Source organism: Strix uralensis, chromosome 1 (genome assembly GCF_047716275.1).
Source record: "Strix uralensis isolate ZFMK-TIS-50842 chromosome 1, bStrUra1, whole genome shotgun sequence".
Classification (NCBI taxonomy): Eukaryota; Metazoa; Chordata; class Aves; order Strigiformes; family Strigidae; genus Strix; species Strix uralensis.
Genome location: NC_133972.1, coordinates 72245091 through 72302179, shown reverse-complemented (window position 1 = coordinate 72302179; position 57089 = coordinate 72245091). Strand labels below are relative to the sequence as shown.

The 57089-nt window shown below is 41.2% G+C and overlaps 3 protein-coding genes across 11 annotated transcripts; 2 read left to right on the top strand and 1 right to left on the bottom strand.

Annotated features, from left to right (window-relative positions):
* Nucleotides 1–6265: 6265 nt before the first annotated feature.
* On the top strand, nt 6266–19036 carry MRS2 (magnesium transporter MRS2). 4 transcript variants are annotated; one of them, XR_012629225.1, is made up of 12 exons: nt 6266–6569; nt 6649–6811; nt 8063–8099; nt 8708–8820; nt 9272–9445; nt 10122–10252; nt 10943–11059; nt 13821–13973; nt 15091–15208; nt 15990–16103; nt 17223–18212; nt 18303–19036. XR_012629225.1 is itself a non-coding variant. In XM_074870710.1 (11 exons), the coding sequence occupies exons 2-11, from the start codon at nt 6758–6760 to the stop codon at nt 17331–17333; spliced, it is 1122 nt and encodes a 373-aa protein (XP_074726811.1). In that variant the 5' UTR covers nt 6266–6569; nt 6649–6757; the 3' UTR covers nt 17334–19036. The 4 variants fall into 4 exon arrangements, 3 of the variants coding, with proteins under 3 accessions (XP_074726811.1, XP_074726825.1, XP_074726834.1); XM_074870710.1 differs by having other exon boundaries at nt 17223–19036; XM_074870724.1 differs by lacking the exon at nt 6649–6811 and having other exon boundaries at nt 17223–19036.
* A 645-nt stretch (nt 19037–19681) lies between these two features.
* Nucleotides 19682–45883, bottom strand: GPLD1 (glycosylphosphatidylinositol specific phospholipase D1). 6 transcript variants are annotated; one of them, XM_074870653.1, is made up of 26 exons: nt 44707–45882; nt 42264–44208; nt 41817–41872; nt 40784–40862; nt 37908–38005; nt 36608–36718; nt 36272–36320; nt 35723–35777; nt 34665–34772; nt 33932–33959; nt 33705–33844; nt 32659–32724; nt 31978–32101; nt 31301–31440; nt 29929–30115; nt 28173–28283; nt 27122–27196; nt 26575–26731; nt 24426–24567; nt 23754–23856; nt 23567–23660; nt 22795–22971; nt 22278–22438; nt 22000–22026; nt 21857–21907; nt 19682–20644 (listed from the first exon to the last, which is right to left on the bottom strand). In XM_074870653.1, the coding sequence occupies exons 2-26, from the start codon at nt 42298–42300 to the stop codon at nt 20567–20569; spliced, it is 2454 nt and encodes an 817-aa protein (XP_074726754.1). In that variant the 5' UTR covers nt 42301–44208; nt 44707–45882; the 3' UTR covers nt 19682–20566. The 6 variants fall into 6 exon arrangements, with proteins under 6 accessions (XP_074726754.1, XP_074726734.1, XP_074726744.1 ...); XM_074870633.1 differs by lacking the exon at nt 42264–44208 and having other exon boundaries at nt 44707–45883; XM_074870643.1 differs by lacking the exon at nt 42264–44208 and having other exon boundaries at nt 31978–32098; nt 44707–45883.
* Nucleotides 45824–56406, top strand: ALDH5A1 (aldehyde dehydrogenase 5 family member A1). Its single transcript, XM_074870697.1, has 10 exons — nt 45824–46172; nt 46354–46437; nt 47413–47583; nt 47871–47987; nt 48424–48567; nt 49450–49593; nt 51078–51236; nt 52510–52679; nt 53407–53465; nt 53622–56406. The coding sequence occupies exons 1-10, from the start codon at nt 45879–45881 to the stop codon at nt 53825–53827; spliced, it is 1548 nt and encodes a 515-aa protein (XP_074726798.1). The 5' UTR covers nt 45824–45878; the 3' UTR covers nt 53828–56406.
* The last annotated feature ends 683 nt before the right edge of the window (nt 56407–57089 follow it).

Below are 57089 nucleotides of genomic sequence, written 5' to 3'. Positions count from 1 at the left end.
AAATATTTAAAAGCTTTTCAGTACTTCTATCATTCTTTGGTTGAGTGAGTCTCATAATTTGTTCTCTTGAGAATCCGGGATCTATCACAAGAGCTAATATCACTTATGCTGAGCTGGCCCAAACCTGCAATTCTGTCTGGATAATTTCTGTTAATCAGACTCAGAGGTGACTTGCACCACTAAACCAAGCTGAAATTTGAAATACACCGTGAACAGTAGCCTGATAAATCAGAATATCCTCAGGCACAGTTTATTTTTAACAAAAATACATCAACAGAATAAAACAGAAAATAGACAAAAAATGTGAGAGAATCCATTTGTGGTTCAAAGAACATAATATAAAGTGAAGTTGGGTTAATGTTGCAGTCAAGTTCTGTAATTCTACATAGTAGATATGATATAGCATATATAAAAAGATTATTAATATACATATTAAGGACCAGGTCCAGCCTCTACCATCATCAAAAGACTCCCTTAAATTTCACAGATAAATAGATCAGATCATGAAATCACCCTACCATTTTCCTCTTAAACTATTTAAAAAACTTTGTAAACAAATGATCCACTTGAAGCTGCATTTTCCTTGCTAATTCTCAGCCAAACATCTTCAGATTGTCCAATGTTTGGGAAGTAACTTTGGATATTGCATTATCAGAATAGTAGATTTTTTTAAATCTCCTCAGATTATTAAAGATTGTAAAAAAATATCAATCAAGTATGCATTTTATGGGCTTATTGAATGAACAGATGAGTCTCTGATGTGTCCAAACAAATTCTGACTACAGGTAACTTTTCTTGAAAACACTTTAGGCATGCTTGGGACATGACTTTTGGTGATACTTTTTAATGCTATCTGCTTTGCTCTTTCCAGGAAGCTGCGTAATAAAATACAGACACTTTGATTCCACTGGACTTTTGCCACACTTTGGGAATAAGAAACCATAAAACCTGAGAGAAAATAAACAGAAAATGCCTTAAATTCAAACTGAATTCCTTTAACAGCCCCTTTTCCCCAATGACTGTCGCAAGACTAAAACTGGTCTAGACCTTCCTACCTGGAATTGTTAGTGTACAGTAATGATTGTTTTCCAGATGGATTTCAACACATGTGATGGAAGGAATTTTTCTTTCCTTTTATCTTGCCTCCTTTGATGGGAAAATTACCCCCCTGCTGTGAGTTACAAGAGGGCAGTTAACCATTACAAAAAGAGCAATTTCAGGGTGAAGGAAGTCAAATATGCTACTGTTATTGGTTAACAGTTAAATTTCTCTGCTCGCTGCTGGTTGTCTTCTAACTAATAAAGGGGAGAACCAAGCATTTACCATCCTCAAATTAATACTATTTAACACTGATCGATTGCAACCTAAAATGAAAATTTGGATTAAAAATATGCTTATGTGTAAAAACCAAAAATGCTGATGACCTTCACACTGTTCTGCAGTCAAGTAGTGATACGTCAACTATCTGCTATTTTGTGCCAGATTCTACCACATTTGGTGATCTTAGGCCTAATTTGCAATCACACAACATCTTTGGCATAGGAATAAGCCACTGAATGTTTTACTTGTACACCTGTTTCAACTGTTGTGCTACTCCAAAATACTGTTGGTTTTATGTATGGCCACACTAGTTACAACGACTTTTGCGGATTGCAATAAAATATCACGTGGTACCAGAGCACGGCTAGCCTTAAAGCAGCCTAGAACCAGTGGGAGAAATCTTTGTCCAAAGCTGGGAGCACATTTCAAATCCTTTGAAGAATTGCAGTGCAGAATTTTGCCCATAGTTTAACCTTTACATAGCTAATAGCTGTGCCTCTAAAGACTTCATCTGTCAAATTCAGCTGCTTGCATTTCTGCCCTCCATCCCTTTACTTGTGCTGCAAGTGGAATCTCACCGTTTTCTTACTCTTAAGAAAACCAGCCGTGACTGTCCAGCCCACCGTGGGCTACAGAGCCCACTATTTCACACCAACCTTTTCAGAGCAAAACATTTTATTTTCTTCAATAACAGGAACAAAACAAAAACAGAGTGTTTCCAATACAGCATAAAGTCAGCACATTTTCCATCTTGCCTAAGTACAACCCATGCCCAAAAGCTAAGAAAAGCTCAAATACTTCAGCCCGTGATAGCAGGGCCTTCATCCATGAGAATCTGCTCCTTCTAGCCTTTCCAGGGCCTGCTTATCCCCGCTATTGTTTCAGTTTCTAAGCAATCTCCTATCACATTCTCAACAGTAAAGAGACAACCTGCTGAACCCACTGACATGATTAAGATAAATGCAGAGACACATGATCTCTATGATGGAGTAACATCCATCCTCTCATCTTACTTGAGGTCGATGCATGAGACCACCTCAGTCAGGTCGTGTGTCAGGATCACATGATGGACCTGAGGTCACGTAATGAGCACACGTCAGGGGATGTGATGAGAACAGAGCCATGGCATAGCGACATGCATCAAATAGGGTTATTTTTTCTGCACCAAAATGCTGTGAGGTCTTTGCCATTTCAGAACCAGGAAAGATTTTGCAGCTTGTTGCGCATCCCTGACAACAAAGCTCAGTGACACAGCAAAATATGAGGTCATGAAGACAGGAACATGTCTTAGTGCCAAAGAAAAGACTGACAGAATGGACAGAATGGAAAAGGATAAAGTTTCTAAACACAGAACGAAATTCAGCTTGTTCTGTTGCACACAGTGCTGAGAATCACACTCAATAACTACATCTTTGTGCAGCTTATCTAAAAATCAGACTAAGCAATAGCAGCCTCTTTATTCCCCGTTGTAATTCTGGGGTAATCGGATTGTCAGCATTGACAGTTTAAAATACCTAAATGCCAGGCAGTTCAACTTTCACCACACACACTAACTGGAAGAAACAAAATACTGATGTAGTGATGCAGTTGTGAATTTTAAAACCCATGTCACAGCAAATTCACACCAGACCCAGTACACCTACTTATATAACTGCTAGATGAAAAACTCCTTAGAACACCAGGATCAATTATTTTTGCTTTAAAAAAAAAAGCATTAGACAATCACAGTTTAAGCTACAGATTTTGATGACACAGGTCTTTCCTAACTGTTCTTGAGACAGCTGAGATTATAAAGGGTTACATAGGGAAAAGGCTTTGGCAAACCCTTAGAGGCACATGAGGAAGTGGTTCTGCATGGAGAAACAAATTCCAGGGGGGTAGCTTAAGTAGAGAAAAAGCTGAAAAATATGTTTCATGTGGTCTTTGTATAGAGTAATGAAAGTGAAGCCACCCTTTTTAGGCAAAGATTTCTCAGTGTGTTACTGTAGCTACCTTTGATCAAGGCACCTGAGATTATCAGTTGAGTAATCTTGATTAATTCACATGACAGAAATTATTCTAAATATTAATATTTTTTAAGTTTTCCATGGGCTCTTTCCATTTCTTTCTATTCTTATTCAGCTGCATTCATCATCCCCTAGACACTCACCTACTGTCTGGAAGCAAATTTATGGTTTTTTTGGTTGATCTGTTTTTTTGTTTGGGTTTGTTGGGGTTTTTTTCTCAATGTGAATAAAATGGGGCTCCTGTGAGCATTTCTTTTAGGAGAAGAAACAGGTAATAGGTTTGGGCACATCTTTGTATATGAGCAGGATTGATTAAATGTACAAATCATACACTGGGAAGTAATTTCTCTGTAGACAGACATCTATATGCATTTCTACCGTAACTTTACAAAAAAGTTCTCTGAGCTTTTCTTCACCAGAGGATGATACCTAGGATTTCCTTCTCTTTCTGTGTATTTTTCTTTGGTGTTTCTGCTCTTTCTTTTCCACATACCCCAGCTGCAATCAGACCAGTCCTTCATGTCTGCACTGGCATTCAGCCAGCAGTGGAACTAGTTGCTCACATAATTCAACCTCACAAATAGCTTGTGTTTTGGATGGCAGTTTCGTGGCTAAGCAAGCCTGTGCAGGAGCTAACCTCTCATTTTGGCTGAATGGAGAACAGCTGTTAAGCCCATTTGTGTCAATGAGCTTCTTCAACACACAGCAGATGAGCTTGACCCGTTATTTTTTTGATGAAATACAGCAAACTGCTCCCAAAGGTTGGCACTGCAGGACAGACAGGATTCCTGACATGTGTGTACAGCAGAAGCAACAAGCAACTCATCGGTATTTAGAGCTGCAATAAATAGATGGCAGTTCTAGATCTCGGTTATCTTTTGTCAGCAGCAGTATAAAACCAGACATGATCAGACAAATCATCATTTGTCCCTGGCTGCCAGTTCACACCAATGTGTTGCCTTCACCTCTAAAGACAGAGGTGATATTTGGTCACTGTCTGCCCTTCCAGACAATTATGATGATGACTGATAATGCAGCTATAATGAGGTACAGTACCAGTACTCACAGGTATACCAGCCTATTGTATTGTACATATCAAAGGTTGTACCAATATGTATTCGGTGTGAAGTTATGTCATCTTATTTCCAACTCTTTGGTTGTGTAAGCAGCCAGAACAACAGATGGACAAAGGAAAACAACTAGATCAACCCGGTATCTTTTTCCTTTTTTATTGAAGAGTGTGAAGTGTCAGCTGTGTGAGACTTACTGCAAATTCACTGAATGTACATTTCTGGCAGATACTCTCCACCTGCCTCCCCAGATGTTGCATTCCAAACATGCAGAGTCAACATAAGCTGCCATTAGTTCCCAACAACGGTGCATGTTTGTTTCCTGCTCTCCTGTGGTATTTTCTGTGCCGTCTGGTATTTCCAAATTTTGTTCAAGTAGCTCTGACATCCAAGGGTATTAAATTAGTCTTGTACATACTGCCACCTGCTGTGATTAACCAAAACTAGAGCTAAAATACTCCATTTAAGTAGATTTCAGCTTTTTGTCAAGTATAAAGGGGGTGAACACTTGCATTCAGGCATGCTTACCCTGAAACTGAAAACCTCTGATGGCTTCAGTCTACACATACACGTTCTCTGTAACTACTAAGGAACACTTTATTTAATTACTTCCTTGTGAAGTTGTTTATTTTTGCGCAAAGCATGCATAAACCATCATTCTGATTCTGTACATGTGAATCGGGCACTTTGGGCAGACGCTCATCCATGTGTGTTACTGTATGTACATACAAACACACGCACAAACGCAGGGCTGGCGTGAGGCGGCAGGGAGGGGACAGTGTCTGTCCTCGGGCGATTTCCCTTTAACCTACAGCCCCGCCGAGAGCAGAATTCGGCCCCGACCCCCTTGTCTTCAAAACTCCACCCCGCGTTCAGCACAGCGGTTAGACTGGGGCACTCCGGTGGGGCAGCCACGCGGTGCGAATCATCTCATTAGCAGCATAATCACCTGCTTTTTAATTTCCCCACTAAAAGCAGTAACGAGTGCTGTAGGGCCATCTCGGCAGCAGGCCCAGCCGCGGGGCTTCCAACACTGGCGTTGTCTCCGCGCTGACGGATGCGCTTCAGCGGAGCCAACGCAGGGAGGGAAGGATTCCCCCGTTGTCTGCATGAGCCTTTTGCGCAGGAAAGCTGCAGCTTAAAAGTAGTATGTCATAGGGGAGGTGGTATGTTACTAATTAAACGTTTACATCTCAACCAACCAGCTTGCCTCTCTATTTTAGATACACAAGTAGGGCACGGTAATGTAATTGCAAGCCCTTTACTGGGGGCAGAAATGTTCTACGCTGGCAAAACCCCACATCTTAAAAGTAAAGTCCTCACCGAGCGGCCGAACGTGGCAGGGCACCCCCCGCCGCCACAGGGTTTACCCGCCTCGCGGAACACTTCCGGAGGTCGGAGCGGGGCCGCGGCTGCCCGGGCGCTGCGGGGACACCTCCGCGGCTGCGCCCCTCTCCCCGTTCGCGGCTCCGAGCCGCCGCGGGCCGCGCTCCGCCCAGGCTGGGCAGGGGGAACCCCGCGGCCGCCCGGGCTCCTCCTCCTTTGCGGCGGCTGCGCGCTGGGAGCCACGCTGGGCCGCTGCGCTGCGCGGGGCCTGCGCGCCTATGCTGCGCGCCGGGCTGCTGCCGCGCGCCCTGGGCCGTCCGCGCCCGCCCCGCCCGTGGGCCGCCCTGGGGCTGCCGCCGGGCCGGGGCCGGGGCCGGGGCCGGCCCGCGGGGCTGCCGGGGCCGCCGTGCGCCCGGGGGCTGCGCTGGGCGGGTAAGCGGCGGGGCCGGACAGGGCCCTGGTGCCGCGCGGCGGCGGCTCCCGCCGTGTGCGTCCCGGAGGGCCTCGCTGTGCGGGGAGGGAGGGAGGGAGGGATGGAGGAGGCGCCCCGGCCGGCGCCCGGGAAGGCTGAGCGGCGGTAGCCGCGCTCGGTGCGGTTCCGGCCTCCTGCCCGCGCTCCGCTGGGGGGTGGCGGGTCCCTGGCGGCCTCCTCACGATCGGTGCGCCCTAGTTCGTGTGTCAGCGCAGGGCGTAGGGGGCCCCCAGCAGGGCACCGCGCCGTGAAAGGCGAAGTGCGGCGTACTGGGAGTAGAAATGCGCTGTCTTTGCTTCAGGTCAGTTTTACCAGCATGCCACGACGGAGGCCTCCCAAGCCACCTTAGCTAGCGTGTCTCCTGTTTTTGCAGTGGTAAGTACGTGCAGATGTTCCCACCAACGAGCGCGGCTTCTGCAAGGTGATGCTGCTAGCTCTTTGTTTTTTCTTAAAGCATCATAAGAGCGGATGGATTTGTCTCTCAGAAAACATCCCGAGTTCTAAATGGTCGGTTTAAGGTGTTCTGACTTGAGGACCAGTGACGGTATACCGCGTCCATCAAGATGTTTTTCGAAGATCCAGCATCAGCTGGGAGTTCTCTTGCTTTAAGCGTGAAGGCAGGTCAACTCGTAGAAGTGCTGCAGTCAGCGGGTTTCTTGTTAAGCTTGCCAAGACTTGCTAATGACTTTTAGAAATAGTGTTCCTGTGTCCTGGAAGCTGCAGTTCTATGGAAACGTAGGATCTGGGGAAAAACAAGCTCTCTACATGTTCTTTTTAAAAATGAGTCTGGAAGCCATTTGCAAACTGCTTGATTGATGTTATTAGTGCATGTGAGGGAAGGTGAGGCCCCCTTCTTGCAAACGAAAGCAGTCATTCTGCAACAAGGTGCATGCAGCTAAGTCCTTGGGGCCGTGTAACCCCTGTTGCAGCTCTACTGGAATGTATGTTTAGGTATGTTTAATTCACAGACAGTTATTTTTAAAACCAGTAATATGGAACGAAACTACGTGGTTTATAAGCAAAACAGCAAACTTTCTGATTAAGGCAGACATTGCATTTTTCCCAATAAAATAATTTTACTAGCAAATACAAGTGTTAAATGAATAATCTGAATGACAGGTGCTAAAACAAGAAGGATTTAGATGCAGGTTACTGGCTGCATAGCACATCCGTGCAATACTTGACGTGGGCACAAGGCTTAACTACCCAATTTGTGGTACTCTCTTTAAAATTTATTTGTAAATTTTTCAGATTGCTCCAGAGGGAATAGCAAAATTTGTAATCCAAAGTGTAAGATGCCCTGCTGATCTCCCTGGGATGCAGTGATAGGACACATGGGAATGGCTCAGAGCTGCACCAGGGGAGGTTTAGACTGGACATTAGGAAGCATTTCTTTACTGAGAGGGTGCTCAGACCCTGGAACAGGCTTCCTAGAGAGGTGGTCGATGCCCCATGGCGGTCAGTGTTGAAGAGGCATTTGGACAATGCCCTTAATGACAGGCTTTAACTTTTGGTCAGCCCTGAAGTGATCAGGCAGTTGGAATTGATGATCATTGTAGGTCCCTTCCGACTGAAATAGTCTATTCTATTCTATTATATTCTAACTCTGATCCTCTGTCAATCAGCTTCTTCCCAAGGTTTATGTAGGAACATGATTTTGATTTAGTGTGTATACAGACACAGTGAAACATGGCAATTTGGTGCAGTGTTTTTCTTAATTGGGATGAACTGTGAAGAGAGGACATAAAAAATTGCTTTTTCTTAATAGCATATTTTCTATTTGACCTCTAGGCAAGTGCAAACAATTTTAGAAATTGATTTCTTGTTTTATAATAACTAAAAAAAAAATATTTTTTTCACTCCTTTAGATGAAGCTTGACAAGGAGGGAAATACAACCTTTTTTGGTGAGTTTTCATTGTAGTTTCATTTGTTTGGGTTTTGTCTTTTTTTCCTTGTCCAGTACAGAAAAGCCCAATTGGGAATCTACATGGGGTAAAAAATTATATTTGGGATACTTCACTGTGTTTATTTGGGATGTTGCAACGTTTCCTGTGTTTTGTTGCCTTCTGTTGGTCTTCATAGCATCTTTATTGTTACAATTTCATAATATTTTTAAGTAGTGTTTGAAAATAATATATTCCATCTTTCACGTGAAGGTCATTTTTACTTTGTCTTTGCCTTTTTTGACCAGCATGCTACTTTCCCTGCCTTGTATTTCCTTTCCTGTAGGATTACATATGCTTTCTCAAACGAGTCACTTGGTTTCTGACATGAAATTAATTGTCATGGCCAACTTTTTCACTTATACCTAGAATTTTTCTCTTTCCACTCAAGATAGAGTCTTCGAAACTTTGTAAAAAATTTACAATGAGGAATCAACTGAAGGCAAACTGATTTAAAGATAGAACAGCTTTTTTTTCTTCTGCAGGACTTAGTAACGTACTAAAACATAATTTCAGAACATACGTGCTTGTCCCCTAAATGTCTTAATCTGAAAATATTTTTGTGATAGAAAAGAAGAAAACAGAATTGTACCAGGAATTGGGTCTTCAAGCTCGAGATCTCAGATTTCAACACCTAATGAGCATTGCAACTAGGAACAACAGGATCATTGTGAGAATGGAGGTAATGGTTTCCCTATAGCTGAGTGTGAACTTGAACTGTGTCTTATCCTTGCACTTTCATTTTCCTGCATGGTTCTTTTAATACCAGCTTTCTGTGATGTGCAATCCAGCAAAATGTGTCTTTGGAGCTCTGCCTAGCGACCAGAGGTACAGGTTGACCAACAATATGTATTAATGACCACTTTTCTAGTTGAGCACAGGAGAAACTTTATTAACATTGTCACAGAAGTAAAGGCTCACAAGGAGCCTCTTAGTCATACCACCACTAGCACAGTGCTGTGTCTGAACCACGGGGAATCCACTAGTTTGCGGTTAGTGTGAGATTGTTATTTTCCTGCCTGAAAAGACATTTGAAGAGTGGCTTTTGAAAGCCTAAATTACCAAATGCACTAGAGTTATGAGAAATCTTCAGAGAGTTTTTTTCAGTCTCCTACATGTACTGTCTTTTTCAGTTCTTGAAGGCCGTCATAACACCCGAGTTTCTTCTGATACTAGATTATCGTAATTTAAATCTGGAACACTGGCTCTTCAGTGAACTAGCATCTCAGCTGGCAGGGGAAGGTCAGCTAGTTACATATTCCCTGCCCTTTGAATTCCGAGCCATAGAAGCAATCCTGCAGTACCGGGTGAGCTATCTCATTTTTATTTCAATTGTTTTGGAAGTTGTTGCTTCATAGAAAGGACAGTATGGTTTTATTCTTGTGTTAATATTTATACGTACACATTTTATATGTATTCTGCACTTCCTGTAGGAGCTCTCTTTTGGTTTTGGCTTTTGTTGCTTTAGTTTTCATGGTTTCGTGTGTACGTGTGTTTCCATTCCCTTCCCAAGAAAGTGCTAATTGGATGCAATGGCTTCGCCATCGTTTGGACAATTAAAAAACAAGTCAGAGTACCTTTCTAGAGACATGCTGTAGCTGAAATGAAGTCACACAAAAGCGCTGAGGTTTTTGGCCTCTTGGGCAGGAGTCAGATAATGATTTCTAGCTATTCTTAAAAATCTATGCTTGCTAATGCTAATACGACATTTCTAGACAAATAGTGTTTTAGCTTTATCAGCCTTATTGGTGTGGTTGTCACTGGCTTTCAGTTCAGTGCAAGTCACTTTTATAAAATACTATATTTCGCACTGGCTTTATCTTGTAAGGGGTATCCCTATAGCAAGTATTTCCCGGGCATTGGAAAGCAGATTGTGTAAACTGCCTATTACTGTGAATTCTGTGTTCAGAGACAGGAGTCAGTTGCCCAAATCATTCTAAAGGGATTGCTTTAATTCTTATGAAGGATCATGTTGTTATCTAGATCAGCAAACTGCAGGGGAGACTTAACACTTTGCAGCCTCAGATCCTTGAGACACTGGAAGCTCTAGTGGACCCCAAGCTTTTGTCTGTGGATAGGAGTAAACTACACATTCTCCTGCAAAATGGCAAGAGGTAAATAAGAGTAAGCCGTGAAGAGACTAGAAGATGACCGTAGAACATTATGTGCAATGAAATGTTAGAAAAATGGTATCTAATACTAATTTCCTAGATCACTGTAATGCTGGGTTGTGCATCTTATTTGTAAATGTAAAAATTGGTATATGAAATAACTAGTGATACGGGAAAAAACAGAAAAAGGGAAATCTATTCCGAGTTTTCAGAAATACAGTCGAGCTTCTTAAATAGCATCTGACAGAACAAAATAATACCTAAGAAAACAAAATAACATCGTGGAAGTGTTCCCTGTAATGTAAAATGAGATTAGCCTTTGGATCTATGCTTTAAGGTTACTAGTACTAATACCCTGGTACCTTCATGAATTAGCCTCTGATACGACAGTGCAAATAGGCACTGGCTGTGTGCTCACAGAGTGCTTGTTTTTTCCGACTTACAAATATATCCAGAAAACACATCTGAATCCCTTTCAGTGTGTGTAGCTCGCTCGTCCCCAGACAGATCACTGCCACTACTAAGTGTGTGGCCTGTGGAGAATTTTTTGAAGGAGCTCTTAGAACCCTGCAAGGAACTCTTTCCTGGCCACTCCATCTGGCGAGGGTGCTGGCTGGCAAACTCATTTAGAGATTACCTTTGTGCACTGGTGCCAGTGGGGATTACTTGACCTTTTGCCTGTTCTTTCTTCAGCTTGTCAGAACTGGAAACAGATCTTAAAGTTTTCAAAGAAACAATTCTGGAGATCTTAGATGAAGAAGAATTAATAGAAGAGCTCTGTCTATCTAAATGGACGGATCCACAAGTATTGTATGTATATTTTGAAACCACATACTTTTTTAACAGTGTGTTTTGTTTAAGGAGAACTCAAACACTAAATTGGGTGTTCCCTGCCAAAAAGCAGAAAGAAAAAGACTTTCTAATTTTTTTAAAGCCCTAATGCTTGCCGCTTCAGAAATCATTGTATTTGCCATTTTGGAGAAGGATGCCCATTAGCACTAGTCATATTACGCAGTTTCAAATAGTTCTTGGCATAACAGGTGAGCTCATCTAGTATGTAATGGGATGGGAGCAGGATGGCAGGAGGAGAAAAAGCAAATGTTATTTTTCAATACAAATTAACACTTTCTTGGAGAATTTTCCTTAGTTTCACCAAAAAACCTACAGAGATGGGTTTTAAAGTTTGCTTGAATAAATCAGACACCACACTTCCTTTGTTAGGAGTGTTCTGAACACCTTGCTTCTAGCTTTTTGCTTGCCAGCAGAACCTGAAGGAGAGGGACCCTGGAGTAATCGTGTGCACTGAAGAGCAGCATTTCAGGAAAAATCTAAATGCAGAAATAGTCCTATTGCACTCTCAAATTCTGGTGAAAAACAGCACACAGGAGCAGCAGCACCGGTTGCTTCAGCAAAACCAAAAAAGCAGAAAGATAATGTGTATCAGATCCTAATATGTTTTGGACTGAATTGCATTTAAATCTTGTCCATATAGAGATGTTTTATGTTTAAACAGATAACAAACTACCTTTCAGGGTCCTTTGTGAAGTTGCTGAGTAATACTTTTGCGTAACCACATTGCGTATGGATATTAATACTGTTCATGCAGTAGCATGGGTTTCAAATCAGGAGATAGTTTCTTGCCCTGCAGAGCTTAGTCTAAATGTGCGGCAGAAACTCAGTATTCCAGAAGTAGGACCCAGTCTGCATTTCTAATGCTTCTGCTGGAGCAGTATTGGGAGGGCTCTGAATTCCAGGCTGTTCCTGAGCCAGCAGCTGATCTTCGTCCTGGTTTTGCTCCCAGCCTTCCTTTGGAATTAATACATGTTGCTGGCAAATCTCTTCTTGCCTCATGGTAGACAATGTCTAGGGAACATCTAGGAAAGATACCAAGGTCACCTTACACTCTCATGCTGGGAGAAACCTGAAGTCAGACACCATTGCACAAGGGTAGGAGAGGCGGTGGGAGGTTGTATAAAGTGCTGGAGCCATGCTACAGGGTGCTGTGAGGCGGCCCATGCACGAGGCACACTGGGAAGCACTAGCCACGACAGCGCGTTTGCAGGCAGGCTGGCAGTGTGAGCACAGCTCTTTTGACTCCAGGATTGATGCAAGTGACGTGTGGTATTTGGTGACCTCAGGAAGTCTGAGGAGGTGTGGAGGAGCCCAGTTAGGCAGAGAGGTGCCATCAGAGATCCTTTGGAGCAGGAATGCTGAGCTGAGCCCAGAAAGACAAGACGAGGCAGACGTTGTATTTTTGTGTGAAGGGGTGGCAGACTGTCAAAGACTCGTGGGACAGATGGAGGCTAGTTAATGGAAGCAAATCAGGTGGCAGTTATTTTCAGGCCTGTGTGCCTGTTGTTTCCCTTTGTATATCCACAGAGGAGCTGATGTAAAGATACTCATCAAGTAAGACCTTGAGCTGAATCCGTAATACAGCAGATAGCGCTCCAAGGCTTTCAAGTCTGCAACTCCTCTCACCTGCACACAGTAAAAACCTCAAGGTCCGAAGGGCTTTAGAAATCAGCCTAGCTAACTCAGAGGTTTCTGCTCCATCAGAGAGAAACTAGGGGCTCTATTAAAGGTCCTCAGGGAGCTTACGTGGCTTGATTCTTATTTTCTCAGTAAATCATTTCAAGAGGTTCTCTTAACAGCAATACCAGAAGGAGATTCTTTACAAAGTTTAGTCTCTCTAGAGAAATGAGGTTACACCACAAAAAAAAAAAAAAAAAAAAAAAAGAATCTTCATGGCTTTGCTGCTAGTTTCCAAGCTCCTGTGGATCTCAGGTGCCTCAGCTTTCATCTGTGCATTGAACGGTCCAGTACACTGCCAGAAACATACATACCTGTTCCAGAGAAGGCTGCTGCGCCAGCAGTCGGACCATGAAGTAAGATGAGAATCTCTTCAGACAGACTTCGCTTCGGAGAACGGCGTCTTCCATTTGATGATCACTCTTTGGCTGCTTCATGTGCCCAGAAAATTTTGCATTGATGACTGTATAGCTGAAACACCTTACAACTATATTATTCTAATATACACCTAAAACATCTCCCTCACCGTGTAACTGTGTTGACTTTTGGTCACGTTTTATTCTTGGGAGTTTTTGACTGCACTTTTACCAGCTTCCACCACTTGAGGGCGCCAAGAAATTAAGCATCTCCTCTCAAAATTGTCAGCATTTTATAATAACTTAATAATATAAACATTTACAGTAATACAAACTTTATATATAATATAAAATTTATATAATTTTATAACTTTTTAATATCTGAAAAAGTAAGATTTGTGGTGTTGTGCATGCCTTGAGCACATCATATGCTAACTGCTCTACTCAAAATAACTGTCTGCCCATGCTGATCAGCTGATAGATATAAAAATCTGCCTTTTATTTTAAGCTGTTGGTATTGATGGAAGTTCCCCACTGAAAAAATTGGATTTTGAGATCTAGTGTCTAACAGCACTCTTGTTGGCTGTTCCCCACAACTCTTAATGTGCCTTGTCTTAACACGTCAATAATAATACCCTTCTATACCACATGTAGCTAACCAGAAAACTATAAATTGTTGCTCACAGTGAGGAGAGTGCATCTGGGATTGACCATGCAGAGGAAATGGAACTGCTGCTGGAGAACTATTACAGACAAGCAGAAGATCTTGCAAATGAAGCTCGTGAACTCAGAGTACTGATTGACGACTCCGAAAGCATAATCTTTATCAACCTGGACAGGTTAGCTACCCTATCTGTTGGACTGTCAAAAGCTGAGCAGAATTCAATGTTGTCTAGTCTTTCTCAAGTCTGCCTATAAGGAAAGTTGGGGAATTCCATCTTCATGAGGGTTTGAATGGACTTGCAGTCACAGCACTAGAAGCTGCACTGCACTTTTCTTAGCAGTGAACTGGATAAAGCAAAGCAACAAGACACCCTAATTAGTATGTGTAAAAACCTGTCTAGCCAGGCATCAGTTTTCCCTAGCAGGAGAAACCAAGCTTCTCCTAGATCCTTCTGCGGAGCTATTCACTAAAGGAAATGTCTGCAAATTTAGGGGAAAAATAAAATTCTACTCAGGAAAGTTTACTCTTAATTCAGCAAAATTGAATTATTTAAGAGTCTGGCTAGGCTACTCAGGCGTTCAGTTGCATTATCACTCTATGGAGTGATACAAGAGTGAATAACTTCGGAGCAAGTTTTTTCTCTCTCTTTGCTACAGTTTTCACTAGTAGCCAGCTTTCTTACTGAAAAATAATTGTAGCTTGCATTTGCAAGCACATGCCACTGTCTTTGAGGTCAGTGTTTAATATTTTTTCTCCTCTTTACTGGGGAGTTACCTGTAGAAGCAATTGGTGGATGCTGCATCAGGAAACCACAGAAATCCTTTTGGGGGAGACTTGAATATGGAATTCTCCAAAACAGGCTCAAGTTTATAGTCTGCAGTATTTACCAACTCTACTTCTTTGTAAGTATTCATTTGCAAGGTAACAGTAAATTTTTGTTTCTTGTGAATATGGACATGTAAATTCCAGCCAGTTAGTGGTGAGAGAACACAAATTTTCCTGAAAATTTACTGTTACTCTGTGTACATACACCTCTAAGAAGTAAGCGATACTGGAAAGTCTGCCGATGATTAAGCAGAACCTGCTGCCTTAGAGGTATCCTGATGCAGCAATTTCAAAATGATAGCCGCTTTATACTGTTGTTTCATGAGCTTTGTCACTGGGTTGTGTAATTCCAGCATGACTTCCTCTCTTCCACTATTTGGTTTGAGTGCATGCTGTATGGAATTTGAGAATTTAGGCAGCAAATCCATTTTTTGGGTTCCCCTTACAGATGTTTCTCCCTCCTTTAGCCACCGTAACGTGATGATGAGACTGAACTTGCAGCTAACTATGGGGACTTTCTCTCTGTCTCTCTTTGGACTCATAGGAGTTGCATTTGGTATGAACTTGGAGTCATCTCTTGAAGAGGTAAGGAACAAGTGCTGCTTTTATCAGTGACATAAAACATGGGCCCTGCTCTTACAGTGCATTTTATTTTCAGTACGACTTCACTCTTTCCATAGGTAAAGCTCCAGATTCATGTTTGTGTGAACGTAATTCAGTCCAGTGATTCCTGTATTCACGCAGTCACTTTATTGTACGCAAATTACTGTCTGGCTAACTGCACAGTGTTGCAGCCTTTTTTCTGTGTAATGTCCATGTAAAATAAACTGGAAGACAGATTTATGGTTGTATAAGGACTGACTATAAAGCAGTGTTAAGGTTTCTTTAATGATCATCTATTTTTCTGAAAAGACCAGCTTTGTCTTCCAGATACAAGGGTACCTGGTAAGCAGCCAGGGCATTTCCAGCACACCAGAGGAAATACTCTATTGTCAATTACATTTTTATATCTAGACTGAGCAGGTACAGACTGGGGGGTACAAATTTAAAACAAAAAAAAACCCAAAAAAATAAAACAAAGCAAAGGCTTCTTCCTTTCCAGATCCATTAAATAGAAGTGTTGAATTTCCAAACTTCCTGATGAAGGAAGTAAAACTGTGGGATAGTAACAGAATACACTAGGGTGATTCCTTAAATAAAATGCTTTGCTGTGAAACAGCCCTTTTCCCCAGGTAGGGCTTGGCTGTTGATGGTAGAGAGTTTACCACTTCCATAAAGAACCCTGGTGGGGAGTGAAAGATTATCTTTGGATAATCCTTTTGCTGAAGAGAGAGTTGCATGGCTAACGGGAACATTCTGTTGATAGGACCCCAGAATATTTTGGCTGGTGACGGGGATTATGTTTCTGGGAAGCGGTCTGATATGGCGACGTTTGCTTTCCTTCCTTGGGCGGCACTTAGAACCTCCACTACCTCCTCACGTATGTATGGCTCGCGAGGGTTTCTGCTCCAGACTCTGCCATGTACAGTTCTATTTCTAAAGCAGGAGATAAGCCGTTGTAGAGGGGTGGGCCACAGAGCATGGGGGAATTCAGCTCAGTGTCTACTCCTTGACAAAAGAGAAGGTTCTCCTGAGCTGGACTGAATGAGGTGGGAAGCTCCAGCACTGGTAAAGATACACTTGAGCAGTAAGATACTGCTGACTGTTGCGAAAAGTGAAGCTGCGGGCTGTTCCTTGAGACATGCTGTATTTACTTTCATCTGGCAGCCCAAGGGGAGCTGAGGCTAATGGTAGAAGCAGCCCTAATTTGCCTTCTCAGCTGCCGCAGCAATCTGTTCATAGTGAGGGACATGACAGATGCTGCCCTCCTCCTCCCACCCACATACTGACTCTGGATCTGTAGTCCCCATCTTGTAAAAGAGAAGGTAAAGATAAAAGGACCATGGTTATCTGTAACATCTCTCTGGAGAATGCTGCCACGGTTGTGATGTCCTGACTCCCAATCCCAAATTTGTACTAGCTCCTCATGTGCACAGCAGCTGGTGTTGCTGTTGATGCTGATGGCATCGCAAAGCCCTGTTGTACCAAGCTGTAGGAGGATTTCCAAGGAGACCGTCTTCAGATTAGCAAGATCCTGTAAGGGTCATTTTCCCTGTTGCCCACCTGCCAAAGCTTGTGGTACTGTATTGTCTACCTCTATTCTGTGCTCTAATATTTATAACAGGGACGTGTCAGTGGATTCAAAAGTTAAGTAAGTTGCTACAAGTGACTAAAGAAGGGGAGACGCAGATAAACTCCCCTTCTTCCCTCCCCTCCCTTGCCATTAAGAGGCAGATGAAGTAGTTCATTGTGGATTGTTGACTATGGCTACAACTAACTGGATTATCCTCAAGTGTTGCTCAAAACCAACTCCAGCACATACTGACTCTGGCTTGGAGAAATTTACCGAAAAGGGATGAGGGAGGCAGAAGCCAGAGACAGTGTTGTGAAAAATAAGAGGAGAAAAATCAGGGTTCAGGCCTCTCTGAAGCTTTGTTTCCTTCTGCTGCATATAGAGCAGCTTCTCATGTAATCACAGGCTATTTTGTATCTTGCCTAGGTTCCTGCACTTTTGAAAAAATCCCAGCCAGCAGCTGGAAGAGTGGAGATAAAGAACAACCTTAAAGCAGAAACATTTGGGCTGGCCAGAAGCACATTAACAAACCAATAGGAACAGCAGGGATGAAGAGACTTTTATTGTTACAGGGTGGACTTTGGACACTTTCCTTGCATTTTTTCTTCCTTACTGAAAACGGCAAGAATTTCTACAGTTGCTAATTTAATATATATTTTGTGCCAAAAACCTGTGATGAGATTTTAAAGCTCACACACAAAAAGAAACACAAGGGAAAACAGTGACATGCTTTCCACAGTAGTCTCACCTCCACCCCTCATATGTTCCTTTAGTTTTCTGTATCGCGTACACATACTTAGTTTTTGGGCACTCTCATTGCAAGCGTTTCTGTCAAATACTTCACGTAATGGCTTTTCTTAAAGAGAACAGTATTTTCAGCTTAAAGGATGACAGCAGTCAGCATTAGGTTCTGAGCTGCAGATTTAGGAATCTGACTTCAAATGCCAAAGAAAAATCCACCCCAAAAGTGGCCTTTCTAATGGATTTTTTTAAGGCCCTATTTAATTGCAGAGAGCAGATTTTCCAAAGCAAAAAGCATACCTGCATCTCTTGTGAAGCATCGCCTCTAAATTGATAGTAACCAGAAACAATACTTTCCCTTATTTTAAGTGAGCAATAACAGGCTCTGAAATTATCTTGGTGTTCCTTAACAATTAATTTAGGCCCAAAATGTATGCAGTTTCAGTAACAGGAGAAGCGGGCCTATTGGTAACGCACACTTGTGGTTGCCATCTGCCACTATTTCAACATGCAGTGATACAGCTCCTTGTGTTGTCATAAGGACTGATTCAAATGCTGGTAAAAATCAACAGCCCAGTTGTTGGTTTCCCTTAAGCCGGGCTCTGCTTTCTCTCTTTTCTCTCCAAGAAGACAAGACGACAGCATGGACTAGCCTGCGCCACAGTAAGTAGCCAGGTTAGTAAAGGGTGTGGAAGCCTGGTGTTCTGTGATGGACTGAAGAAAGGAGTAAAATTCTGATGCCCACTATCTGTGTTTTTTTCTTAGGACTTATCTCTGAACTCTGAGCACATGGTTCTCCATTGGTTTCTCTGTCAGTAGAGGGAGCATGAAATCCTTCTAAATCGGGTCTATTTGTTGTTTGGGGTTTTTAACCTCTTTGTAACATACAGTGGAGTAGCTTCTTAGGTGCCACCAGGTAAATGACTGTACTGTGAGGGGTTGTAAAGAATAACTAGCTGTGAACATTTTTACTCAGGACTAACAAGTCAAAAATGGAAGTAAAAAGGTACATAGATTAAAATTATGCAGGCCTGTGATTCTAGTTTGGTTAAAATTGGTTGTACATAATTGTTTTCAAACAGTTCTTGCTCTGTATGTGACTTCGACTACAGATATAAAAGGCATGAGAAGGTGAGAAAATTAATGGGGTTTGTAACGTTTCTGAGTTTTTTAGCTGAATTTTTTTTGCAGCCTTTTTGTTTAGCAGGTAGAGATGTAAAAAACCTCTATACTGAGCAGTCCAGCAGAAAAAGCAATGGCTCACATACCTTGGCCGATAAATCCCAGGAAAGCCCCGTGCTTGAAGGGATAGCGATGCTGATGTTTTCAGTGAAGTGAGTTGCATTAGGCCAGGACTCAAATGTGTTGGTGCAGCTCTTTGGAAGCTTTCACGTAAGCTTTGCAAGCTCTGTCTTTTATGCAGAGAGGCTTCTGTGAACTATATTGACTCCTTTTCCTGTACATAATTACTTAAAGCACAATAAAAGCACTGAAAGACACATCTTTTACCAGACTGCCTTTCTTTCAACAGACATATGCAAATGTTTAATGGTTTTCTTACAATTAAAGTAATCAAAATGCATTCATGTGCAATAAAATTACTCTGAGATCATACATAGAAAAAAACCAAAGCCAGTGGAGGTTGTAGGTTCAGAATGGAATTGCTACAGAACATACTGGTTTCATCAATTTTTATTTAAAAAGGAAAACTTTGTTCTGCCCTTATAAATACACTGCTCCTTTTGCCTCACACCACAGGTCACAGACTTGTAAGGTAACTGCTGTGCTCCCAGTTCCATCCAGTTACTTCTTTCATAAAGTTTAGATTTTAAACTTTTTTTTAAAGTGTTCTGCTATTTGGGCAAGTAAGGCCTGCAAAAGAAATGTCAGAATGCAGTATACATCAAGCTAATGTTCACCTTGCCTTTTTTTTTTGTTCTAAAAACAACCTCCCTGAGAGACAGTTCCTAAGAAGGTAACTTGAGGTGCATCAGCTTGAGTATGACTTCTAGAATTCTGTGCTATTTCACTGGCTTGTCTTATTTTAAATAAAAATAATGCTTTATGTTTGTGAAGAAGGCGAGAGAGAAAATACATACACGTATATGTCTACGGACTAGTGTTGGTAATAATAGCATCACATCTTGCTGCTCAAGTTGTTTAATAGATAATTGATGCTCACTGTTAAACCTGCATCATACAAAATTAGTAATAATTAGCTGAAGACAATACTGTTAACAATAAAAGCTGTTAACAATTCTAAGTTATCATGGTCATGGAATTTTACATGAAAACACAAAGAAAGGGTGTCAGAGTAGTCTCAGCCATGAGTATGAAAGCAAAAGCATTTCCTAAAACTTAAGCAGTCTTGCACTTTTCTCCCTGTGAGATCCCAGCTGTTCTACACCCTGAACGCCGGCCCCAAGACTTGCTAGAGAGAGGCAGTCCTTTTGATTGGCACCCACCTTTCTGTCTGGCTTGGAGCTGCCCCTTCATGCTTATTATTTTGAAAGCAACTTTTGATATCTTAGAATACCTATCTGTATCACAGTATACAGGGAATTGTAAAATATGTACTATTTCCTGGGTTTGTCAAGAAAATACTCCAATCTGACTGGTAAAGAAGGTGACCACTGAACATTACTTATACAGCCAAATATTACCAAAATCTAGCCTTCTGCTCATTTCAGCCTCTAAAAGGTTTTCAGACCAGCTTGCTTGTTCTAGGTTAAGTGATGCTGGTGCTCACAACAGAATTAATTTGTGCTTTTACATGATTGACACAGCTGTGGTTGGTTTGTAAGTCAAACCATCATGAATGCTTATATTCCCCTTCACTTAAAAGCCATGACCATCCCTCCCTCCCTTACTCTCTAGCACCCTACCTAGCTGTCTGGGACATCGATCTACCAAAAGTTTGTTGTCATGTGGTCTGTTGGTTTATATGGGCTAAGGAAAGTATCACAGATACTACAGATTCTTTGCTAACAGACCAGCTGTGGCCTGGTCCTAAAGGCTACCATGAACATTTACAGCGAGTAGACAAAAAGCCTTCCACCAAGTCGAGCTTTTGCCGAGCTTCTCTCTGCTGCCACTACAACTTCTTTCTGCAGAGATACAGAACAAGAGTTAGCAAAACGCAACTGCACCTGTATGATTGCCTTAAGCTTCCCTAATGGAAACGAGATTTTGTCCATATCATTACTGTCATATAGAAATGTGATGAGGAGAAATGAGAGCAACCCACCTCATCAGAATAGCGGTTAACAAAACAGTTTGGCAAACAGTCTTTATTTCATTTGGGAAACTGGAAGAAGCTGGAACCAGTCAAATAAATCTCTTGCCAACATAAACTGTTTCTCTGGGGTAAGATCAATACAGATGAGGCTGGAGTATGGACTGGAGCCATAGCAAAGGAACACAACTGCTTGGAGAACAGCCTCACCTGCACGCATGCAGAAGCCATCAGCTATGCCTGCGTTTCAGGTGTGGATTATGCACCCTAACCTAGTTTAGAAGTATTTACATTTCCAGGTGTTTCTCCATTGCAGGTTTTAACAGCAAGAAATCAAACACCATTTATTGCAGACCAATCACACACCTCCTCAGCCTAGTACTGAGGCTTTCTCAGGACTTACGCAGAGAACCTCAGTTCTCATGCAGGTTATGTCAGAGTAACAACGCTGGACTCCCCTCAGCTGAGCAAGCACTAAGCAGCCTTCAAGCTGAAAACAAGGGTCCTCAGTGGACTGACTCATACAAACACAGGTTCTGACTTTTGGTAAAAATAACGGGCATCTGAGGGAAACACAGAGAAACAGGCACAAAAACATCCAAAATCATTCAGGTAAGAACTGGGCCTCTCTATGTTTGGAAATACTTGACATATGAACAGTGTTCACTGTAAGTGATTTCTAGGACAGCAAGCCTGTAAATACTAAATGAGAGAGGTGGTTTGGTAGCTGAGCATCCACTTTGTGTACAGGTTGGTGTGAACAGTACAGCCAGTTGGCACCTACACTTGATTTACCATGCAACCCTTCAGCAAACTACTATGTAGTTTAGATTTCAGGCTGTTTTAAAGTAATCTCTTTCAAGTCAGGTGTCAGGTGCCAAAATTTTGGCAATTCCATAACTGATCCACCTATACAATGGCTTTAATTATCAGTTCATCATCAGTGATTTAAATGAAAACTTAACTATGCAAAGCACTTAAGACTTCTGCAGATGAGTAAGATTCCTGGCTGAGCTGTTGGCTAGTATATGCAAATGAGGTAGAAAGATGTTACAAAGCAACCAACAACAGTAATTTTTCTCACCTTTCTTTCAGACTTCACAGTGATAACAGCACTCCCAAATCTTGATAGTTCCTGTAAAATAACATTGCTTATTACCATGCTGTTAGTTTTTTTAAAGTGGGACTTTCTAGTTTCTCTCAGTAGTTTGTGTTCTGGTTACTTACCTCAGGAGAAATCAGGACATACTGTGCCTGAAGAAGAAAAAAGAAGAGGTCAGTGGAGGGAACCACACTGGGAGAGTAGACCAGTGCAATAACCCTGGCTCCTGAACAGCAAAGTAATGCAAGAACAAACTGGGGGAGCCAAATCGCACGGATTCAGAAACATAAGTAACCTCCTGTTTTCTGAAACCAAGTCAGAACACACTAGATATCAGTACTGGATGTAATTAATTAGCGTCATTATGACCTCATGTTCTGATTTCACTTCTATGTTTTCTTACCCAGTCCTCAGGACAGGGAGATATCCATGATTTGCAGTGGCCTGTCACATCCCCTGAGGATGCCTGCTTTCCGTTGTAAATGTAAACACGACCAGCCGCCCCACCAAACAGTATTGTGGTGATATCGTTAGTTCGCAGTGGGGATGTCACAATCATTTCATCTGCAAATATTACAAGGATGACATAACAGAAGTGAAATAATGCTAAACCAAAACACCAGAGAGTTTACATTGACATACCTCTAGATGCCACAATTCCTATTAATGATGACAGTTAAAATGTTTCTGACAATTTAATTTCACTTAAAATTAATTTCAGTTAATTTGATTTCAGTTAAAATGTCTCAATTTCTGAGTTGGTTGGGATTGTGCCTCCCCACAAGGCACGATGGAATACTGGTACAAGTCAATTGAGGAGGCGGACTGTGTTTAACACTTGTATGAATATGTAGGTGACGAGTCTTCCTGTTGCCAAAAGTAAAACATTTCAGCTCTGATCTACATTCATCAAGCTTTACCTAGTCCATCATTATCCAGGTCACTTAAGCACACATCTCCTCCAAAGCGAGAAAACCTCCTGTCCCCACTGAAGGTGCTGAGCAAAGAAGGCTTGGTGCTGTCTGTCAGGTCATATACCAGAGCCAGCCCAGCTTGGTGCAGCACTGAGGATATAAATGAAATCCTAGACAGGCTATCTGGAGAAAAGAGACATAACAGAAGTTGGGCATCAGACATAGGAAGACAGGTTTAATACCTGCAATACACTGACAGCAGCTAATACTGGCACTACATAACATGGAGAAAATTAACAATTTATGAAACAAGATCAAATGTTATATGGCATTAACACTAATTAGCACAGAAACAATCTCTTAGCAATAGTACCGGGGAAAAATGTATTCAAGTTAAAGATAGAGTTCAACACTTTGACTTTCTTAATTCCTTACTGCCTACTGCCAGAGTAAGGACAAAATACTGTGTTGTTTTAATTCCAAGAAATAGGCAGTCTACTAGCAAATCACTGCTACAAAAATAATGCAAGATAGTAATGCTGCTAAGCTAGTTTTAAGGAAGGAAAAAAAAACCAAACCACTGAGTTGAGGCATAGTAGAGTGGAATCTACATGTAAGGTACTTCAAGGTGATTACACCGATTATTTCTAATATTTTTTTTTTTAATTACATGGCAATTTAAAGGTCCCTTTTCTAACTTTTAACTTTGTATCTGTCCTCTGGTCATACAGAAACAAACATCCCAAAGCAGAAACAGTTTCCAGTTTTCAGGACATACCTGCAGTAGGTGCACCCACCACCAAAACCATCCTTGTGATCCCAGCCACAGACATCACACCACTGGCCAGAGACAAACCCATTCTGCTCATCGCCTGTTAGATTTTGAAAACACCTATGTCATTTCTACAGAATGTCATTTTACTTCGAATTATTCATAAGGTCCCGTACTATAGAAGAAGCCCTACCTTGTCTCCAGTTACTGCAAACCAGCCCTTTGTGCTTGGTGGGTTATACCCATACACCTTCCCAACACTCTCATGTCTGACATCCGACGAGAAGGGATTGCAGCTTGAATTACAATGCAAAATACATTTGTATGTAACAACATATTTTTGTACATTCAGCTCGATTGCTCCTCTTAAAGTATTTTCCCCTTTTAGTTTGGAATAGTAGTGGCTACCAAATTCTAGAAATCTATCTTAGTAATTCCCATGCTTGTTCTAACTAGTTACACAACATTTAGAGCACAGATTTGGTCTGTCTATCCACTTCTTAATCACCCAACACATTTTTGTGTTTGGTTTGCTTTTAAAAATGCTATCTCAAAGTAAGTGCTATCTATAGGCTTATTTTAGGCACACTTACCTGTCAGCATTTTTGTGCCCCCTCTCCAAAAAAACCCCAAGAAATTCATAAGTGTCTCTAAATAACAAAGACCCTCTCTATAGAGGGTCTAAAGACCCCTCTCTCTTCATGAGGAAGGGTGAAGGCATAAAAATATGAATTTAATAAAAATGTTCTAAGCAGGACAAAGAGGAAACTTCCTGAAAAGCTGGAGGTCTTATCTATTACAAATCTCAAATATTGTAGAAATAGGGGAGAATGGAGGAGAGAGCAAGCTGTCATATACAACACACCCAGCACAACTCTTCCACGTAGGGCTACCAATCAGCAGTAACGTTATGTTCTCCAGCTGGCAGCTGTCAAGCGAAAATCCAAACCAAGCGTAGTTTTCTTCCCCCTCCACCATCCAGTTGGCATCCTGTACTGACAGAAGTCCTGACAGACCAGAAAAATACAAATTACATCTTACCGTACCCTGGCATAGAAGAATCTGTTAGCAATCCTCCACTGGTTCATTCTATGACAACAAGTTTCTATAAGCAAAGTTGCACTGTCCATGATATGGCACCAGTTATTGCTAACTTCGCTTGCTCAGCCTGCAACTGTATTGGCTGGTGAAAGCCTTTGTTCAAGATAGCCTGCTCCTAAATCCTTGCAATAGCCTACAGAAAGTACATGAAAACTATCAGTCAAGCCTGCCCTAAACTAGTGACTCCTTTTCAGGGATAGGACAACACTGAAACTGTTTACCAGAACTTGTAATTCTTCCGAGGGTGGTGGGTAGGGGAGCTTCAAATAATTCTGGCTTTAATTCAAACAATTCATTCTGTGTTTTGGTTTTGCAAAAATGTCAGTCAGCAGTGTTTTGAAACATATTTTCCTTGTTTCTAATTTTACATGAAGTAGAATAAGCTACAGAAATCAAGCATTATTGGAAATCTCAATTACATGATTCTGACAAAGCTCTGAATACCTGTGTATCCTGCCCAACCCCTACAAACTTTATTTAGCTCCATATGTGGCTTTTTCTCCCTCATTCACAACAGTCCTCATCGCCTGTACTCATTAGCTGTATTCACTTGTAGTGTTTCTCTTTAGCCACATGAAGGATCATACAGAATGATAAAAATTCACCTTTTGAGGTACATTTGCAAATTCCCAAGGAAGACCAGTGAGTCTGCCCTGGTATCACCAATACACAGTCGAATCCATTGCTTTACCAAGGCTTTCAACACTGTCTCTCACCATGTTCTTGTATCCAAGCTGGGACATTGCGGCCATCTGGATGGGTGGACAACCAGCTGGGAAAAACCTGGTTGAGATGATCACCCTCACAGGGCAGCAGCTAGTGGGTTGTACTCTGAATGCCTGTGACAAGTGGAGTGCCTGCAGGGGTCTATCTTTAGACTCATCCTGTTAAACACTTTTATAAATGATTTGCAGAAGGCAACAACATGCCCCTTCACGAATTTGGTGGATGACAGGACATTGGTGGGGGGCTATCACTTGAGGGCAGACCTACCACTCAGAGGGACCCAGACAGGCTGGAGGAACAGGCTGACAGGATCCTCACAAAATTCAGTAAGGACAAATGCAAAGCGCTGCCCCTGGGAAAGGAGATGCTCTCGCAGTGATACAGGCTGGGGACAGACTGGCTGGGAAGCAGCTGTGTGGAAAAGGCCCTGGAGATCCTGGTGGGCAGAGCATCGACTGTGAGGCTCTGACAGCAGAGATGGCCAACAGCATCCCAGGTTACATAAGCAGGAGCATGGCAAAGAGGCTGAGAGAAGTGACTGTTCCCCCTTTACTCCTCCCTAGACCACACCTGTAATACACTGTTCAGTTTTGGACCCCACCAAACAGGAAAGATGTGGATGAACTGGAGCAAATGTAGTAGAGGGCCCCCAAGATGGTTGGGGGTTGGAGCACTTGTGCTGTGAGCAGAGAGTGAGAGACTGGGACTTATTCAGCCTGGAGAAGAGAAGGTTTTGAGAGGACCTAACAGCAGCCTGACAGTACCTGTGAGGAGGTTAACAAGGAGATAAAGCCAGGCTCTTCCCAGTGTACTGGGGTCCTCAATGCCTTCTGTGCCTCTGACTTCACTATGCATGGTGGGAGGACCACAGACAATGAGCATAAGCTGATACAAGAGAGGTTCATACTGGCTGTGACAGGACTTTTTTTTCCCCTACGAGGGCAGCCAAGAAGTGGAACAGCTGCCCAGAGGGGCTGTGCAATCTCTATCATTGGAGAATTTTAAGACCCGACTGGATAAAGCCCTGAGCAATCTGGTTTGACTTCATAGCTGTCCCCTTATTGAGCTGGAGGCTGGGCTAGACACCTCCTGAGATCCCTTTGAACCTGAATTATCCTATGATTAATTAGGAAGAAATGAACAGTCACATAAAACATGGAAGGGTTAATTTACTCAATAAATATTACCTTGGTCACTCCTGTTGAAATACGAGTAAAATGCAACCACAAATCCTCTCTGCTGCCCACCACCAGGTGCATATGGAGACCCCACAACCAGATCAGCATTTCCATCCCCATCAACATCAGCTGCCAGGAGGGACCAACCAAGATTACAGTAGGAATACTGCAATAAACAGTTAGTTTAAGCCTGAAATGGAACCGAAACCACCAATTCTGTAATAAAATAGAGCACTTTACTTCTAAAGAGCTAACTGTCTGCTTCTGATCAAATTACCCTCCCATTCTCTGACTTCAGTTGTGGTTTCTTTTTCTTTTATTCTGAAGGACTATGCACCTTTCTATCCACCCTCCTGCCTCCCCTGCAATGGAGTACAAATGTCTTTCCCACATACAACCAACATAGACAAGCACCTGCTTGTACCATTCCCATCAGTCTAAATTCCCTTACAATTAGAAGTTTGATTTTAACATTCTTTTTTTTAAGCCCATAAGCCCCTTTCCCCTTTATCTCACCTCCCGCTTGTGTAGCCCTATGTTAGCCTGATCAATATACCTGACAAGTTATGGTAACGTTTGGTTGGGATGCCAAGCCTCTTCCCTCAGTGCCAAAATAGACATACACAGCACCCTAAACAGCAGGAAAAGCAAATACAGCATGAAAGCATCTGCATGTCAGCATCAAGAACGAAATCCAAGACAAAGCACAAAGGAGTGAAACAGTTCTGCAACAGCTATTAATACAACTGCATTTTTCCTACCAGAGCCTTCTCACGATACTGTCTTTTCCACCCCAAACGTAAGAGTACCCACGCTGTAATGGGTACTGCTATAACCAGGCAACAAACTAGAGAAGTACATTTTCATCGTACTGTGGGTAAGGAGCAACAACTGTTATACACACATTCAGGTGGCTCAAATTTTGTTAATTATTATTTAATGCAATGGCACTCAGTGCCAAGCACAACAGATGCATGCAATGTTTCAAGCTAATGGGTCTACATAAAAGCATTTAAATTCCTATTTAGGCAGCTAAGTTAGTATCTGAAATTCTGAAGAGTTTTAAGCTTAATGAATGTGGTTTGAACCAAAACATTTTGCCTCTCAGTTCATGTAGGCTGAAAATACTCAGGGACCATTACATGGGCTTATCTGGTAAACTGCAAGTCATCAAGTCTCTGTAACTTGATTATTTTAGCAAGCGTGTCTGTGTTCATATCACATTTTAGATATAATCGGTTGTCCTGTGACAGCAGATAAGGCTCACTGACTCACGAGGTCTGTTGCAGACTATGTTCCTAAATAAAAAGGGTACACTTGTATTTCATGATTGGCTCCTTACATTTTCAGCACATCAGTGCTGCAAAGTTGCAATCTGATTTGGATTTCTCGTGTGCAAAAAGGCCACTGAAAGAGAAATACAGATAGCTGTCGTTGCTCTAATCAAAGTATCCACAAAGGTTATGAATCTTTGTGTTTAAATTAGAATGTCACCTTGAGCAACAACAGAAATTCTCTCTCTTATTTCACTGTTCAAAAAGTATGTATCAATAAAAGTGTTCTGTTTGGAGGGAAAAAACCCCAACAAACCCATGTGTGAGGCTTACTTTGTAAGTAAGAAATTGAGATCCCACAGAAGGTGCTCCAACTGCTAGGTCTGGCACTCCATCCTCATTGAAGTCCAAGGCTGCCAAGGCAGAACCAAATCTTCCTGAAGGCTAAAAGAAGAGGGATTGCTCTCATGAAAATAACAGACATTTTCAAGACAAAACCATGAAAACCTAATGCACGTTTCCAATCGTAGCACAGTGAAGAACTGGAAACTGAGCTGACAAAAATCTATCCCAACAATTCTTTTCTTAGCGTCACTGTTCTCCCAAGTAATAACTGTCATACTAATACACTAACTTGGAGTCAACTGCTCTGTTTCAGATGTGGAGGTGTTAAAATATGCACTAACTGAATGCAATATGTCACTGCTTTGCTATTTCCTCTTCTGAGCCTAGTGCACCATTGATATTAAGCTTATGATCATTCCTGTTAACAGCATTATAGGTGTGAAAACACTCTGTAAGAAGACAGCAGCTGTTACTCCACAGTTTAAAACCACAGAAATAAATTAAAAGGAAATGTATCTCATCTCTCTCTATTCTCTTCTTTGTGAATAAAGGTACTTTCTCCAGAGGTTCATCTTTATTACTCAAAAAGATCACTTGATCCTGCTTCTCAGTTACAAGCCAGTCACCATCATGTCAAATCGTAGCTTTCTCTTTCTTTAAAATAACATGTACTCTTAGTAAAGACAAACAATGGTTTTGTGAGAAGTTATCAATTAATGAAAAAATGTAGTTTCAAATTAGTTTAAATTTATATTGAATTAATAATTTTATATGAAAAAGGAAGGGAAAATCACAATGCAGGGGCCTGAATGAGCTATACTGTGACTTACAGAGACACTATGTCAGTTTCATTCAAGGGCAAATTATGTTCTCATACACACTTATCTGGCACAGTAATAAAAGTGAACCTACAGATCACCATTGCTTTAATTGTTCCTGTGACTTAAGTAACAGTTATTTTTCTTGAAAAGCATATGACCAGTGTAAGGCAAAATGTCTTGCTAACATTTTTTTTTCCTCTCCGTCTTGCTTTTTGTCTTGCTAAATAATTTTTACTCAGGATAAAATAGGTCAATGTCAATGTAGCTTCTGGAATGTGCAGACACAGCTGAAGGTTGGTGCTTTTGTGCAGAAGAAAGGGGTTTGAAGATAAGACAGTAATAAATAAGACAGTTGGGGCCTATTCTTGAAGGTAACAGGAACAAGGATGGGTCAAATTAAAACAAACCAGCTTAAGATGCAACACAGCTGCACAACACCTCCTAAACAGACCTTTATGAGCATGCATGAGCACTGAGGTCAACCAGCAGACACAGTGAGGAAGACTACCAACGACCACCAGGGACCCCTTGAGACCACCACCCAGCAAAAAAGCGCATGCGTAATTAGGATGTAGATATGTAATTAGTTCCAGGAAATCTAATGCATATGTAATTCATTTTTCGGAAAAGTTATGAATATGTATAATCTCACTGTATATTAGCTGCCACTTACAGATCTGGGGTGCGCTCACCTTTGCAAAACTATTTGCGTGTGCGCTCAGCGCTGCAATAAAGAATGCCTGCTTTCTAAAACTCCAAAATGAGTCTTAGAGTTTTCCTCTGCCAGCTTTTATGGTAACACCAGGAGAGCTAATTCAGGAATAATTCTCATACATATTATTGATACCGTTGCTCAGTCAAAATTTACCACATTTTCAGGAAAAAAAAAATTTAAGTGACAAATACCTGACTTGACCCCTCACCTGATGACCCTGTAGTACTTGGTCAGCTTTCCCATCTAGATCCATGTCCTCTGGAGGCAAACCCAACTGGTTGCCGTAGACCACATACACCCGTCCTATCTGAACACGGCCCAATGTGCTGTACCCTGGCGCTCCAACCACCAGATCTTCATACCCGTCTTGGTTTAGGTCAGCTGAGATCATTGCCCTGTGCAGCAAGGGAGTCAACAAAATCATAGCATTAGATTCCAGACTACCACAACATTAGCAGAAAATAAATACTTTTACTACTTTCAAGCAAACCAGGACCTGTCTTTCCCCATCTATTTTTGTAAAAATCTACACAGCATTTTTTCCTATTATATATACGATTTTTGTTTTCTTGAATTAAATAAAGACAGAGCCTTGAAGATTCATCTTCCATTAATGCATCTAAGACCTGTAGGAACTGCTTTTTACTTACTGACACAAGGCACCTGAGAGCAACCAGAGCAAGGAGCATGAAAAAGGGCTGCTTGCATATGACAGAACACAAAAGATGAAATTAAGTATCTTTTTAACTGAAACTCTGATTTAATCGATGGACTTGGTAGATAAGCAAAGGGATCACAGGTCTCAGTAACATGCTGGGAGTTTAGAGAGGGAATGTGGACAGAAAAACTACTGTTCATTTGGCTGGTGTGAAGTAAACTCAAAAAATAAATCTTCAATTTTTGAGTCAGAAGAAATAAAGCAAGATGAGCAGCAATGCAAATTTATTTTAATACTCTTCCCTGTTGCAGGTCAAGCTAGAACCTCTCTGGCAAGGAGAGAGAATGAGCCTCTTTCTGTTTCCTGAATATATCTTTGAACTCCTACTAGTCTTGTAGTGTTTCCAAGAACACTTGCTAGGCACCACCAGTGATCAATTTGGGACAGACAATTAATTCTGTGCAAACATCAACCAATAATCAAAAAAGGGTAATTGTTCCTATACTGCTCAGAACTAGAGCCGACATTTGTTCTAATTTCGGTTCCTTCCATTCTGAGCTTGATCACACACAGATCATTGACCTCCTTCACCAAGGAGAAAATGCCAAAAAAAATGACAAGACAACTGTTCCAAAGGAAGAGGTTACCTGACTAGAATTCACATCTGAATGGAAATTTTGCTCTTGATACAGTTTTATTCAGTATTGACACAAAGAGGCTCATGCTAACATCTGAAAGAAAGGTCTTATGGGTTAACTTGTTGTTCTGGCCAGACAATATAAGCCAGTCAGCCAGATTTGTACCACTAATGGATTTGGACTGTCACCTTTAAAGAGTATTCAAAGAATAAACATTAGTATTTTGGTGGGTACTCAAAATTTTCAGAAATTAAGAGGAAGGTGGGAGGAAAAAAATTACCAACCATCCAAGTCTAGCATAGGGTGAAGTCAGAAAATATGAAGCTGCTGGCTTGGAGATGTGCTTAGAAGATTTCTGATGTGTAGCTGCTAATGCTCTCCAGACACTGGTTGCAAAAGCACGGTTTATCAAGCGGAGGGAATTCTGAAATAAAAATAATAAAGAGACACAAGAATGGTTAAAACACAGGCTGAAACTCTACAACATTATGGAGCACTTCAAAACCCAAGTCACCAACAGTGGAAATCATCACATCGAAGTGGATCTAAGTGGACTCTGGCTCAGGTCCTAAGCACCCTTTTAGAAAGAGACAAAAATCTGTGCGCTCTAAATGGAGCACTGCTAATTGTCCACTGCTACATTTTGTTGGGACTTCTTAACCTAAAAAGTGATCATATGATTCCATAAGATGTAAATACTTAAGATATATTTTGTCATTTTTGGCACTGCAAGATGTGTTCTAACTTCACTATAAAATGAGCAAAGTGTAAAAATTGAGTATTTATGATGTACCTATAAATATATAGATTAATAATGATGCTGGAATCTTCATGAAGTTAAGTCAGAGGCTAATGTTAACATCCAGAGACCCTGCTCCATCAAGAAGCATTTCAGACAGAAATAAAAACAATTTTATACAGAGCTGAATTTTACCTGACACATCTGTTACTTCTCACTTACTGTTGCCCAAGATTGTACGTTGAATTGAACTCCTCTCTCTGTATAATTTATATTCTTTTCAAGTGTTTTTGTAAGCAAAGAAGTTGTATTCTTGTGACGTTCGTGTTTTGATTGTTTGTTTCTGCTAAAATAAAGGCAGTAATAACAATTAATATAACTGAATTAATGACTTGAGTATTTTATGACAAAGCTAGGAGAAGCAAACATATTGTATGCAATCAGGTGGCCATTTCTCCCATGTATAAATGGAATTCTCAGGAGATATCAGTTAAGCTGGTTTCTCTTGAGATGTTTGCTAGAGGAATACATACACTTGTACTCCGAACACCCGAGTTTCATATTTCTGTACATAAATCAGGAGACAATTTAGCTATGGTAAGGGTAAACATGAATCAGTATGTTCATGATTAGCGGAACAAAGACTGACAACCCAATAAAATGTGAAGACTTAGCACTTCAAGTGCTAGGTAAGTATTCTTGTTCTTAGGTGGAAGGTAAAAGTCTCTCCTAGGTTCTGCACAGTTCCCCTAATGGAGCTTACTTAGTCATGTGAAGAGGATCTCAAACTCACACACAAAAAGATAAACTAAAAGATCTCTAATTTCCCATAGCTCACTGTCCACATTGGCAGAAGACTCTCCTTCCATCAGTAAATTTCTGAACCTTCAGAGATATACTCACATGTAGTTGTCCTTGTGCTCCCTTGTGCAGTTTATAAACAGAGGGTTCTCAGGCAGGAAGCAGCCACTAAAGAAATATGCAGAATGCATTTTAAAGATTTTCCTGAAATGGAAGTGAAACTAAAAATACAACTTTTATCCTTACTGATTCCTTTGTTACAAGTTATCAGGTTTCTCAAGAAACCCTGCTTATTCAAAATCAAAGCATCATTATAATCCTTAGAAACCCCTTTGATATTTATTTTAATGACCTTGATTAGGTTCTGCATGAATCTCACATGTCTTTATATAACTCTTAAAGGAAACTTATTGTAACATGTGCTGCTAATTCTATTAATCTAAAGCACTTTTAATGGAAGTGCCATTCTGGAACAAAGAACACAACAGATTATGCCATGTCGTATTTCAAACATCATTTCCCGTAATAGCTGCAGTGATATTTTCCATATAAATGGATGGATTAACTGCCACTGTTGGTCTTACAAAGTTATTTACAATAAGGTTACACTTGTAACAGAGCAGTACAAGGCTAGAACTTCTATAAAAATATGATATTCTGAGTACAAGCCTGAGCTTCCAATACTAGTATATACACTCTAACTCTTTCTAATCTTCTTTGCCTTAAGTGCCTGAATGCAATATCTGACCCCCCCTAGGAAGGGACACCTTTGCTGGCTGATGACAGCAGCCAGAAGCCACAGCCACAGCTCAGACTGCTAGGCCAGGCAGAACCTCAGGGCACGGCTATGCAACATTTAAGCAGGCCCTTGAGTATGTCTTAAAGAATGCCCCAAATTTTCCCTGTCAAGTATCAGCTGGGCATGCCAGAGCCTTGCCCGGGGAAAGAGTGTGAACATGTAACAGATGTGAACTCAAGGCCTGTGTAATCCTGTGCACCCGGGTAAAGACAGCCACAGAAATCCCTTTGTCCAAGTGAGGATTTAAAGCTCAGCACCTCTTCTAGGAAGGAACCTGCCTTCAGAAGAACAATTAAATGGGTGTCAGAACTTGGCTACTGCATTTCATATTGCAGGAAACATGCTGTACCTGGTTCCATTTTCCAGCATACGGCTTGTCAGCTCAAAAATATTATTTGTCCAGAACGCCATGTCATCCACTCCTCCGAGGAAATACTCATGGAACTTCTCCACCAGAAATGGCGATTTACTAGCATATGTTGGAAAGAGCTAAGAGACAAGCAACATACTTAGTAAGATGGATTACATTCTCTTCATGCTATATGTTCATTTTTATAAAGAAAACAGAAAAGCAACCTTGGCAACAGCAAGCCTTTCTCCATGCCTGGAAAAAAAATAAAAATCAGAAGTAAATTTGCTTCATTTAATAACATTTAATCATTTAAACAGCTCTTTTCAAGGCTTCTGTATGGTAAATACTATGCAAGTCATTACATTTCCTTGTTGGTTGTTTATATATTTTTAAAAGCTCTAATGTGAGAAGAAATGGTATTAACTTTAGTGCTGCCCTTAATTTGCAGGGATTCGCAGTGTTTGTAAATGCTGGGTGACTATTGGTAATTAACTGAAATAAAGGATATAGCTGGGCTGTTTAGGATATTCAAAAGCAGACATTGCCAGATCTCAAAACTCTCTTTTGAATTATTCTTGGACTTGAAAGGATCTACATAAAGTGTAAGTAAGCCATCTATTTAGCTATGTACACTACTCCTTCAGTACATGAAAATTATATTGCTAACATGCCACAATGCAATGGTACTTGAAGACACAGCTGTTCTCAAATAAATAGGCATAAATGTGTTACACACCTAAGAAGCTGAATCGGTGGTGTAATAATGAATTTAACAGTCATTAAGCAGTCCAAATTTGTATTCTAGCCATTAAAAAAATTCAGGTGTTTTATGATTTTGGGGTCTAGCAGGGAGTCTATATTGCTGGCCTCACTGCATAAGGAATTTCAGATAGGATTATCATCATTTTCCTACATATGTTTCACTTAAGAAAACCCAGACAAAGCTATTCAACTTACAGTTCAAGAAACAGCAGGTAAGTACAGTCAGTAATTGTGCTTTCAGTTATGATCTCTCTTCCATAAAATTCCTTATAGATAGCTGCTAGGTCTTTGACAGGTACATACCTAAAATCAAGATGAAGGTATTATAACAAGAGATTTTCCACATCACCTGATAAAGTTTTTGTAATACAGTTTTTGTAATAACAACAGCCTGCTTTAAAATATTCTAAATTTCAAAAGTCTATAGAAGGTCATGAATTTACAAATACCAGAAAAACCAGGACTGCAGGTTCAGAGACAGAAACCTGTAGAACCATTCTCCTATGGCCACCACGAGTAGAGTTTCCACACTCCCCACACTGGTTTCCTGGCTTGGTGATCACATAATCTTGGAGGATGTCCTCCAACTCACCGCTATGCCAAATCTACTCCTAGCCAAACAGACATTTCCCACAGTGGTGCCAGAGTTTTATTAATGAACTGTGCCTTCTACACCTAGATGAACTACATGCTACTTAGACAAAATGACTCAAATGACCTACTTATCAGCAGAAAAAAAGGCACGTGATTTTTTTATTTCAGTTAAAAACTGTAAGAAAAAAATGTGTATATCTAAAACTGCTGCTTCTTTTTATGCTTGTAAAACCTGGCTGAATTCCACAGCGTCTATAACCATAAACATCTTCAACTTCCAAAACTGGAAATCTAAGTGAGATTTATTTAACTGAGTTATTTAACTAATTGTTAGGACATTCCAGCAAACCTTTTTTCACTGATTATTTTATATGTAATTACTTATAATTCTCTTCAGAGATAAATATGTGTTTCTATAGATAAAACTCTTTCTTGCTGTGTTCCCATATGTAAAATTCTTTTCTCCCTATGTCCTTCCAGTTTTTCATGTCAGAGAACAGCAAACATGCATATAAGGAATACCAAACTCAGAAAAATCCCAACAGCCACAAGGGTTTCTTTTGAAAGAAAGATAAAGAAGGACAGCGTTTTGTTAAAACACAGCAAGCATACAGAGTAAGCAGAAATAATTATTAAAGAAGGTAACCTCATTATCTTACCAATTTGATGCCAGATAACTGAAGTCCAGCTCAAACTGACTCAGTACATCTCCTCCTGCAGATGGAAGAAAGAAAAAAACCCACAAAGCCCAACAAACCAAATCCATTAAGTATGTATCATGAATAACAGCACAGATGAAGCTATGTGTGGCTATGCTATCTATGTTTATATGGTAGATCCTCCAGCTATATATTTAGAATACATAAATGGTTCACCTGAAAGTATGCTGCATATTTTATCCTTCCAGAGAATAATGTAAAATTTCAAATCATGGCAGTGACTCCATTTAAACTTTAGCATCCTTCAGCCTGTGTTTTGGCTTTAATACAAGTGTCCATATGCCCTATCCCATCTCCTGAAACATGGAGCATGCGGACAGGTACAGCAGGGCTTTGCAAGCTATGGGGGAGAGTGAGAATACAGTGTCCATATGACTCATTCTTGGCTCCTGCATTGCACAGGGTAAGAGCCAGAATGGCCCACTGTGGCTTTGATGGGGACTAGTTACTCCAATAGAAGGATCTATGATCAGCAAACAGAAACATTACCAAAATCGCCAACATTGTGAGCTTCTGAGTATGAACCATGAAAATCAATCTGGAGAAAGACAAAAACAAGAGTAAAACAAGAGTACTGTCTGTTTATTTTACTCATCCTTCCACACAAACATATAAGCAGAAACGAATTGTCCAAGCAGCCCTGAAGTTTACAGGTCCCAAAGCTGACCAACTTTGTTCTTAGAGAGTTTGTGACATTACATCTCTCTGAAAATCTTCCTGAAACAGGGCTCCAGCTTTTCCCTTCCCTCCCCACCAGAGTCCAAAGCTAAGCTATTAATTCCAATAAATCCAGTTATATCAATAAATAAAATAATACAGGCTTACTTCTCCCATGGCCTTTAGAAATCCTTGGTCGATGCCCAGGCTATGCCAGCTAACATCTGCCACCATATGTGAGGCAATTCCAAACAAGAAAGCCACCAGCTTCTCTGTAGCCTACACAACAACAATCCATTTGTAGTAATGTCAGTAATTTTACCCCCGCCTTTAAGAAGAGGTGAGCATTTTATGTAAGTGCATTATACAAGAATATACGTGAGAAACTCTTACAATTCAAGAACATGACAAAGTCTTGACCACTCATCCCTTGATACTGGAGTCACTTTTTGTGACTTGAGAAGCTTTAAGCACTTCATACAATCCAAGGCCATAGAATGACATGGTTGATGCCCAGAGAACTTGTGTACTTCAAGTTAGATGTGTAATAAACTGTTTTTCTGCACTGGAGACAACCACTTCCAGTTCCAAGGAGTGAACCCCCTCTGCCACCATGGGTGTTGTCCAGGCACACAGAGGAGAAAGACATTCCTGTGCAAGTGCTGTTCAATGTAAAAGTACCTGATTAAAGACCAGGTATGAAATTACTCATCCTACTCCTACAAACACAAAAGCTATTCGGAATAAATTTATCAGCAACAGAAATTTCGTCTCTCCAGAAAAGACTTCTCTGCATTGAATCACTGTAAGTTTCAGAGGTCTTTTAAAAATCTGTAACTGAATCATAGTTTTTGATGAATTTATACTTTCTCCGGGTTGACAGTTCACAAGATCAGTATCACCAATGGCCACTCAAAAGGCAGGCAGACCTGTTTAGGTTTTAAAGAGTGCATGTTCTCAATTGTTGCTCCATCTGTATGAGTCTCCTGAGCAGAGAGAGAATGGCAAATTCTCCAGTATGGAAAAGAAAACAGTATTACCTTTAAAATCATTCTCACTTTTGACAATTTGTTTTTCCTCTTCTCCTATGTAGCTCATATACCATAAACAAAAGCAAATCAGGACTAAGTCCAAGATTTCACAAGTAAGAATTCTAAAATTTTCAAGTGGCAAACAGTCGACCAGATCTGACAATAATGCAAGTCCACCAATCCCATTTGAAAGTTTGGACCATGAAATGTATCATAAGCACCAGACCACATTGGAGATAACTGATAGACTTTATATGGAAACTGTAACTTTTCTGTCTTGTAAAGATGAAAATGGAATTTCAAACTTTCCTATATCAGCAGAGTCTTTAATCCAAAAACGCATATTTTTCCTACACTTCCCAAAGGATGAAATTGCAACAGGTGAAGGTGAAGAAAACAGTAGAAAACAAAGTCAAAAGTTAATGAAATTTTCTTACCTCTTCCCAAGGCTGAGGATAATTCCTTCTGATGTAGTGAATACTTGCCCTGAGAAACGGTGACCAGTGAGTGTCTTCAGACACATCATGGAATATTCCTACCACAATAAAATTATATCAGTATTTGATTTGTTTGGGGAGGGGGAGGGAAGAAAAAGAAAAATATACAAAGAGAAGGTCGTCTTTGTGAAAAAAAACCATAGACTTTTGTTCAATTTCATGTTGTACAGATGATACATTTTGCAATCCACTTATATGAGAAGAGCCAAATGAAACGCATTTTTATATGATTTATACTGTTAAAAGAGATACTAGATTTACCTTCTATGATTTTGGTTTGAAGCCTCGGAAAATTTTGTGCCTGCTCCCTTTCTCTGTGCCTGTGAGTAGGTACAGTACAATGAAAAGCTGCCTCTCAAGTGGAGAGGATGAAGAAAGCTGACAGGGAAGCTGCTGACTAAATGAATGCATCGAATTGTATGGCAGAAAAGCTGATGGGCATGGCATCCAACTCAAAATATCATGATTTGGGACAAGTATCAGTTTCCATGGGGTGGAGGAGGGCTATGTCACCGTCATCATCATTTTCAACAGCAAGTCAAACTTGCCAAGACACAGTCACTGTAGGAGCAGGAAGGCAGAGGAAAGCAGGAAAAATCAGGTTTTCATTTGAAGCATCAGTTATTACTCTCACTTGGATTTATGCAGAAGAGATTATGCAGGATCTAACAGTGACCTTGCCTAAAAATTTCTGTGTACCTACATAAAGCTAAGGGCAAAGTGATGCTGATGTGATGAGACCAAGCAGCACAATATTAAATTCTCTAAGGGGCAAGAAAGTAGGCAGGAGATGATAGATTGTTCAGACCATCAGTACACTTGCAGGAAAAATATGTGTTTATTCACACAGAACTGTGAAACTGCAGAAGATTAAAGCATATTAAATGCTGCAACTGAGAGAGCAGGCCTTGTGGGTTACCTCCTGCCCTCTTGACATTGTACAGTGCAGCTGAACTAGATAACATATGGTTGGGATTTGCTAGACCAAAATTAAACGTTCAAGAGTAGACTTCTGCATCTAAGTTTGTCTCCTGCCTGGAAAGGCAGTCTGGATGGCTTTGTTCTTGATCTAGAGGCCCGGGGTTAAAACAGCTCAGGTCTGCAGGGGTACCTATTTCTTCCACATTGACTAAGGATACTGCTGACAAGTGGCCCAAGTATAAAACAAGGCAAGATGGACCTCAACTGTAGTGAAGGAATGTGGGTTGGAGGCTGCAGATAGAGAGGTTCTGATCACTGGCCTGGTATAAGGCAGAAGTCAAAACTGTTAGAAGGGAAAGACGAGGTAGACAGAAATAACCAAGTTAAGGTAGGAATTGAAGAAATCCCCGGAGAACATCAGTCCTGAAAAGCGAGGCTGAAGTTTGGGACAAGATGTTAGCAGAGCCAGGCAGAAGACCAGGAACAGTGACCTGGTGAGTGACAGGACACAAAACCAGTATTAAATGCCAGAGCAGAGGGGCAATCCGTATGTGAACTGAGCACCACAACATGACAACAGAGAAGAGCCGCCATTAGGCAACCTGGATGGGGCAACCTGCCTATCAGGATATAAATCAAGCAGCCTGTAATTGGCATAAACAACAGTTAACATCAACAACTTATGGCTGAGAAATAATGATAAGTCCAGCTGCCACTGTATGATTTAAGACTCAAAGTAGAGCACGTGATGAGAAAAGATAGGAGAAAGTGTCCTTGGAAAGCCAAACAAGGATTTTGCAGTTTGAGGAAGGAAAAACAAATACTGAGATAAGTGGAGGCACTGGTACCCAGCTGCAAAACACGTAAAAGATGAGGCAAACCAAACAAAAATCCCAAGAACACTTTGAATTTAATGGAAATGAATTTGCATGACCCACTAAAATAAACCGCCTCCCATAATTTAGACTTTCAGTAAGATCTCAACAATCAACTGGCCAGGTATCCTTACACAAACTGCGTATCACTGCCTTGTCTCTGGTTTCCACCTAACATCCTAATAGCTTGTTGCTGGAGGATGGACTGTCTTTGTCCCATTTCCTAATTGCTCACTATCTGGATTTACCACTTTAGCAGGAAATATCCTGGAGCAAGCCCTAGCTGGCTGTTTTATAGCTCTGGTGTTGCTGGAGAAGTTGATTATAATCAAAAGCTGATCTACCAGAGCTGAAAAATCAGGGCACCACCTGCAAGTCAAGATACACTTTTTACAGCCATTGCAACAGGGTGCTAATATTGTAGTGCAGTCTTTAGATCTGCAAGCAGCAAAACTAAGACTGACATTAATTTCAAGCAGGAACCAGTAAAGGGCAAAAGACAGCAGTCTGGAAAAAAAGGCTTTAAACTGGGATGCTACTAACACTTCTTCCCCCCAGCAATCCTACACTGTTTTGATGTGGTGGGGTTTTTTATATTCTCCTATCATCTTTGTGACTGATCTGATAGAAAATAATACTTCCTAGCATAGAAATTAGCTCTAGGCTTTCCCGAAGACTTAGAAAACAGATCATTTTGTCCTCTCAGTTTCTCCCCAAGACAGTACGCAGTACTCTGACCTAATTTGGTCAAACAGCATCCTTCCATTAGATTGCCCTACACGTGACAATAGTTAAATTTACCTAAAAGTTACTTTCTAAAAGCATTTTCAAATGTATTATTTTCTTATGAAGTTCTACAAAAAGGCTCAAAATACTAACAAAAATGGTTGATGTTTTTTGCAGGAAGTATTTTTGGCCACACTTCATTTCTTATAACTATTTTCAACCATACCAAATTCTGTAGGATTTTCACATAAAATTACATTTGTAACAATATTGGACTTATAAAGCTTTTCTTACCATTTTTGCAGATTGAAGGATAAAACGCATCAGGATAAATGCTCCCAGCCTGAAATGCATCTTGGTGGTTTAGTAATAACTGGGAAAGAATGGGGAAAAAAGGAATCAGAATTCTAATGCTCAGCACAAACCCACAGTTTACTGCCAATATCAAAGAAAAAATTTAAATATCCATCAAGATACAACTATTATCTTGGTAAAAGATGTTATTTCAGTGTTGTCATCATCCCTCATTATTCCCCCTCCCCCATGCCCAAATCCTTGTAACCGAAACTAAACTAATCAGCATACACTGCAATTTGAAAGGCCATTTAGGAAAGTTTTCATATGATCTAACTTGGGTGGTGGTGAAGTCACCTCCTGAAGGTGCCCTCCTCCTCTTGGACTATACACGAAGCCTGGGCTGCTAACTTCCATCCTCTGAATCACAGCGCAGCTGTCTACAGCAGACAATGTGAATATTTCCCTTGAGTGATCTCCTACTTTGATAAAAGATCAAGTTATAAAATGGTCCCCTTTACACTGTCCTAAAAGCTATTAAAAATGTTTTAAACACAAAACACATATGTGTTTTATTTATGTGTTTATGAAAACTGTCCACATGCTTCCAGAGCTCTGCTGGATACAGCCCATGAGAGGAAAAGCTATTTGCACCAATCAGAAATCAGTTAAATGATATATGTGGTGGACTAAATTAAAAACCTTGCTGTCATTTTGCTGTCCTTATGTTTATTAAATCTCCCTTCCAAAAGTCCTCTACTGATTCTTCTAATACAACTGCTCATGGACTTAAGAAGATGGGAAAACATGCAAGAAACCACACACAGTATATACACATTGTTATAACTGCTACATATTTCTAATAGTATTCAGAAGGAGTCAAATGATTTTCAACAAAAAAGGTAAAAATACAGTCTAGGCACAATATTTACACACATATTACTGAGAATAAATAATAAAGAAAGGCAAGAAGACAGACAGAAAAACATTCAGAAGAAAGGTGTACACAATTCAGAAATAATATGCTTCCTACCTGTCTATAATTAACATTCCCTTCACGCTTAATGAAAAATTCCAGAGCTCTATGTGCTGAAAAACAAGATATTGAAGTATTGATTTATAGATATGGTGGCCAGGCTTGTGTTTTGTTAGAAGCATTATGAAAACCAGAACACGCCACACTGTCATACCTAAGCCAAGCAGCACAGGTGCACAAGACATGATTTCTCAAAAAATTCTGTACATCTGAGAGGGTGTGTTTTCTCACCTCGGGAGCTAATAAGGAAATGCTGTTTCTGCGGAAATGCTGTTTCTGCAGCACATCTGGGCACTGAGGTCTTTCTTTAGTCTTTCTCTAATCCCCAGCTCCCAAGCTGACCAACAAAGACGAAATCGCAGGGAAAAGGAACTCCCCACACGCAGAGCTGAGCTACCGCAGTGAACTGACACGATCACACCCAGTACATATAAAAGGACCCACCTGAATTGTATTTAAGTTTCACTGCTGCCCTTAACATTGAAAAAGGTATCTCAGGAATCAACGTGATGTTTAACAGTTTGATTCATTTTTAGCATGTATGAAAACCAACAAAAATGTAAAGTTAGCAAGATAAATAATACTATTTATTCAAAGAATAGGCAGACATTCTTACTGCCAAAATATTTATTGAGCAAGCATAACAAGAGAATGAAACAAACTGACATCATTTTTCTTTAATGAAGCCTCCTTCTAATGAATGTTAGATCCCGGGGATAATCTATTAACACATTATTTGGTGAAACTGCATGCATGGTTATCATCTTGCCCTCCCACACAAAGTTTTACTCCTCACTTGAAGCTATTTACAGACTAAGACTGATCAAAATAACCCACAATATGCTGAATTTAATTTGATCCTTAACAAATAAATCACATGACAGAAAAACCCCACTCTCATTCTGGAATAATATGGACAAAACTATGGGTTTGAATGATCTTTCACTTTGAATTTTACCCACTGATCTAAATCATCCTTACACAAATATGTTAAGATACCTTAAGGACCAACCTTGCACCAGAACAGGGATAATTTAAAAATAGTAATTAAAAACAGTCTTATCATTTTAAGGCTCAGCCATTTCAACACACATCTCTTTCCGGCATGGGAGAGTCTCAGTTTGGCAGTTTGCTTTTTCTGTCTCCCATCCCCCCCGACTTCTCTTATTACTCACATGGGCCAGTTCACCTTTACAATGAATTTTGCGATAGATCTCCCACAGTTCCACAGAGCCCCACGGGTCTGATGGGAGCCACTGGGGGGGAAGAGCCTCCCCACTCAGACCTGCCTCTAGAAACAAGGCTGTGACAAGTAGGACACAGCACAGTTCTGCCGAGCACACTGAACATGATCAACATTTTGAATAGGCAGAGCTTTTCACCGTTTTCAAAGTACTTTCAGAAGTCTGTCCACGATAGACTTCGGTGCTGGTTTTGAGTCGGAGAAGGTCCTTTCTACAGTTTGTTGGTTTTTTTTCCTGGAATACTCAGTGTTTGGATTTGGCAATAACTTTTAGTATCTTATCATCATGGACTTTTATTTTCACACTAATAAAAGCACCAATTTTGGCAGCATCAGAGCTGATCCCTGTTTAATGTCATTTTCAGACAAATGGACAAAATCTGTTGTAACCTATGACCCAGCAGTTCAGTGTACACACTACTACTCAGACAACCAAGATCTTTAAATTATATAAATGCAGTTTTTCTGCAATATGCTTCCTTGATTAGAAAAAAAAAAAAAATTACTGCTTTGGGACAGATCCATAAACTCTTGTTTCTCTTTGTAGATTTCTTGCAAATACACTCTCTTCTGCCAAATCTGTTATTTCAAGTTTTCAGAAGCTCATACTCAGTAATTAGGGCCCCGAGCTTCCAAAGATATATGTGCTTGCCTAACCTCAGGCAGTGTGACTTCTCCCACTGATTAATATGGGTTTCTTGACATATCATCAGGAAAAGCAAATGGTTGCAGGATGCTGACCAAGGGTACAGCACTCAGTAAGGGAACATACTCTCAGTCTCAAATGAATGCCATGAATAACCCCAGCCTTTAACTTGTTCAAAGTTGCATGTTTTCAGTAAAGTCTGAGAAGATTACCTGAATAGAGAAAACATCATACGTTTTACGACCTGTTTGAGCAACGGATTTAGAATCAGAAACAGAAGAACAAACAATTAAAACTGTCAATCTTTTATGAGTAAATGTTTCAGAATAACCTCACACTACTCATGGGTGTTCCCGCAAGAACTACAGCAGAAACCAGATTTTAAAAATAACACATGCAAACAAGAAATTCAAACCAGAAATATTTCCCCACTTTGATGTTCACTCAGCTCTTTCCTTCTTTCTCTACAAATCTAGGCTGTTCAGGCTACAGATAGCAACCTACCAGGAAGAGACACAGAACAACATTTTGATGATGTTAGTCATAGATACAAACACATTACAGCATTTTATCTATTTTATGCAGGTATGGCAAAATGAATACGTGTGATTTGAAAACTGAGTAACCACAAAATATCTGTGCTATTTTCCAGTTTAAATATAACAATTACATAAATTGTGTAAAGTATTCCTCTTCTTTCTCCAAACCAAACCCTGCCTGTGTAAAATTCACAAACATTTCAGTTACATAACGCCCATGTTTTAGAAGACGGAAAACTACGCAACCAAATTGATTCAAGAACTTTGCTTATACAAACAGTAAAGTTTCAAACTCCAAAACAAAACTACTCATCTACCCTATGTGTTATTCACATTTTCTTAAAATGATGTACAATGCTTATGACTTTATTTCCTCCCTTCACTTTCCAGATGAATCTGAATTTACTTCTCTTACCAAGCAACTCAAAGACAGGAAAATTCATTCTGAATACGTCTTACCTATTTCAACATGTGTTGAAATTCCACTTGGGATACATCTTTGACAGAAATGGTATAGTATAACCAGCAAAACAGACCAAATCTTCAAACCAGCCATGATGCTGGCTCGAACCGTGATTTTCAGAAGCCTGGAGCTGTAGCACGGTGACCTTTGAAATGTAGGTTACGGAGCATGCCTTTTCTTTCAGACATATTGCTGACACAGCAAGTAAACGACTGCCTTATTTGAAAGGCTATTTTGTACCAATACTTTTCTTTACCTCAACTAAAGTAATATATATATAAAAAAGACATAACTTATAGGTGTTCTCCCCTCTTGAATTCTGTAGTATCTCTGGGGGTTGGGCAGTGTAACTGCCACCAATGCACAGCAGGAGCGAGGCTTCTGTTAATATACAAAAGCACAGCAGAGAGGTGCATCCTCCCAGAGCTCATCCAGCTCATGGTGCACTTGCCTTACAGCAGCTATGTCAGATCTCACAAAAAATCAAAGCCAGTCGCCAAAGCAGTATTGGTAGAAACACACTATCTCCCGAGTTGTAGGTAATACAAATTCTTAAGCTTTGGTGAGCCGACAGAGCACTGCGCACGTACTTTAGGGTTTTATGATCCAGACTGAGAGCCCAACCGATAATACCGGGGGGGATTTAAGGAGAGCACTCCTGCCACACGCATTGCGAGGAACTTCTGGCCGACTGCAGAGGCTGGGCACGCCGCGGCTCCCAGCCCCGCTCCAGGCAGACCCGGCCTGGCCGCCGCGCCAGCCCGCTGCTCAGCCTGCGCGTCCCCGGCGGGACGGTGGCAGCGCGCAGGGACTGCGCAGGGGCTGCGCAGGGCCCAGAGACCGACCGCAGCCGCTGCGGGACCCGGCGGCGAGGGCCACTGGCCCAGGGCGAGCACGGCCTCCCGCGGGCCGCTGCTCCTGAAGCCAAGCCCCCGCTCTCCCTCCGGGGGGTTCGCAGTGGGGCTGCGTCAACGGGGATCCGGGAAGCAGAAGCCCGCCGCCGGCCTGCCCCCACGCCTGCAAGGGCAGACCGAGAACCTCCACCCGCTCGCCATCGGGCCCCGGCGAGAGGCCCCTTCCGGCCCGGCTCCTCCGCGGCTCCTCCCCCGGGGCGGCGCGGCCGGGTGGGCTCGGCCCGGGCCCCGCCGCTTGCCGCCCGTGCGTGGCCATGGCGAGCCTCTTACGGTGGCGGGCAGCCGCCGCCCGCCTCCTCTTTCTTCCCCCGGCACCCCCGGGCCCGGTGGCGGCACGACACGGCAGCTGGGCGCTGCCCGCCGCCCTGGTGCGCCGGGGCGGCCTGGTGGGCGGCCGCTGGGTGGAGACGCCCGCCGCTTTCCCCGTGCAGGACCCGGCCAGCGGCGAGGAGCTGGGCCGGGTGGCCGACTGCGGGGCGGCCGAGGCGCGGGCGGCCGTGAGGGCCGCGCACGAGGCCGGCGCCGCCTGGAGCCGCCTCCCCGCCAAGGTGAGCGGCCGCGGAAGATGGCGCCCGCCCGGGGAGCGGCGAGGGGGCCCCGGGCGCGGCGCCCGTCCTGGGCCGGGCAGGGCCGCCCGGCGGGTCCGCCCCGGGGGTCTCCCGGGGCTTCGCTGCCCGTTCGGAGAAGCTCGGCCCGGGCGGCGGCCACGGCTGCCTTCTCTCTTCCCAGGAGAGGAGCGTGCGCCTCCGCAGGTGGTACGAGCTGATGGTGGAGAACAAGGACGAGCTGGCGAGGATCATAACGGCCGAGAACGTGAGTACGGCGGCAGGGCCTCGGCCCGGCCCCGAGGACGTGGGTGCTGCCCTGGGCCAGCCGCCAGCCCGTACACGGGTGCTAACGTGGAAATAAGATAACAGGGACAGCCGTCAAAACACCCTGTACACATTTCACCAGTGAGCCACCATATCTTTTTTTTTTTATCACTTAAGAAAGTTGAGCTAGCGGACACACTGTGCATTCACCTCGCTCTGTTAGGTCACTGGATAACGTTTCAACCGTTTCTCTCTCTGACATACAAACAGCACGTTATTTGGGTGACAGTAGTACCTAACACTTCAGTGGAGATCAGACCCACGTTGTGCTTCATGGTGTGCAAAAGCATACATCCACCTAAACCGTGCTCTTCATGTCAGAAATGTTTGTGTTTGATCAGTTTCATTGACTGGGAAAAAAATGCAGTACTTTTAAAGCAAGTCTCCAAGTTGGATTCACTCAGTGTGGGTTGGCTTGCATCACAGAGCAGTCTGGGACCTCACTGGATAAAACCATGCTGGAAGATACTTCAGCAGCTCCTTGGTGGTGTCCCAGCTGCTAATGGTCATTCAGTCCAGGGGATCAGACCTGGAATTACTCCAAAGCAGTACTCTCCAAATTTCTTTTGTCCCTGCATAAACTTGTAACTGTTTTGCCATGATTTGCATGGTGTTCAGGATGGTAATAGCAGCTAACTGCAGAGTTTGTAAATAAACACATGCTCCGTTTGCTATTCCAACTTCTCCTCTCCGGCAGGTATGAGTCTAGGCACAACACAGAAAATGTTGACTATACAATGATGGTATATTGAAGCCGCGCAACTATTGTTGCTGCAGTCATAATCCTTTTTGGAGGCCGCGGTGTACACGATTACAGAGTACTCTGAAAAGAACAGAAATTCCTTAATGACTTGAATTTGGTTTTATTGTTTCAGTCTGTTCCTTACAGTGTATCTTCAATCTGATTTAATCAAAGGGAAAGCCTCTGAAAGAAGCACAGGGTGAAATCCTGTATTCTGCCTCGTTTCTGGAGTGGTTTGCGGAGGAAGCTCGCCGGGTTTATGGTGATGTTGTTCCAGCATCCGTGAAAGACAGAAGAATCCTGGTACTGAAGCAGCCAGTGGGAGTGGCAGCCATTATAACCCCAGTAAGCATAGCTGAATTTTTCAAATTGTGAAGGTTTTCAGCTCAGAGCATGGGTCTGTGGCCTTAAGGCTCCTCCAGCCCTGGCAAATACCCCTGTAAAGTTTAATTTCTGCCTTGTACTCGCTTCTTCTTGGGATTGGTAGGGCTTCTTTGTAACGTTCACTTAGGACAAAGCACATCGCACAGGTCTGTTTAGGTTATCGCATAATTACAGAAACAGTGCTGTTTCTGCAAAAACAGGAGGCAAAACTTTGCCAAGTTTGATTGCACTTTTTTCTCTCATCCTAGTGGAATTTCCCCAGTGCTATGATTACCCGGAAGGTTGGTGCAGCTCTGGCAGCTGGCTGTACGGTGGTAGTGAAACCTGCAGAGGACACACCTTTATCTGCATTAGCTCTTGGAGAGGTGAGCTTTTATGCTAAGCTTTACCTTGGCAGTGGACTGAAGCTCTAAATGGGGAGTCAGATGGGCTTTGAGGGTAACTCTGGCCAGCTTCATACGTGAAGAAAGGACAAACTGGCTGACTTGATTCAGAGGTTTTAGTTCTGTAAGAATCTTTGAAAGTTGCCTCTAATATGGTGTAGAGTCTCAAAGAGGATGGGGCCATTTAACTACACAAAGCATCTTTATTTCTTTGCTTTGGTTACTTTGAATACAGCCAGTTTAAATTGGAGCAAAGCCGCTCTCTTGACACCGTGGCATCTGTTACCGGTTGTGCTGTGCACTTGCAGCTTCCACTGGCTCAGGGAGTGGCTTCTTCAAAACAATAAACAAACATTAAATGACTATTCCTCATACAAAATGCACTGATAATGCAAATTCTGTGTTTCTTTTGTTGCAGCTTGCAAACCAGGCTGGAATTCCAGCAGGAGTGTATAATGTTGTTCCTTGTTCCAGACAACAGACAGCAGCTGTAGGGGAAGTTCTGTGCACTGATCCATTGGTAGCCAAAATATCTTTTACTGGCTCTACAGCAACAGGAAAGGTACATAAGTGCACAGAACATCCTTGAAGATTATTTCTGTGGTTATACTGGAAAGGTAGGGGGAAAGTGTGTGCTTTCATACAGAGCCGCCATCTTTTCTGGCTACTGTACACAGATTGTCCAGTTAATTGTGTGCTTCTTGAGATACTGCCTGTTAACTTTAGTATCGGTGCTGCACAGAAGGATGCCTGTGTGCAACTTCCAGATAACTGCACTTTATGAAATTGTAATGTGAACAGTTCTGTACAAGATGCTCTTGTTTCATATCACAAGGTGACAACGTACTAATAAGAACATTGAAATTGAGTTTCAGAGGTACTGTTCAGGAATGGCTTCTGCAGTTGAAGAAAGTATTAGAGAAGTGAGGCCTTTGAATCTCTCCTGTCAACCTTAGTCAGTAAGCAATCTTGTCATCATCTCTAATGAAATCAATAAAACTGCGGAGTGTGCCTAGAAGATGATAGAGTTCTATGAGACGGGTGTATGCAGAACGAAGAAAAAGTATGGTATCCAGGCAAATCTTAATCCGAAATTCTGTCAGATCTTGGAAAAGCTTTCTAAGAGTAGTCAAGATTTTTATTACCAAAAAAGAAAAGAACAAGCAAACAAGAGTAACTGTATTAATGTGTAAAAGCCTGACCTGAACTGGAGTTGATGAAAATCCTTCTCTTCATTATTTCCTGCCCAGAATTTAATCTAAAGATTTTAATGAAGGAAGTTAATCCTTGTTTTTGTCATAGGAGAAAACAGTTGGTCTAGCATTCCAGAGAAGATGCAGATTAATTCCCTGCCAGAGTTAGTTTTTCACTGCCTTCCATCTGTGGTTCCACAGTTCACATCTGGTAGAGGTACAGATTTCTGTGTCTCCTCTATTGCCTGCAGATACTGCTGAAACACGCAGCTGGCACTGTGAAGCGAGTTTCCATGGAGCTTGGAGGACATGCTCCTTTTATAGTGTTTGACAGCGCCAATGTGGACCATGCTGTTGCAGGAGCCCTTGCTTCTAAGTATAGAAACTCAGGGCAGGTAAGAGTAACCTTTCTGTCCTTTTTCCTGGAAAGTGAAGAGCTGTACGTACAGTTCAAGCTGTAAATAAGCTATTTTATATAAAAGGAAAGTACAGAACACTTCATTGTGAAGGGAAAGATACTGGAGTCGCACATGGCTCTGGGCACTCAAGCCAGTTATCAGCAAGTCTGAGTAACAACACTGTAAAATCCCATGTACTTTCAGAACATACATGGCAGGCAATAATATCAGTGGGAAGGAGGATGTTCACTGGGACTCTTCACAAGAGCATGAGAAGTGATAAGGTGTTTTGTCATGTGCTTTATTAGCATTAAATTCATTGGAGAAATAGAGCTGTGAAAAGAACCCTCCTTCCTCAGTTCTCAGGATTGTATTTTATAACATGTGCCTACCCATTTCTTAAAATCATGGCTTCAAGTCTCATGATAAATGTTTCTGTCTGTAAGATTGTGTGTTCGATTCAAGTCTTTGTGTTCTGAAAGCACCCAGCAGGAGTTAAGGGGATTGAAATCTGTTAAGACACTCATGGCTAGATTTTTCCATGAGTAGCTTAAAAAAAGTGATAGACAGGATTCAGCTGTACGTTGCTTCAAATGTATTTTACTTAGAGTCAAAAATTTTTTAAGAGCATCACTTTCCAGAACAGTCAGCTGAGCAGGGCTGTGTGGAGACTGTTCCAGCCTTATAAGTATTACCTCTACACTTGAACATGAAGTTGACAAACTCCAACTTTGGAGAAGCATCAAGTTTTTGGTGGGACTGGGAGGTCATTTGTTTGGGAAGATGTTGCTTGAATAACAGAAGAAGGAAACGTAAGACTAATCTTGGGAAGAAAGAAAACAAAATAGAATGGAATGGGGACAAGGACCGCTGAGTGATCAGACATGGGTTGGACAAGATCTAATGTAATAGGCACCTCAGCTGCTGCATAGAAAGATAAAGCAGCTGTTACATTTGAGAGACTAGCAATCAAAATAGGATGCAGTCTGAGCAAAGGGGTAGCACAAGTAAGTAGGCCACTGAAAGCACTTAAAAACAAATTCCAGGAAGAAAGCAAAAACTCAGTGAAGGAGTTAGAAAAAGAGACCCCACACCACCAGGTGTGATTTGAGGTTCTGCTGCTCAGTCCAGCATTCTGCAGTCTCATTAGAAGGTTTTCTTGCAGCCTCTGGACCTTGGTTAATCCATGTATCAGAGTTCACGGAACTCACAAAACCTTTTCCCAGTGTAGGCAACTTAAATTTAGCAGTGTGGCATATTTCACACACATATTGACACCTTGTTGAAGTTGTATTTCTAAAGTGAGAGGGGTGATGAAAGAAATGGCAAAGCTAGGTAACAGCTTAGGATGATGGAGAAGAGACAGAGGACAGGTCACTGTAGTAACCCAACAGTGTGGCATGAAGGCCAGAATGAATTAATGAATAGATTAAATACAATATAAACTACTGTTTGTTTTTCCTTTTCATGTTTGTTTTCAGACCTGTGTTTGCACAAACCGTTTCCTGGTGCAAAAGGGAATCCATGACAAATTTGTGGAAAAGTTTGCTAAAGCTATAGAGAGAGAACTACATGTCGGAAATGGATTTGATGCAAAAACTACCCAAGGGCCACTAATTAATGAGAAAGCAGTGGAGAAGGTATAAACAAAAGATTTCATTTTTAACATCTTAATTTCCTTTTTATGATCCATAAGGTAACTTTAGATTTGTATTTCACTTATTTTCATGCTTGGTTTGTTAGAGTGTATTTGCAGTGTGGCTGGAAGTCAGTTCTGTTCTCCAAGTCCACGCATACATACAGATGAACAGATGCGGCCTGTTAATTTATCATTCCCCTATTTCCATTAAGGGAAAAAGAGATTCCGCCTTTAGGAGAAACCGATTCCTCCTGATTTCTTCCTAGCAGTTCTCACGAACATTTACTGAAATTGGATACACTGAGAGTTGTGGTGATCCCGCAATTTTGAAGCACTGTGAATGACAGCTTACTTTGAAGAACAGTGACCCTGTTTGGCAAAAGCTAAGCAGAATAATACATTGAGGTTAAAAATACCAGAGCTCTGGATGTTGTAATCACTTGAAACCTTACCTGCATGGTTTGGGTCTTCTGTTCTGGGTGACTCATGACTCCAGGGAATATTTTTTTTATTGCAGTAAGTCACATTTTCTATAATACTAAACTATGTGGTTCACACTTTGTAAGTATTGTGGCTTAGTTATATGCAGGCTTGGTTTGAATCCCATTATAGTTGAATGCTGCCATATTCTTTCTGTTTATAAAATAATAGAATATGAAAATATTCTTTGATTTCTTCATGTTTTCCCTTTGTGCATCACAGAAGTACAGTGTGTGTGTGCGTGTGTATCGTATACATCTATACATACAATAAGTACTGCATATAGTCACTTAACTGCCTTTCTGTCATTTCAAAGGACAGATGGAGGTGGAGACTGCTACTTCAGTTTCCTCATTACTTTATTGTCTCTGGATTAATTGTAGATGTAGGGGATGAAAAATGTTCTTGTCAGTACCGTCTTGAAAGTCATCCATTTCTCTTTAAATGGCAGTCATGTACTTCTGTTTTCATAGTGCTTGAACACTGCTATCAGGTGTAATTCTTAGTCCTGAGAAGACTTTTTCTCATGTTAGATGTAACCTTTTCATTTCAGCAGAAAAGCTGAATCTTTAGTATCTGGGAGACTGGGGCCATACTCATTGTTTGTCCATCTGAAATTACGTCAGAAATAAAAATTCAAGAAAAATTTTAAATAACACTGCAAACAGTCTTCTGCAAAGTATAAACCTCTCTTCAGAATCTTCTATTTAATACTGGAGAGCATTGTTTCTTCAGTGGAAAATATTGCTCATTCCTTAATGCTGACTTTGAGATTTTTGTTTTGCATACTTCAGGTAGAGAGACACATTAAGGATGCAGTTTCTCAAGGAGCATCTATTGTGACTGGAGGGAAACGACACAGCTTGGGGAAGAATTTCTTTGAGCCAACATTACTTAGTAATGTTACAACAAAAATGCTTTGCACCCAAGAGGAGACATTTGGCCCTTTAGCACCAGTTATCAAGTAAGATTGTTCATTTTCCAGATTAAAAATAGCAATTGAAAAAACAATAAAAGATTATTTTGAATAAATAAGATTTGGATGACAGCTTGCCAAAAGATATATTTGTACTATCACACAAGTCTTGTAATAAGACTGAGGTACCCATGTGAAAACTTACTTTGGATAGGCGGTTTATTTCTCTCTCTTGACCCAATTTTAACATCGCTGCAACTTTAACTTTTTGAAAATTCTTTTCAATCAACTTCGTGATTTGTGGCATGAAGTAGGAGGCAGGACTTCACAGTTTGTCATGTCATTTGCTAGTCCTAAATTTTTCTGATAGAGGATGACTTAGAGATCACTTTTCTCCTTAAAACCTTCCCTGCCTCCGTCTAGAGGAATCGGATGTGATGAAAGAACATACAGTTATCTCTTATAGTTGAGAGTGTTTGTGTAGTTGGGTAAATGTTTGTATAGTTGGCTAACTCATGTGAAGTAAATGTTTTAGCTGCCGGTGTCAAGGAAGGGTAAAGGCAGTCTTAACTACTTAACTGCAGTTTAAATGAAGAGAAGTGGTAGAAACTCCTCCATTGTTTCAAAGTGAAAACTAAACCAGGTGTTTTGGAAATAGACATTTGGAAAAAAAACTGCATCTTAACTTTTTTACTTCCGGTAAGACTGCTGCTTGTCAGTAAGACACTAGATGAACTGCAGGCCTCATTTGTATTTTTTCTCTTTATATTGACAGATTTGAGACTGAAGCAGAAGCTATCGCTATAGCAAACGCAGTTAATGTGGGTTTAGCAGGTATGCCTGTCAGATAAATGTATTTCTGTGGTTTTATGAGCTTTAGTGTTACGGGGTGACAATTTTTAATGTCAATAAGTCTCTTTTTCACAGTCTTCCTCAATTGTTCTTCCTGATTTTAATTTTCATTCCCGTATCTCTATGTCTGCATGGCAGGGTATTTTTACTCCCAAGACCCAGCTCAGATCTGGAGAGTTGCAGAACAACTGGAAGTTGGAATGGTTGGTGTTAATGAAGGCATAATCTCCTCAGTGGAAGGTCCTTTTGGTGGGGTGAAAGAGTCTGGCTTAGGGCGAGAAGGTTCAAAATACGGCATCGATGAATACTTAGAACTAAAATATGTTTGCTTTGGAGGCTTATAAAAATCTTCAAAAAGCACATTCCCAACAGCTTGGAAAACAGTGCTGTAATTTTAATAAGCTTCTTGAACCAGAAGTATGCATGAATGCAACTTCTACCTTCTTTAAAACTAAGCAACTCTGTTCTGTATGTGTAGAGATACTTAACAGTATTCTGTGCTGCCATATGTTTTTACATGTTCTTTATTTATACATCCAGTTTTTCAGCAATGTGATCACAGTCTCCATAATTTTAGTAAGGAGTAGGGAAGAATGCCCATTTATTATTCTTGGATTACTCCTGTGTAACTGAGAGGACTTGTGCATAATGAAAGTGGATCATAACCCATGGCAAGGGAAACTATACCACTGTTCTGTACTGCCTCTGATGTTTCAGTGTGGATGTGGGAGGATTTGGGGGTGGCAGTCTCCTGTTAGAATTTTGTGTAAATATTTACATTTTCTAATGTGGTTATGTGACATCCTTTTAGAAGCAGGCATGTCTCTTTTTTTTTTTAAGTGTGGGAGAAGCTGATGTGGCATATGAAATGTGAGGCATTGCTTTTAGCTACAGCTAGGCATCCATGCTTGTTAATGCTGGCTGCAGAGTGCCAGCTGTTCAGCTCTGAGCTTCCAAGCAGAGAGCTGTAATTTCTGCCTAACACACCTGGGATCAAATATGGCCCTCGTATGATGTTCATGAGCCCCAGCAGTCCTGGAAACATGACAGTCCAGGACAAGGAGTTGCTGGCTTAGTGAGTAGCGGGAGGAAGATGGGATGCTTACTTGCAGGAATAACTTGTGGAACTGTAAGGAGACACTGTAAGGGCTGTTTCCAGGAAGCACAAGTGGCAACATAATGATACAGATAAACTTCCTTCCGTGAAAAGAATGTGACTCTCCTTGGGGTAAATGTTGCTCAGTGTCTAAAGGAACATTACTCACCACCTCCAGAGAACAGGAGCAGATAGATGGTTCCATTCCTATGGGCTTTGTGCCTTGGATTACATTTGTGGTTACACAGGTGAATGTCCGTTAGGGAGGAAGATTTAAGAACCTTTGAACTTGGCTAACTTATGACCTAATAAAGATTTAAATAGACATGATTAGAAGTGAGACTCCATACGTCACCTCACTATTCTGTCACCTTCAAAAGATGATGTAAAGCTTCCTTAATATGAAACAAACAATGCTGTTCAAATGTTATTTTAATGGCAGTCAAAAGCAGCACTTTAAAAAATGTGCAATGCTAATCTGGTAAATAATCAACACTACAGGCTAAGGGGAATAAAATTTTGTTTCCTGTGTTGGGTAAAGCCCCACCAAATAGTTAATCATTAATTACTAAAAAATAAAAGGCAGCAACAGAGCTCTTACTTCTATACACTAATGAATGTACCCTATGAAATGGGATATTTTATCCAATCAGGCAAAGAGGTACCAGGTAACACAAGACTGGGGGGTGGTTGGGGGGGGGCAGGGAAGCAAGCCAGAACTGAGTTTCATGGGGTTTTTTTTTAAACGCACATAAGGTAGCATGACTGCTACTTATTATTTCTAAATACTTTTTAGGATTATATTTGTGTAACACTTGAGACCAGGTAGGTCTGGAACACATTATCTGTCAGTAGAGTATGTGTGTATGATGCCCGTGGAAGGGCAGTTAAAGGACGCTTACTGCCCTTCCAGTAATTTCTGATGCACCAAAAATGCACATTTAAGATAGTGAGGACTTACTACAGCTATCAGTTGCAGCATATGTGCTTGTTACGAAGAACAAAAAAAGGATGGCCTATTTCTACACTAGTTGCAAGAAACTTTCTTACAGCTAACTTACACTATTGAGTGCACAGGTTGCCTGAATTTAGGGAATACAGCGGTGTGGAAGAGGAAGCTGTTGGAAAGAGTAACTAGGTAGAAGGTGGTTATAACCTGGTGCCTGGTTACCACAATGCAGTGATGCAGGCACACTTGCAGGTATTGTACATGGGTGGAATATCTGCCACTGAAATTGCACAGACTTAAAATATGTCTGCCTGTGAACTGCAGTATAAGGTCCAAATTAAAGTTACCTCATTTACTACTGTATGACAGTGCAATCTTGAATGTGGGTATACTTCTTGGAACAGTGCAGTTGACAGATAAATTCTTTAACCTGCTGCTTTATTCATTGCAAGCTCACTGATCTGCTGCATTTGTGCATTTAAAATCTTGGTATTCTTCTGAGAATAACACTGTTAAAATTAATGAGTAAATGTTTACTTTTTTTCTGGCAAACAATACCTTTTACTATGCCTGATAACAAGCACAACCCCTAATTAAAAATAAGGTATGTAATAAGCTTTAAAAATACCTTTGTCTAGATTGGATTGTGGTTGGATTCCAGCATAGTATCCTTGTGTCAGTAACATCAACATCAGTTAAGCACAGAATAATCTTAAAAGTTGTTTTCATAGCAAAAGCTGTGATTCTTCAACAAAAGATATACTTGAATTCTCACGCCTCGGTTATGTTGATTACAGTTGTGATAGTTCAGCAATTTCTGGATATTAAAACTGTGATGGAAAAATGTTTTCAGTTAATAAATAACTTCTGTGAAAGCACTGGATTTTGTGATTATTCAACATTGAATTGACAAACTGACAGCAGCCACATTAAGTCGAGTCTCTCAGATTTGCACAGAATTTTTTGTTCTGCCAGCTTTAGCACTGGGAAAAAAAAGACACTTCTTATCAACATGTGGATGCAGAGGTGTAAGGTTCTGGTTACCCCAATTACAGTCCCTTGAATCTAAATCAAATAGATGAAACTACTTTGACATACTAATATGCCATCAGTCATTTTGTATGCAAATCTTTTATGCCAAAGCAAACATTTTGCCACAAGATACAGGCTTTATAGATCAGAGTGCCCTTCCCTGCTTTCAGGATACAATTACTTCATCATTCTTTACTTCATTTATTAAGATTTAAAATAGATTTTTGGAAGCTTTTTCAATTTAATTACTACAGTTTTGAAGCCTCAGAAACTGTCTTCTAATTTGCAACCCGACTTAGTCATGGCCAATATTAATCTTATTTTCTTATGTTACCCTTTAAACAGTGTTGTTTGATCCCTGCTGCCTATCCTCTCAGTCATAAACTCTTGAGATACTGTTTACCTGTCTACTAGATACTAACATTTTTAGCTTAAGTAGGCAGGTATTATCTCCAGCCCTGGTGTGCAAGCGTTTTTTGGCAAGTCACTCTAGGTAATGCTTGTGCATTGGTATGTTAAGCTGGCAAAG

What these genes read in the sequence shown, in the direction of transcription:
- MRS2 (XM_074870710.1), top strand. Translation starts at nt 6,758, where the DNA reads ATGTTTTTCGAAGATCCAGCATCAGCTGGGAGTTCTCTTGCTTTAAGC. An exon ending in GGGAAATACAACCTTTTTTG is followed by an intron (nt 8,100 to 8,707) that starts GTGAGTTTTCAT and finishes TTTTTGTGATAG; the next exon opens with AAAAGAAGAAAACAGAATTG. An exon ending in AACCTCCACTACCTCCTCAC is followed by an intron (nt 16,104 to 17,222) that starts GTATGTATGGCT and finishes TATCTTGCCTAG; the next exon opens with GTTCCTGCACTTTTGAAAAA.
- GPLD1 (XM_074870633.1), bottom strand. Translation starts at nt 44,803, where the DNA reads ATGGCTGGTTTGAAGATTTGGTCTGTTTTGCTGGTTATACTATACCAT. An exon ending in TTCTAAAGGCCATGGGAGAA is followed by an intron (nt 36,321 to 36,607) that starts GTAAGCCTGTAT and finishes GTCTTTCTCCAG; the next exon opens with ATTGATTTTCATGGTTCATA. An exon ending in AAAGGCTTGCTGTTGCCAAG is followed by an intron (nt 33,845 to 33,931) that starts GTTGCTTTTCTG and finishes CTTGTCTCTTAG; the next exon opens with CTCTTTCCAACATATGCTAG.
- ALDH5A1 (XM_074870697.1), top strand. Translation starts at nt 45,879, where the DNA reads ATGGCGAGCCTCTTACGGTGGCGGGCAGCCGCCGCCCGCCTCCTCTTT. An exon ending in GGAGCCGCCTCCCCGCCAAG is followed by an intron (nt 46,173 to 46,353) that starts GTGAGCGGCCGC and finishes CTCTCTTCCCAG; the next exon opens with GAGAGGAGCGTGCGCCTCCG. An exon ending in GGATCATAACGGCCGAGAAC is followed by an intron (nt 46,438 to 47,412) that starts GTGAGTACGGCG and finishes ATTTAATCAAAG; the next exon opens with GGAAAGCCTCTGAAAGAAGC.